Here is a 72,089-nt window from a genome sequence, read left to right on the forward strand (position 1 = left end):
AATTCTAGTGACAATTCATGATCGTCAAGCTAAATAACAAAATCTTTAATTACCTATATTCATAAGTAGTAATTCTATTGAGAATGCATGATCGTTAAGCTTAATAACAAAATCTTTAATCACATAACTTATTTTGCTCTCATTTGTTTCCTTAGTTTTAACAATAACATTTCTTTCTAATTTCTAAGACTCTCTATATAATCGGAGTTTAAAACTATTCAACAACAAACTAACTTTTATTTGCCTACGTATCAAATAAAACATTCGCAGACACATTGTTTACAGGAAACGTATTGATACGAACAGAGAATTTAAGAGGGAAATGAGAGAGAAGAAGCAGAGAGACCGATAGGAGCAATTTTTCATAATTTTTCATATCCCCAAATGACGCATAAAACTGACTTAAGAAAACACTCAAATTCACAATTGTAAAAATACACAATAGGTCCCTGAAGCTGTAGAAATAACTATTAGGTCCTTGAAAAACAACTAAACAGGAAAAAACTAAATAGACCCCAAATTATTCATATCAAAACTCCCTCCCTAACCTCCTTATCCTCAAAGAAGGAGCACAAAATATGGAAACCTCAACTTTAACTCGTCCAAATACTCCCATGTAGCATCCTGAATAGTCTGATTTTTCCACTGCACTAACACCTTTATTGTTGTCTGACTTCCCCTCTTGACCAACGTGCGTTCAATAAATGCTAATGGCTGCAAGCAAAAACGGAATCTTTGGGTATAGGAATGATTGTAGCAGGAGGCCCATTCGCACATTTTCAAGAGGGAAACATGAGATATATGATGAATGAGGACATCATCTGGTAGATCAAGCCTATAAGCAATAGCCCCCGCTTTTTCCACAACCAAAAAAGGTCAAAAATACTTTGGTGCTAATTTCGAATGCTTAATCATTCTCTTGGAGTTATGCATATAAGGTTGCAAACACGTGCATACCTAATCTGTTGGACCTACAAAAGAACAAAAGATATTCAAAAGCCAAAACATGACCTCTTGATCAAGAAAGAAACATTTAGTGAAGCATTCTCCTCCCAAAGATAGTGAATATTGAACACTAATCAGAACATCTGTTCAAGACATTCAAAGATCTGTTTGAAGCCTTGGAACCACTGTTGAAGAAGAAGGAACCATTATTCAAGGCCAAAGCTTTGTTGAAGCAAAATACCAATCATGAGGAGCAAACATCTGTTATGGCCAAACATATGTTTGATACAAGCCAACAGTAGTTTGAAGAACAGAGGTTTACTCAATGAAACAGTACTTAGCTTAGAACAGACTTTTCATGTAATAAAACAGATGATTAGATCTCCACAGATGTTTGCTAACATATGTAGAATCCTTTCTGTTAAGAATGTTAGATGTCACTATCAGGGTGACGTCAACTGATTGCAAACAAACATTTTGTACTTAGTATAAATAGATCTCATCTACTTAGAGATCTATTTATCACTCCACCTCATTCTCTGTTAGGACCTATAGGTTTATGGATTAGTAGGATTGTTACTAAATGGACCAAGCTTCTAGAAGGTGGGGTATTAGAGTGGGCTTTGGGAATATAGGCCTAGGGTTTTGGGAGAAATGCTCCCTAAACCCTTACTATGAATAGGAAATGATAATTAGGGGCAAAGTGTTGGTTGTTTATTTTAGAATCTTGTATTTGACAATCATATTGTATGCAAGATTAAGCATTCAATTCAAGAAATCTTCCACCTTTCCTCTTGATTTCTTGAAGATCATCAAGTTTGGATTCCGCCCATCCTTGGTGATTATTTGATATCGTCGTTTGATCCGGATTTCAAGACTTACAATTGGTATCAGAGCCATTTAGATATCAAGCATTCAAGAAATTCTGCATTTTTGTTGAAGATCTTCATCGTGTTCTTCAAGAAATTTGATTTCTGTTGAAGATTGCCTTCATCTCCCATCATCTCCCATCATCTCTAATAGCATCTCAAACCATCTCTAATCATCTCCCATCATCTCTAATAGCATCTCTGATCATCTCTAATCATCTCCCATTGCATCTCTAAGCATCTCCCATCATCTCCCATTATCTCTAATCACATCTCTGATCATCTCCCATAAAAAAAATTCACTATATTTTCCTTAAAAATTCATCTCGGATACAATTCTTATATATCTCGAATCATCATATCTCATCCGACATCATCATATTCATTCATCAGCATATCCGAGACAGCCAACATATTCAATCATCAGCTAATAAAACATCATACCTGCAAAGCATCATAAATATCTCGGATCCATATTGTTTTCATCCGAGATAACCATCTCGAATAATTATCATCATCTACTACACCCGAGATATATAAAAATACATCTTCTTTCATCCGAGATCATACATCTTCATTCGAGATCAACATCAGCTTCATTCGAGATTAACCGACATCGTTTATCTTCATCCAAACTTTCATTCGAGATCAACTTCATTACATTAGAGTCTGAAGGATTGAGAACAAGATGTGAGAGATTTGGGATGTTAAAAGAGTAGGGTATTTGATTTTGAATGAAGCGGTTAAATGAGTACAAAATGAGATATATTTATAGGGTTTCTTTATACGTCACAGTGTGACGGTCGCATTGCTTAGTTTAACAAAGTGTCTGATGTTGGTATTTGTAATTATATATAATATTTAGCCCATTTCGTTTTAGTATTCATAGTTTTGATACTCATTTGGGTTTCTTTTTAGTCCAATTTTTAGCAAAAGTTCATAATAGTGAAGCTAAAGAAAAATATTTTTTGTTTAACTAATGAACTAGTTGGACACACCTAGGGTGATGTTGCCAAATTTTTGTTTCATCAACATTGGTTTTGTTACGGCACTGGTGTTGGTGCATACATCTGTCGTCTTCATCTTGTATCGAGTCTTGTACTAGATATGTTAGATTAGGGCACGTTGTACGAGTAAATAGAAGATTTATGTGTCAATTAGTGTGATTCCGCTTGAATAAGCTGATTCCGCTTGAAATGTTGTGTGTCACTTTCAAGCGAAATCAACAAGTCCTTATTCCGCTTGAAATGCACCTTGTCATGTTCAAGCGGAATCTCAAGTCTATAAATAGGTAGTTCAAGCGAAATCATTGTAATGGGTTCTTGATTCGGATACCGAGGTGCTGCCGGTTTATCCTGTGGTTGTAATCAGTGTTATATCAATCAGAAAGGTGTTTTAAGTGAACTGCAAGCTGTATCGAAGTTTATTTCTCTGTTTCCGCCTTTGAAATAGATCAAAACTCCTCTGAACGACTCGTTCGGGTCACACACACGATCCGACAATTGGTATCAGAGCACAGGAGGAGGAGTTCTGCAGATTTCAACTGGATTTCATTGTGTTTATCTTACTTCTACACCTTCTTTTAGCAATTGAACAAGTTTTAACGGATAAAATGGCCTGAATTTTTCACAACATATGCAAAATTGTGTTTTAACAAAGCCTTGAGAGTATTAGACCAAAATTTGGATTAAAACTGAAAAAAATGGACTGATAACCTAATTCCGCTTGAACGAACACGTGCTTATTCCGCCTCAAAGGTGTTATTCCGCTTGAGATTTTCAAGCGAGTGATTTCGCTTCAGTGAGCTATTTCGCTTGAAAATTTTCAAACGAAATCTGTTATTTCGCTTCAAACATTATTCCGCTTGAAATTCAACTTCTTATTTCGCTTGAAAATTTAATCTCGCTTGAAGTTGTTATTTCAGGTGATTCTACTTGAAGATCTTATTTCGCTTGAATTTGATTCCGCTTGAAATTGTCTGTATTTGAAAAACGTGTTACCGAATCATGAATGAAGAATTTTACAACGCGTTTGCCACATCCCCGACAACTCCGGTTTCCATTGCTCAAAACATGAACTTGGAAAATGAAACTGGAACTTTACAAAAACCTCCAAAGCTAATGAGCATTGAGGAGTATTATGGATGGAAAGATAGGTTTGAAAACTGGGTTCAAGCTAATCATCTGAGATCATGGGAATGCATTTTGAAGAAGTATGTTCTACCACGTACTGATCTGCAAGTTGAGAAAACAATTTCTGAATTCACTAACAAAGAACGAGACATGTACAAAGCTGAAAAGATGATAATTAGTCTACTTCAGCAAGCCATTAAAGAAGACATCTTTGTATTGCTTCAACATGATAAAACTTCAAAATCAATTTGGGATGCTCTTAGAATCAAATTTGAGGGAAGTGAAAAGATGATTAAGAGTAAAAAGGCACTGCTTAAGAAAGAATTTGATCTTTTCACTAGTTTGCAAGGAGAAGATACAAAGAAACTAATTGAAAGATATTGCCATTTAGTGCGATCTATGTCTATGTTAAGCATAACCAAAGATCGAGAGGAATGGGTCGACAAGTTAGCTGACGCTTTACCTCAAAAAGAGTGGGGCACTTACTTGATAATCTTGAAAAATACTGGAGAATATGATGGTTTGACGATTTCTCAGTTCATCGAGAAGATTGAGGGTCAAGATCTTGAACAGCAAAAGATTGCAAGGATGAATAATCCGAGTGGTCAACAAGACGTGAAAATGTATTACAAAGGCAGTGTTCAAGAGGTTGAAAGAAGTCCGAAGATTCAAACTGCATTTAGTGCTGGAAACTCATCTGAAAAAGTTGAACAAAGTCCTAATATTAGCAGTGGTTTCTCTTCATCTCCAAGTGTCAATCCAAAAGATTCATCTTCGAGTTTTCATTCTCAAAGTACAAAAGGTGGTGGTTGTGTGATACAGTGCAATATTGCCTTGAATCTCCCTGAGGGTCAAAGTTTTTCTGAAGAAATTGCAAAAGATCACATGTCTTTACATGCAACGGTGCTACAATCCTATGAAGGTTTAGTTGCAGGGAGGATCGGGAATCCTATGCTTACATAAGAAGATTACGATCAGATAGACACTAAAGAAATGGAGCTCATGGACATCAAATGGTGTCTAGCTAGTGTCCTGAGAAGAGCTGAAAAATTCAAGATGATTACTGGAAGAAATGATTTTCTTGATGCACATGTTTCTACTTTTGGTTTTGATAAATCTAAAGTTACTTGTTTTCGATGCAGGGAGAAAGGTCATTTCAAGAGGGAATGCAAGAATAGAGAAGCAAGTGAAGCAAAGAATCCGTTTGGAAAAGATGACTACTATAGGAAAGCCATATATCAACAAGTTAGTCAACAACAACAACAAGAACCACAAGTGGCTCATGGTAGAAAAGTGATAGAGGATTCTTCATAGAGAGCATGTTTGGTGAATCAAGAAAATTTTAGCTGGGATAAATACATTTCATCCGACAGCAAAGCATGCCTAATCAATCAGGATGATGAAAGATTACCAGAAGGTTTTAGCTGGGATATGTTTGTAGATGAGAAAGGAGAGTTTAAAGCTTTCATTGCTAAAATTGTGAAAGAACCAGATATGTTTACCGAGTGGATGAAAGCTATTAGTGTTAGTGTGAAGAATGAAGAAGAAAAGTCTGTTTCATCAGATGAAAGCTCACTAAGTTCAGAAAGAGAAATTGCTTTTGATCAAACACCATCTGATTCTAGTTCTTTAGATGATAGTTCTGACAAGTCAATAGAGTTTGATCAATCATCTACAATCATCTACTGATGACAGCAATGATGATGAGGAAGAAAGACATATTAACGTTGCAAAATCTCATCTCTCTCCTGAAAGTTTTCATTTTTATTTTGTAGATCGCTTGGAGAAGCTGAACGAGAGACGAGCAGCAAAAGAACAAAAGCAAATAAAGTCTGAAAGTGTTGTTCAAAATGAAGAAGTTAAAATTGTTGCTGAGGAGATTGTTGAAACTGAGCAGGTGACTAAAGCTGAAAAAGTTACTAAAGCTGAGAAGATCAGTGAAGTAGAAAAGATTGTGGAAGTCATCAAGCCTTGTTTAAAGTGTCTAGAATCTTGCAAAGAATGCGCAACAAAAGACGAGAAGTTGGCTGAGCTTAAGAAAATTAAGGAATAATTACTGTTCAATCTCAATTATGTGAAGGAATCTTACGATGTTTTGAACAAAACAGTAACTGGTCTTCAAAAGACAAATTCTGAAAGAGAAAATGCTTTGACGATGATGAATGCTACAATGATGACAAACCAGAAAGCTATAAACCATTACATTAAGGAATGTGCAAAGTTGAAACAAGAGTTGGAGACTGAGAAAATTGAGAATGAGAGAATCAGACGATTATTATAGAGTTATTCTACTTCTGATTATCTTATTGATCGAATTTATCCAACTGTTGCAGGTTTTGAAGCATTTCAGGATGAGAAGCCAAAGAAGAAGGATATTGGTAAGAAACCGAGTGTTAGTTATAACAAGTGTCCGCCTCCGATCTGGGAAGGTTATTCACCCAGAAAACCAAATGAGGAGCGAGTCCAAAAAGCAGTCAATATAAAGCTAAAATCCGAAACAACTGATGAATTACCAGAAAACATTGACGTCACTTTCACATCGTCTGACACTGATCATGAGTCTGAGTTAATTGAAAAGGTGGTCGATCAGGTGTTGGATACAGATGAGGAGTCTGAGTCAAAGTCTGAGTCTGGAGGTTCAAGTTCGACAGTCAACAGTCCAAAGACGTCGGTTAAACAAGTTTACAGTAAAGAGTTTATCAAAATCAAATTTGAATAATGAAACATTTGAAGTAGCATATACTTTGAATGATTCTGACAAAGAGTTTCCAATAAGAAGTGTTAGATTTGAAATGATCAAAAAGGTTTTCAAAATGACAGAAATTAATATTTTTGAAATAAAAGATTTAAATCTTACTGGAAAACCTAAAAAAATACACTTCAAGAGTTCAACAGCGGTTAAACAAGAAAAAAAGTTACAGTTCTGGTTCTGGTTTTCAAAAGAAACCAAACCATAACGGTAATTTCAAAAAGAAAGGTCTAGGTTTTATTCCATCAGAAAAAGATAAAAATGATAAAATTTCTAAAACAAACACAAAATTTGTTTAAGGAGGAAGTGCTGAGGAAGAACAGAAGAAACCTTTCTGGAAACAATCAAACCAGGAGTTTCTTGCTGAAAGGAAGGGAACTGGAGTTTTTCATCGAAAAGAGACTAGAACCTGCTTCAAGTGCAATGAAGTTGGTTACATTGCATGGAACTGCTCTCGAGCTACACAGACAAAACAGGGAGTCTCTGAAAAATTTAAAGAAAAAGTTGTTGATGATGAACCACCAGCTGAGAAATTCAAAATTTTTGAAAATTCAACGTATGAAGTTGGTGAGTGTTCAAAGAAAATTTTTACAAAAAGAGAGCAAAAGACAACCAAATGTGGGTTGTTAAGAAATTTTCTGAGAAAATCGGCGATGATTCTGGTTCCACAAGGCTAGAAGAGCCACATGTTGAGGTTAAAGAAGAAAAATCAATTTCTTCAGTGAATGATGCAAGTTTTCCATCATTGAAGGATGAAAAGTTTAAACAAAAAGTTGGTAAGGTTGAGATCTCGAATCAATTTTATTCTGAGAAGAATGAATTTTGTGTTGAGAAAACATTTAATGGAATTATGAAAAAGATTTTTGGGAAAATGATTGAAGGAAAAGTTAAAGGGGTTAAAGATTTTTATGCAACAAAGAAGGCAACTTAAAACCCTACTGAACAAGAGTTAAAAACACCCAAGGTTGGTAAGACTTGGGTGGAAATTCTTTTCCCGTAAAAATTCTTACTTACCGGAGATCCCAAGTTTGTAATCGCGGATCAGGAATTGGCATCATTCTTAAAAATTGAGTTTCTGAATGAATCATAAATTGTTTAAATTCTACAGGTTGTGACTTGCCGGAGCTCCCAGGATGGTAAGTGTGAAGCAGGAACCAGCAACATTCTTAAAAATTGAGTTTCTGAATGAATCATAAATTGTTTAAATTCTACAGGTTGTGACTTGCCGGAGCTTCCAGGATGGTAAGTGTGAAGCAGGAATCGGCATCCTTATTGGTAACATGAATTTGTGTATATGTGTTATTCCTACATGTGTTCATGAAAAGTGGTTTCATCTTACAAGTGGTAAATCAGTGACATTTAGTTGTACCTGTGTTTCCTACAAGTGGAAAGAGGTTGGAACTTACAAAGTGATTCATCAAAGTCATTAGGTTGAACTTGATGTAATCCTCATACATGTGGTTAAAATGGGCAAAGTGATGAGTTAACCCCAAACCTAAAAGTGGTTAAAACAAAACTTATTTTCTGGAAAAACCATTTTGATTAAAACAAACTTGAGTGTTGTGAAATCTTAATGGGAAAATAGTTTGTTAAAAGGGGGAGTTCTGATTGTTTATGCTTAGTGGATGGCGAATTGAAGCAATTTGATATCAGTTGTTATTTTTCTGTATAGTTTGTTTTCAAATTTCTTTAAATGTGTTTGCATTTTAGGGGGAGTAGAAATTTCAGAAAATCCAAAAACATTAGAAAATTTGAAAAATCTGAAAACATGATAAAATTAAAAAATGAGTTTTTTTGTGAAAAAGAGGAAATGATAGTACATCAGTGGACTATCACAACATGCTAAAGAAATGGAAAGTTAAAAATGTGATAAACAATCTCACTGTGGATATGCGAGTAGGTTTTTATACATTCAGTAGATTGTGACGAGATATAAACCTAAAACTTGCTTATATCGTAGGTAACATTTCTTGGATATATGGGTAACCCCCGAAATCTTGTTTGAAAGGTCCCTTTTTCTGAGATACTAGGTCTTTATACTCAGTGATATCTGGGATATTATCCTGGGACTTCTGATTTTGCGGAAGCAATGGCCTAGTCCCCATATAATACTTTTGCAAATGCTTGAAATATAGCGCCGCCCTCAGTACAAAAAATGATGAAACATTGAAAAATGCTAATCACGTGCTGTTGAAGAAAAGATCCTCTAAAGGGGACACACCAAAAGTCGAACCGTTATCTCTCTGCTGAACGAAAGTTCTGACCTGAGCTCTCACGGTTTCGCATCTAACCCTTTACAAATATCATCTAGGTATACTCACCTGTAAGACTGAATATTGGGATCTGGATACGGGAGTATATTCAAGTAGTGGGACACACGGATAAGTTTAAGTCATTAAAACATTAATATCGTATCTCGAAACAGTCGAACTTTGTGTGAAAATTTAAGTGGACCAGTATACTGACAATCTAAGTGAATTGTTTAGAACTTAAAATGAAATGAAGCTTAACGCTGTTGGTGATTTGTCTCATAAACTGATATGATCCTCTTACACAAACTCACAAAAATATTGTGTAAATATTTCTTTACTGCATTTCATTTAAACTCAAAAATCCAAAAAGATTTTCAGTGTGTTTTAGCATAAAATTTTGAAAAATTTAAAAAAGATTTTCAGTGTGTTTTAGCATAAAATTTTGAAAAATTTAAAAAAGATTTTCAATAACTGATATTGAAAAGCTGATTTTCGAAATTCCAAATGCTGAACATGATGAGCATGTGGTGAGGGGGAGTTTGTTAAATCTAAAATGTTTGAATATTCTTCTGAAAATAGTCACAGATATTCTGGTTGTGTTGAAAAGGAGAGTCTGAGTTGATGCATACATCTTAATTCTAAATTGTTAAAATTTATTGAACTTATTGTGTGGAAGAGACTGTGCAGGTTTAAGTAAAAGTTGGGTTAATTAATCTTGAGAAGCTTGTGATTGGAGAGAGCCAGATTTCAACTCTGAGCAAAGTATGAGCCAGGCAACGATTTTAAACCTGTGAAAGCCAGACTTCGATCCAAGCTTACTGAGAGAGGGAGTCTGAATGTCAAAGAGACAGATTATGATCCTGAAGCTGATGATGCTGATGAACTTAAGGAATGCCAGCACATTGAATGGGGGAGTCTGAAGTCATCCGACAAAAGGATAGAGGATTGGAATAAAGCCCAAAGACTGATAAAGATTGAAGATGAGAAGACTCGACACTTAAGACTTGTCAACATCTGAGGGGGAGTCTGTTGGTGCATACACCTGTCGTCTTCGTCTTGTATCGAGTCTTGTACTAGATATGTTAGATTAGGGCACATTGTACGAGTAAATAGAAGATTTATGTGTCAATTAGTGTGATTCCGCTTGAATAAGCTGATTCCGCTTGAAATGTTGTGTGTCACTTTCAAGCGAAATCAACAAGTCCTTATTCCGCTTGAAATGCACCTTGTCATGTTCAAGCGGAATCTCAAGTCTATAAATAGGTAGTTCAAGTGAAATAATTGTAATGGGTTCTTGATTCGGATACCGAGGTGCTTCCGGTTTATCCTGTGGTTGTAATCAGTGTTATATCACTCAGAAAGGTGTTTTAAGTGAACTGCAAGCTGTATCGAAGTTTATTTCTCTGTTTCCGCCTTTGAAAAAGATCACAACTCCTCTGAACGACTCGTTCAGGTCACACACACGATCCTACAACTGGTATGTACCAGTATTTGGTATAGTTTACCACATTATATGTTGATACAACTCTGAAGAAACAGTGATCAGAATGACCGGAATCAATCAGATCAGGGGTCTAGTCTCTGCATAAAAGGGTTAATCCTCTCACTGATTTGGGGGTACAACTGAGCTCCTTCTCTGGTGATCGCTGCAAAACAGAAAGTCGTTAGACTCGCCATGGAGAGAATGGGGGTTCTCCCTGTGACCACCCTCCGGCGTGAGAATAAGTACAGTGATCTCGATGAAGAAGAAGAAGTAGTAAAAGTGAAGTGAAAGTAGCTTGTGAGATCATACCTGCAATGTCTTATTTATAGCCGGCTTAGGCGGGAAATTGGTGCGACAGAAAGATAACGGAAAGTGCTTTTCCGTTGGTGGTTATCTTTCCTTCTGTTAACCTTTGCACATGGATAGTGGATCTTGATCAACGGATGGGGGATTGCCACGTGTAAAGTGGTTTTGGGGTAAATCCTTCTCCAAGTTAGTGCCATCATCGTGATTTAGATGAGTGCTCAGGATTGTGCCATGTCATCTTTCAGTTGTAACCGAATGGTTATGCACAATGAGCACTCAAAGCTTCTAGAAGATTTCTAGCTGTAAAACTATTATGCCCTTGCCACGTGTTCATCTTGTTGTAACAGAAAAGATACTTTGTTTAAGTCTTGATTTCAAACGTGCGGAGGAGTTTAGGATTTTATCTTTAAGTCTAACTGTTCTCTTACGCGAGCCCGCGCAAAGGTGTTAGCTGACTGTTTATTTCTCCCTTCTTCCGGTGCATGTTTATCGAAGACTGTTTCCTTCCATTCCTTGTTTAGGATCACTGCGCAGCCACGCGTGATCTCATTAAAGATGTTCTTGACATGAGGTTGTGATATCGTCTTCTGCGCAAGGTTTTGGGGATCATACTTTGTTATTAAACTGTTTCTTCCCAAATCCTGTTTAATTAGGACCGCAGCTGCGCATGATCTCATTAAAGATGTTCTGGGATAAGGTTGTGATATGGTCCTATGCGCTTGCGCAAGGTTTTTGGGACCATACCCCTTCAAACTCCATCATAAATAAAATTTATATCGGATTGCAACTATGTATTAAGTTTTTTAAAAAGTTTACGAACACAACATATTAAAGAAAAATCAAATTAAGTTGTTAAAAACATATCAAAATTTTGTTTATATTCAGAACTTTATAAAATATTATATATAATTTGTAAAAATTAAATATCAAATTGTATTAAAACACAACAATAAGAAAAATATTATATTTGATCCCTTAGGTTTTGAATAATACTTTTATTGAAATGCATATACAAAAATGTCACAATATTATTCTGGATTTTATTAAGACTTTATATTATACTATGCATATACAAAATGTCACGGAGTTTCTTAAGACATTATATTAGGCCCTGCTTCCAAGGCTGATAGGATTTCACTCAACTCATCAGTCTTAGGCCTTAGCGGGATTGCAACACTAGACTAAGAGATTGGAAGACTTTTTTCCATCATTTCCTACTTTCTTTACGGACTAGGGCGAATCGCAAGCAGATATAATGGAATGGAAGGCTTGGACTGGACAGCAGCGAGTCGGGCGTACTCGACTACTTGAACAGGGACACGCAGAAGCCAATTCTCCCTCAAAGTACAGCTAAATAACTAAAGCCTCTTTCGCTTTTTTTACTCTTCCTTGCTGAAGTAGTCTATTTTATTCCGTATCCCATAGATTGTCCCGCAATCTCCGCTTAGACTTTACTTTCTCCCCTTTTTTTTCCCCGGTCCAATATTAGTTCTCCTTAACGTGACACTTACTTATTCCCACTGAAGCTAGTACGCAACGATTTCGATTCCTATCCGGGTTTAAAAGGCCGTAAATCATCAATAAGAAAGGAGTTACATCATAATGAAATACCGAACCCGGACCACAAAACCATGCTCTCGTTGAGCGAGGGCCTGCACTCACTCCGTTCACCTCCCCTGAAGGTATAGAGAGAAGGAAGGTTTTGAAGACTTTCCTTACGTTTTCCGAATAAGCATGATAGACCTCATATCGAGTGATCCGGGATTAAGCCACGTGGCGATACCCGCCAAAAGAAAGGGGGCCTTTCGTACGGATTGGAGTACGAAGAGAATTCTTCAGCCGTTTTAGGTGAGTTCGGACTCAATCATTGACTGGAGATTGGGACAGAGTGGATGGCAACTAGCTGACTTCTTCCTGTCATCTCATTTCCATGCAACGCATTCTTTTCGATCTTGTACCCGCTTGCTTCGCATAGGCTACACAAGCGCTTTTTTCAAAAAGGGGGGGCAGTATAGGGAGAAATGACAAGAAGATATTGGAACATTAATTTAGAAGAGATGATGGAAGCAGGAGTTCATTTTGGCCATGGTACTAGGAAATGGAATCCTAAAATGTCGCGCATATTCTACATTATAGCCTGCAACTGATTCAGCTTCCGCTTCTGGGAGATCAAACGGAGCTCGATTAGTTTCTGCTAGACAAGAACCTGGAGTTGAATACCCCATTCAAGAATTGTTTTGGATCCAATCCATAGGAATCAATAGAAAGGCAAATCCCCTGAAGGCATAAAAACAAAATAACAAAAAAAGACAACGCTCTATACCTTCAGGGGATGTGAACGGAGTGAGTGCAGGCCCTCGCTCAACGAGAGCATGGTTTTGTGGTCCGGGTTCGGTATTACTGCTGATATAACTCAACCAAATTTTATCCAGCAGAACAGAATAAGGGGACTATTAATACTTGATTGATTCTAAACATCCGTTCTGATTCAACTCATGAGACTTCCTTCCTAGAAAGAAAAGAAGTAGCGGGGAGTTTCGAATTTTGTGATTTATTTCAAATATTCAATAACTTGATTTCTAATAATGAGGTCAATTCTGTATTTGTTACTTTGTGCGCTGTTCTATTATTTGCTGGTGCGATTGCCTAGAACATAGAAAAGCAGGATGTCCATGATGTGTACGTGTCGGATGAACCAAATCCTCATTGAATTTTATTTTTCCATTAACCATATACAAAATGTCATGGAGTTTCTTAAGACATTATATTATACTATTAAAATAGAGAAAATGGAAAAGATTTAAAAAACCAAATCGTGTGTATCTTTGATAATATATACATATGTGCTTTGATTACTTTTATATTACTATTCACAAGTCGGTTTCAAATAATACTTTTTTTGAGATGCACAAAAAAATAAGCATATCGCAACATTACACTTAGAATTTATAAGAAGAATGTTTTCACAAGTCATAAAAAGAAAAAAAATATGTTCATAATTAACTACGATAATAAAATAAAAAATAAATTATATACTAGGGCTACAATTTCTTAAAGCATTATATTATACTATTAAAAAAAACAAAAGGGGAAACGTCACAAAAAAAAAAAAACTAAACTTTAAGATGACTTTGATAACATGTCTGTTTTCTTGAATTTCAAATTGGTTACCAAAAAAATAGCAATTTGGGTATTAGCAACCGGGTTTGTTGGAACTGAATTTGAAACTCGAGTACATTTCGGTTTTTGTTTCTGTGGCTCTAGAGTCTAAAATCCAAGAGTCTTTGAAACTGCATAGTGTTATGAGCCAGTTGTTTGTGAAGACCAAGACCAATAATGTTTATGTTCGAATTCAGAGGAATAGGGATGCCCAGGCAGCTGCTGTGCTGAATGGACTGCTTAACCCTGCTGCTGCTGTTGTTTGCTCTATGGATGATCGCTGATTAAAACGGTTGTTCGGCTTGAGATGGTTTTGGCGCAGAAGTAACCGTGTGGACCTGAGTTGTATCTAGGATCTGGGAAAGAGAGTTGTAGGTCTTATGCTTATGGAGTATTCCTCTGTGACAAATTTTTAGTTGGGCCCGGTAGCATGCAAGCCGTAATAGCGGATTTTAAAATGGCATTAGGGTGGACCCCCAAGGCCCACCATTTTCAATTTCAGACTACACTACACTTGAGGCCCACGAAAAAAGAACAGATACAAAGTGGAACCGATTAAAAAGCCTAGAACAGGTATTGTTACGAACTGCATATTGAGGAATCTATATATCTAATAAAGCAAACCATTGGGGGACACATGTCACCCAATGGTGCAAGCCAACTAAGCAGAGATGTCAGCATCCATGTGGCAGACCTCATAGTTGAGGATTGAACAAGGCTTCTCATTTACGCTAAACACTCTCTCTCTCCTCTCAAAACCCTAAATCGAACTCTCTCTCTTTTCTTCTCTGGCGAACACGGCGATTCATCTTCTGACCAACCCTAATCGGCGATGTCTGGTGCGAGTATGTCTGATGCGTGTATTGGTTTCAGCGTATAAGAGAAGTTTCGTTGTCTCTCTCTCTCTCAATACAGAACCTTACACGGTACTCCTCATTCTAACCCTAATATCCCCCCCCTCTCTCTCTCTCTAGCGAACACGGCGACGAAGATGAACGTGCCCTCAGTTCTTATTTTTTATAAAGATTCATTCTTTTTGGGGGTATTTTTCATAAAGATTTATGGATGTTCGTTATTTTTTGTTAATCTGTCATAACATTTCATTCAATTTGGTGGGTTTTCGTTAAAGATTCATTTAATTTCGTTGATTGATTGATTATTTGATTGTCTTGTGTTTATTTTCAGGAATTGATGTTCGAAGGATCCTATGTTTGTTTGATTGAATCGATAATCCCTAAATCTTTGTCGCAAATTTTAATCTGAGGTATATCGGTTTAATAATCTGGTTTAGAAAATGCAATCTGATATGGGCAAGTTGTTTATTTGTGGATATCATGGGACACAAATGAAGAGCGTCTAAAAGAGTATTTCAGTAGCTATGGCCAGGTTTTGTAGGTTGTGATTGTGAAGGATCACACCACTGGATGGGCTGGCGTTAAACGCGGTTTTAAAAAAAGAAAATGGGCATTACAAGTTATTAGATCAGGTTTAACTTTTGCCCTGGTTCCGAATGCGCAGATTTTAAGATTTAGGAGGATCTAAAAGGTTATTGAAGGCTTTAATCGGAAATTTGTGTTTGGTTGTGGTTGGTTTAAATGGACGGTTGTTACACGGAGGCTGTGATGAGTTATCAAAATAAAGCCAATATGTCGCCATGGCGTGGCAGATATGGAGGATGGCAGGTTAGCACCTACAACCCCTATTGCAGCCTTGGTGGCTTCTGGCTTGGTCGTTTCGTTTTCTCTTAACCTGATGAATCTGGTGACTGTTGCCTTTGCTATTTTAGTTGGCGATGATGATCTTGGTCAGATCATTGCTTGACGTGGCATCATAGAGGATGGCAGGTGCATTTTTCTCTGCTTGCAACCTATCGTGCAGCCATAATAGCTTGAGACCTTTGTCTGAGCCTTACCGTGCTGGTTTCAAGATGATTAAACAATATTGTTGTCGATTTTTCAGCTAAAACATCACGCTTTTTGGTTCATGTTTGGCATGTTTGGTATAATTAATTGTGTTTATTTTCTTTTTGTTTTTAACATCTTGATCTTGTATTTCGTTTGTTGTGTTACTGGTTGTGTTACATGATAGTGCAGGTATTAATTCCAGTTTTAGAAGCCATGATCCGATAACAATCATTTGTTCTCACATCAACTGTTTTATGGCGTGTGATTTTATTTTAGTTTGAAGATTTTCAAGCCAAGTGGGCCTTACAGAATGTTCAATGATGATGGCGAACACAGCGTCGAAGATGAACGTGCCCTCAGTTCTTATTTTTGATAAAGATTCATTCTTTTTTGGTGGTTTTTTTCATAAAGATTTATGGATGTTCGTTATTTTTTGTTAATCTGTCATAACATTTCATTCAATTTGGTGGGTTTTCGTTAAAGATTCATTTAATTTCATTGATTGATTGATTGATTGATTGATTGATTGATTGTCTTGTGTTTAATTTAAGGAATTGATGTTCGAAGGATCCTATGTTTGTTTGATTGAATCGATAATCCCTAAATCTCTGTCGCAAATTTTAATCTGAGGTATATCAGTTTAATAATCTTGATTATCTTGATCCACATTTGAACTGAATGAAACATGAATATTGTTTGTAATTCTGGTTTAATTTGGGGTTTAGAAAATGCAATCTGATCTGGGCAAGTTGTTTATTTGTGGGATATCATGGGACACAAATGAAGAGCGGCTAAAAGAGTATTTCAGTAGTTATGTCTAGGTTTTGGAGGTTGTGATCATGAAGGATCACACCACTGGTTGGGCTCGCGTTAAACGCGGTTTTAAAAAAGAAAATGGGCATTGCAAGTTATTAGATCAGGTTTAACTTTTGCTCTGGTTACGAATACACAGATTTTAAGATTTGGGAGGATCTAAAAGGTTATTGAATGCTTTAATCGGAAATTTGTGTTTGGCTGTGGTTGGTTTAAATGGACGGTTGTTACACGGAGGCTGTGATGAGTTATCAAAATAAAGCCAATATGTCTCCATGGCGTGGCAGATATGGAGGATGGCAGGTTAGCACCTACAACCCCTATTGCAGCCTTGGTGGCTTCTGGCTTGGTCCTTTCGTTTTCTCTTAACCTGATGAATCTGTTGACTGTTGCCTTTGCTATTTTAGTTGGCGATGATGATCTTGGTCAGATCATTGCTTGACGTGGCATCATAGAGGATGGCAGGTGCATTTTTCTCTGCTTGAAACCTATAGTGCAGCCATGATAGCTTGAGACCGTTGTCTGAGCCTTACCGTGCTGGTTTCGAGATGATTAAACAATATTGTAGTCGATTTTTCAGCTAAAACATCACGCTTTTTGGTTCATGTTTGGCATGTTTGGTATAATTAATTGTGTTTATTTTCTTTTTGTTTTTAACATCTTGATCTTGTATTTCGTTTGTTGTGTTACTGGTTGTGTTACATGATAGTGCAGGTATTAATTCCAGTTTTAGAAGCCATGATCCGATAACAATCATTTGTTCTCACATCAACTGTTTTATGGCGTGTGATTTTATTTTAGTTTGAAGATTTTCAAGCCAAGTGGGCCTTACAGAATGTTCAATGATGATGGCGAACACGGCGTCGAAGATGAACGTGCCCTCAGTTCTTATTTTTGATAAAGATTCATTCTTTTTTGGTGGTTTTTTTCATAAAGATTTATGGATGTTCGTTATTTTTTGTTAATCTGTCATAACATTTCATTCAATTTGGTGGGTTTTCGTTAAAGATTCATTTAATTTGATTGATTGATTGATTGATTGATTGTCTTGTGTTTAATTTAAGGAATTGGTGTTCGAAGGGTCCTATGTTTGTTTGATTGAATCGATAATCCCTAAATCTCTGTCGCAAATTTTAATCTGAGGTATATCAGTTTAATAATCTTGATTATCTTGATCCACATTTGAACTGAATGAAACATGAATATTGTTTGTAATTCTGGTTTAATTTGGGGTTTAGAAAATGCAATCTGATCTGGGCAAGTTGTTTATTTGTGGGATATCATGGGACACAAATGAAGAGCGGCTAAAAGAGTATTTCAGTAGTTATGGCCAGGTTTTGGAGGTTGTGATCATGAAGGATCACACCACTGGTTGGGCTCGCGTTAAACGCGGTTTTAAAAAAGAAAATGGGCATTACAAGTTATTAGATCAGGTTTAACTTTTGCTCTGGTTCCGAATACGTAGATTTTAAGATGTGGGAGGATCTAAAAGGTTATTGAAGGCTTTAATCGGAAATTTGTGTTTGGCTGTGGTTGGTTTAAATGGACGGTTGTTACACAGAGGCTGTGATGAGTTATCAAAATAAAGCCAATATGTCGCCATGGCGTGGCAGATATGGAGGATGGCAGGTTAGCACCTACAACCCCTATTGCAGACTTGGTGGCTTTTGGCTTGGTCCTTTCGTTTTCTCTTAACCTAATTAATCTGTTGACTGTTGCCTTTGCTGTTTTAGTTGGCGATGATGATCTTGGTCAGATCATTGCTTGACGTGGCATCATAAAGGATGGCAGGTGCATTTTTCTCTGCTTGCAACCTATGGTGCAGCCATGATAGCTTGAGACCTTTGTCTGAGCCTTACCGTGCTGGTTTCGAGATGATTAAACAATATTGTAGTCGATTTTTCAGCTAAAACATCACGCTTTTTGGTTCATGTTTGGCATGTTTGGTATAATTAATTGTGTTTATTTTCTTTTTGTTTTTAACATCTTGAGCTTGTATCTCGTTTGTTGTGTTACTGGTTGTGTTACATGATAGTGCAGGTATTAATTCCAGTTTTAGAAGCCATGATCCGATAACAATCATTTGTTCTCACATCAACTGTTTTATGGCGTGTGATTTTATTTTAGTTTGAAGATTTTCAAGCCAAGTAGCCTTACAGAATGTTCAATGATGATGGCGAACACGGCGTCGAAGATGAACGTGCCCTCAGTTCTTATTTTTGATAAAGATTCATTCTTTTTTGGTGGTTTTTTTCATAAAGATTTTATGGATGTTCGTTATTTTTCGTTAATCTGTCATAACATTTAATTCAATTTGGTGGGTTTTCGTTAAAGATTCATTTAATTTAATTGATTGATTGATTGATTGTCTTGTGTTTAATTTAAGGAATTGATGTTCGAAGGATCCTATGTTTGTTTGATTGAATCGATAATCCCTAAATCTCTGTCGCAAATTTTAATATGAGGTATATCAGTTTAATAATCTTGATTATCTTGATCCACATTTAAACTGAATGAAACATGAATATTGTTTGTAATTCTGGTTTAATTTGGGGTTTAGAAAATGCAATCTGATCTGGGCAAGTTGTTTATTTGTGGGATATCATGGGACACAAATGAAGAGCGGCTAAAAGAGTATTTCAGTAGTTATGGCCAGGTTTTGGAGGTTGTGATCATGAAGGATCACACCACTGGTTGGGCTCGCGTTAAACGCGGTTTAAAAAAGAAAATGGGCATTACAAGTTATTAGATCAGGTTTAACTTTTGCTCTGGTTCCGAATACGCAGATTTTAAGATGTGGGAGGATCTAAAAGGTTATTAAAGGCTTTAATCGGAAATTTGTGTTTGGCTGTGGTTAGTTTAAATGGACGGTTGTTACACGGAGGCTGTGATGAGTTATCAAAATAAAGCCAATATGTCGCCATGGCGTGGCAGATATGGAGGATGGCAGGTTAGCACTTACAACCCCTATTGCAGCCTTGGTGGCTTTTGGCTTGGTCCTTTCGTTTTCTCTTAACCTGATGAATTTGTTGACTGTTGCCTTTGCTATTTTAGTTGGCGATAATGATCTTGGTCAGATCATTGCTTGACGTGGCATCATTGTCACGGCCCCCGACCCGGTTTTACCCGTTTCCGGAGCCGCGGGACAGAAATCCTGTGGTATTCATGTTTACAGCGGAAGTCTTAACATGATCGTTTTAAATTTGAAAAATATGCCCGAGTATTATTTATTTACTTTTTGATAAACCCCGTAAATATCATAATTTCATTATTTTACAAACATGTTTATTTATTTATTTGAGCCACCACTTCAAGCTTGATAGTGCTCCGTAGCACGTGTACTTAATTCAGTAGGTCACCTGAAACATGTTGTAAAAAGGTTTTGTCAGCGGGGAAATACTGAGTGAATCATTCATTTTGATAAAATGACACATAGTTATAAATTACAGCATAAGAGCGATTACTATGGCAGTATCTTAATTAATATCTGGTCTTGCCACCCGTGTGACGATGGTCATACCACTATTGGGTCTAGTCACCCAATTAGTGACGTTTTGTCACTGTTAGGTCTTATTAGCCTAACCCCTGTTCGGGCTTATTGCCTAACCGTGAGAAATTAGTAATGTGCACAATACCCCACTAACCAGCGGTTAAGATAACCACGACTTAATCCCTGTAATTATAACTTTTTGAAAATAAATTTGAGGTATTGTAAAACAGTTGATAAAAAGAGAATGACTCACATTGCAGATTTATCGAGCAAGGTATAAGCCTACTGATTAGCCTTGATTAAACCTAATTTGATAATAATGCACACACAACGGGTTAGTAACTTAATACAGCAGTTACGTCAATTCACGAGATTAAACCCTCACAACGATTAACAAGTGCAATACTTAATAATTCAATCGGATTCACAACGAATAACAGAGCATAGTCCGAATTCGAACAACACTCAAATATTCAAGTCGAAATCACGACGAATAATCAAAGTAGAAGCTCAATTTGAGCAGCACTCGGACAATCGTTGGATAGTTATAATCGATCGGACGTTGAATCGTAATAGCGATCGAGTTATTACCCTGATTGCGGCAGCATTTCGTGATTCGTGTGTGTTTATTGTACTGTAACTATGATAATTCGACGTACACAGAAGGTATAAACGTCGTTTCAACTCCTCTGTGCAAGTCCCAAGGTCGGCTATTTATAGCAATTTTTGAGGCTTGCTTACGGACCGTAAGCCCTTTCCCTTGCGGTCCGTAAGCTAAGCAGTCTAATTCATAGGCTGCCTAGGTTCGGGTATAGCTTGGGTGATTCAAAGAATTAGCCAATCAGAACATAGCAACGTCTTATTTTAGATAATTATCAACTAGGGTTTGCCCCCCTTGAGTTTTAGGGGCCCTGATCCTGATTCCGATGGTTCTGAAAATTTTAGGGCTAATGCAGAATTACTTGGGTGTCTCAATTAGGGTTTTCTTACTAGATAATTATTATCCTAATTACTAACTTTCAGGAGAGTTGTTACATCCTCCCCACCTTAAGAAAAATCTCGTCCTCGAGATTTACTGGAATAAATGAGGATATTTTCGCTTCATTTCTGATTCCAGTTCTCTCTTCGAATTCCTTTTGACTTTGATCAGTACTAGTCGCTTGTGTTTGAGAAACTTAACTTTTCTATCTTTTATCTGTAGTAATTTTTTTTCTACGAACTTCAACTTTTCGTTTACCTCTACATCTTGAAGAGGTACTACCAGAGATTCGTTGGATAAACATTTCTTGAGATTGGATACATGAAATACATCATGTACTTCAGCTAGCTTTTCTTGTTTTGGGTAACTTGGTAACAAAATCCATTGTTATGCGTCCCCATTTCCATACAGGGATCTTTTAATTTTTGTAGTAATCCTAAAGGTTTCTGGTGTTTGGCCTTAAATTGTGAACAGGTGAGATACTTAGATACGTATTCAACTACATCCTTTTTCATTTCTATCCATCAGAAATTGTTTCTTAAATCTTGGTATATCTTATTGTTTTTTTAGGGTGCATGGTATACCTAGATTTATGGGCTTCCTTTAAACTCTTATTCCTTAAATTTCCCTGTTTAGGTACCCAAATTCTTTTCTTGTGGAATCTCCAAATTCCATCTTTTCCTTGTTCTTGTTCCTTTAGGTAACCTTTCATTCCTTCGGCATCATCCTTGATTGCCGTTTCCTGAATGTTCTTTAATTGTTCCATTAAATCTAATTGTAGATTAAGAGTACGGACTCGCTTTTGCTTTTCATGATACTTACGACTTAAGGCATCTGAGACTACGTTTGCCTTTCCTTCGTGATATTGAATATCACAGTCGTAATCGCTTAGAATTTCTATCTACCTTCTTTGCCTCATATTTAACTCTTTTTGCCCAAATATGTAATTTAAGCTGTTATGATCTGTAGAGACTGTAAACTTATTTCTATTCAAATAATGTCTCCAAATCTTAAGGGCAAAAATTACTGTTCCTAATTCTAAGTCATGTATAGTTTTCCTTATGCTTTTTCAATTACCTTAGGGCATATGCAATTACCTTTTTGCGTTGCATTAGTACTTATCCTAATTCTACTTAGAAGCATCACAATATACTTCAAAGTCTTCCGTTCCTTCTGGGAGTACTAATATTGGAGCATTGGAAAATTTCTGTTTTAAAATCCTAAAGGCTTTTTCTTTCTTGTCTAGGTCCCTACTTAAACTTAACTGTTTTATATGTTAGCTTAGTTAAGGGTACGGTTATCTTAGAAAAATACCTAGCTTCCTGAAGTTGATTAAATAGATCATCAATCCTAGGTAATGGGTATCGATTCCTAATTGTAACTTTGTTTAATTCCCTATAATTGATACACATTCTTATTGATTCGTCCTTCTTCTTTACAAATAATACTGGAGCTCCTCACGGGGAGGAACTTGATTGTATAAATCCTCTAATTGTTTCTTTAATTCTAACATTTCAGTAAGTGCTAATTGATAAGGTGCCTTAGCTATCGGTACAGTTCCTGGAATTAGAATTCTAAATTCTATTTCTCTATTGGGTGATAATCCTGGTAGGTCTTGGGGGAAAATATCAGGATGTTCCGATATAATCGGAATGTCTTCTATTTTCTTATCTTTGGTATCAACAATTATCGATACCATATATGCTATTCTTTGAATAATTGGACAACTTCATTATTGCAATTAAATTTCAGTGACTTTTGTGGTTTATCTCCGATTATTATTACTAATTCTCTTACGGGTGTATGGATTTCTATGGACTTTTATTATAGAGAATTCAAGCATAGTTGGCTATTAACTAATCTATTCCTAATACAACATTAAATCCGGCTAAATTTATTAGTAATAAGTTTTGCAGAAAATTTATATCCTAATTCTATCTTTGCTTCTAGCAACATCTTATTTATTCTAACTGAATTCCCATCTGCTGTTTCAATCATAAAAGTCTGCCTAAGGTTGGTTAAGGGTAATTTAAGGGCTTAGCAGAATGAAGTATTTATAAAACTTTGGTTTGCACCAGAGTCAAATAATACTTGCATAAACGTTTGTGAACTAAAACGTACCAACTATGATGTCAGGAATTAGTTCAGCTTCCTGAGTGGTTAATTGAAAAGCTCTTGCGTTTTTCTTGGTAGTCCCTTCTGCAGGTTCCGTCTTTTCGTTTGCTAGGTTGCCTAGGTTCGGACAGTTTGTTCTGAAATGTCCGGTTTCTCCACAATTATAGCAGGTTATTGCGTTCTTTTTCCTGCAATCCTCTTCTCGATGTCCTGGAATTTTGCAGTAATTGCAGCATCCTTTGCATTTTCCAAAATGCTTTCCCTTGCAGGTATTGCAAAATGGGATAGTGGAAAATCGTCCGGTTCCTCTTTTTCCGAAATTGCAACTATTACTCATATGGAATTCTTGGGAAATTTTCTGGGCTAAATCCTTCCTTCTATTTTCTTCTCGAGTGCGTACCAGTCCGTCAGTTAGAGTGTTGGCTAACTCTACCGCATCGTCAATTGTGCGGGGTCTCACAGCTTTGACAATGTCACGAATCTCACTAATCAAACCCCAGATATAGTGAGAGATAAGTACCGGTTCTGGTGAAGCCAGAGTAGGTACAATTCTGGCATACTCAAAGAATTTTGAAGTATATCCTCGACAATCTACATCCACCATTCGGTGACTTAAAAACTTATTTGCCATTTGCTCTTTTTCATACTCGGGACAGAATTTTCTTTCTATTAATTGCTTAAATTCTTCCCAACTCATGGCATAGACCACGTCACTTCCTTTAGCTTGTAACACTGTATTCCACCATTCTAACGCTTCTTCTTTGAAAAGGTGCGAAGCGTACATAACCTCATCTTCCTCAACACACTTACTTATTCTGATCACTGCTTCGGTTTTCTCTAACCAACGCAGTGCCGCGGTTGCCCCTTTATTGCCTGCGAACTCTACAGGTTTACAGGCAAGGAATTCCTTGTAAGTGTAACCAAGCGTTGCAGCTTTCCTTTTCTTAGGGAGCGGAGCTTGTCGCGGTTCCTTATTATGATTAACATAATCATTGCCTCCGTTTACGCTATTACTGAAGTTATCTTCAGAAATACGTTTGCTAGGAATGATTTGCTGTGGTTCTACTGGATTTTTAACAGCAGCAATGATTGCTGGAATAGCGTTGGCTATCCCTTGAGCAATTATTGTTGGAATAGTATTGGCTATCCCTTGAGCAACGATATTTTCTATATCTTGTCTAGTCATATATTGATCCCCTGATTGTTGCTCAGATTGATTAACCTCGTTAACTGGTTCATTATTAGCGTTTTCCATCGGATAACTAATTTATAGATAAATGATTAGTATACTGGAAGTAATCCAATGTTACCCTTAATTGCACATAATTACATAAACAAACCAAAATTTCTAAAATTTTTTATTATATCATGCTTCTATGTACAACCGTTTTATTATTTATTTTACACATACTGATTTTACTATTACTATTACACAATCAAAATTTCATAAATCCCCTATCCTTTTGTCAGATGATATTCTAGTAACAGTGTTCCCTCTGCTCTTATTTCCAGGAGATCTGTTTCCCAATCTCTTGGATCCTATTCCCAACATTCCTTAGTTCTTGGTCAAAGTGGCGGAGTCTAGCTATATTCTCGTTACTCATTGGAGGATTTGGTAAAGGTTCTAGATTGAACTGGAAAAAGCTTATAGGGATTGTTTTGTAACTGTATTTCATTAGTCAACCATTCGTCTATTTCGAAAGGTCGCGAGTGTTTTGAAGGGTTTGGAATAGATGGTTTTATGTTAATTGGTAGTTGTGTTGCAAGAGAATGAATAAAAACATTTTCATCAACAGGTTTATAGCTTGTCAATATAAAATCTAACTCTTCCTAAGATGGTAATTTTTCAATTTGCTTAGAACTTTCCCCAATTTCTATTTCCTTAGGCTTAGGTTTCTCGAGAGGTAAAGCATCGAATTCTATAGGTTCCTCTATGTTTGGTATATACCTATTGAAATCTCTGGAAACTTCTATTCTTACTGGATAGAGATTTAAATTCTGAAGGGCATCAGACAAGTCACTCATGCTGTTTAGCAACATACACACAATTACTAAGTCAGAATTTATAACAAATTTGGTAGAAAACTTTGAAATACTATTTCATACTGTTTAACTATCAAAACAACTGAAATTTAAAATACCCTAGGTCTTATTAGCCTAACCCCTGTTAGGGCTTATTGCCTAACCGTGAGAAATTAGTAATGTGCACAATACCCCACTAACCAGCGGTTAAGATAACCACGACTTAATCCCTGTAAATATAACTTTTTGAAAATAAATTTGAGGTATTGTAAAACAGTTGATAAAAAGAGAATGACTCACATTGCAGATTAATCGAGCAAGGTATAAGCCTACTGATTAGCCTTGATTAAACCTAATTTGATAATAATGCACACACAACGGGTTAGTAACTTAATACAGCAGTTACGTCAATTCACGAGATTAAACCCTCACAACGATTAACAAGTGCAATACTTAATAATTCAATCGGATTCACAACGAATAACAGAGCATAGTCCGAATTCGAACAGCACTCAAATATTCAAGTCGAAATCACGACGAATAATCAAAGTAGAAGCTCAATTTGAGCAGCACTCGGACAATCGTTGGATAGTTATAATCGATCGGACGTTGAATCGTAATAGCGATCGAGTTATTACCCTGATTGCGGCAGCATTTCGTGATTCATGTGTGTTTATTGTACTGTAACTATGATAATTCGACGTACACAGAAGGTATAAACGTCGTTTCAACTCCTCTGTGCAAGTCCCAAGGTCGGCTATTTATAGCAATTTTTGAGGCTTGCTTACGGACCGTAAGCCCTTTCCCTTGCGGTCCGTAAGCTAAGCAGTCTAATTCATAGGCTGCCTAGGTTCGGGTATAGCTTGGGTGATTCAAAGAATTAGCCAATCAGAACATAGCAACGTCTTATTTTAGATAATTATCAACTAGGGTTTGCCCCCCTTGAGTTTTAGGGGCCCTGATCCTGATTCCGATTGTTCTGAAAATTTTAGGGCTAATGCAGAATTACTTGGGTGTCTCAATTAGGGTTTTCTTACTAGATAATTATTATCCTAATTACTAATTTTCAGGAGAGTTGTTACAATCATAGAGGATGGCAGGTGCATTTTTCTCTGCTTGCAACCTATGGTGCAGCCATGATAGCTTGAGACCTTTGTCTTAGCCTTACCGTGCTGGTTTCGAGATGATTAAACAATATTGTAGTCGATTTTTCAGCTAAAACATCACGCTTTTTGGTTCATGTTTGGCATGTTTGGTATAATTAATTGTGTTTATTTTCTTTTTGTTTTTAACATCTTGATCGTGTATTTCTTTTGTTGTGTTACTGGTTGTGTTACATGATAGTGCAGGTATTAATTCCAGTTTTAGAAGCCATGATCCGATAACAATCATTTGTTCTCACATCAACTGTTTTATGGCGTGTGATTTTATTTTAGTTTGAAGATTTTCAAGCCAAGTGGGCCTTACAAAATGTTCAATGATGATGGCGAACACGGCGTCGAAGATGAACGTGCCCTCAGTTCTTATTTTTGATAAAGATTCATTCTTTTTTGGTGGTTTTTTTCATAAAGATTTATGGATGTTCGTAGTTTTTTGTTAATCTGTCATAACATTTCATTCAATTTGGTGGGTTTTCGTTAAAGATTCATTTAATTTCATTGATTGATTGATTGATTGTCTTGTGTTTAATTTAAGGAATTGATGTTCGAAGGATCCTATGTTTGTTTGATTGAATCGATAATCCCTAAATCTCTGTCGCAAATTTTAATCTGAGGTATATCAGTTTAATAATCTTGATTATAGTGATCCACATTTGAACTGAATGAAACATGAATATTGTTTGTAATTCTGGTTTAATTTGGGGTTTAGAAAATGCAATCTGATCTGGGCAAGTTGTTTATTTGTGGGATATCATGGGACACAAATGAAGAGCGGCTAAAAGAGTATTTCAGTAGTTATGGCCAGGTTTTGGAGGTTGTGATCATGAAGGATCACACCACTGGTTGGGCTCGCGTTAAACGCGGTTTTAAAAAAGAAAATGGGCATTACAAGTTATTAGATCAGGTTTAACTTTTGCTCTGGTTCCGAATACGCAGATTTTAAGATGTGGGAGGATCTAAAAGGTTATTGAAGGCTTTAATCGGAAATTTGTGTTTGGCTGTGGTTGGTTTAAATGGACGGTTGTTACACGGAGGCTGTGATGAGTTATCAAAATAAAGCCAATATGTCGCCATGGCGTGGCAGATATGGAGGATGGCAGGTTAGCACCTACAACCCCTATTGCAGCCTTGGTGGCTTCTGGCGTGGTCCTTTCATTTTCTCTTAACCTGATGAATCTGTTGACTGTTGCCTTTGCTATTTTAGTTGGCGATGATGATCTTGGTCAGATCATTGCTTGACGTGGCATCATAGAGGATGGCAGGTGCATTTTTATCTGCTTGCAACCTATGGTGCAGCCATGATAGCTTGAGACCTTTGTCTGAGCCTTACCGTGCTGGTTTCGAGATGATTAAACAATATTGTAGTCGATTTTTCAGCTAAAACATCACGTTTTTCAGTTCATGTTTGGCATGTTTGGTATAGTTAATTGTGTTTATTTTCTTTTTGTTTTTAACATCTTGATCGTTTATTTCTTTTGTTGTGTTACTGGTTGTGTTACATGATAGTGCATGTATTAGTTCCAGTTTTAGAAGCCATGATCCGATAACAATCATTTGTTCTCACATCAACTGTTTTATGGCGTGTGATTTTATTTTAGTTTGAAGATTTTCAAGCCAAGTGGGCCTTACAGAATGTTCAATGATGATGTCCAAGTGAGCACTTAGCACTTTATCAAGTTGTAGATGATTTTCATTGAAGTATTATTACCATTATAACTTTATTATTATACTAATTTAATAATAGTAATATCATTTATAGTGTTTAGGGAACGTTAGGAGTCGCAGTTGCTGGTCTTTTAGGAGCGGTAAGAGCACAAGACAAGATGATGATTGATTTCCCCAAGCAAAATATTGTTGTTGCTGGTGCTCGAAGGTATGAAATATGAATCGTCTTATTTGGTTTTAGGGGTGTGCACGGTTCGGTTCGGTTATTAGCATTATCCGTAACCGTAACCGAAGTCATCGGTTAATCGGTTCCGTTAATTCGGTCATTTTGTTGGTTTTCGGTTCGGTTCGGTTAATTTTCGGTTAATAACCAATTCAAACAAGGGCTAAATTTTTTTCTTAGAAATACAGGTAATGAAGGTATAAATATATGAAATGGATGTATAAATACATGAAATGGACGTATAAATAAATGAAATAGAGGTATAAATGCATGAATAGATGTTTAAATATATAAAATGGATGTATAAATAAATGAAATGAAGGCATAATAAATGAAATGGAGGTATTATTACATGAAGTGAAAGTATAAAACATGAAATACATGAAATAGAGGTATAAAAGCTAGAAATATATAACAAAAATAAATGATTTGGTTTGGTTCGGTTAATTTCGGTTAACCGATGGTAAAAAAAAGTATCCGTTAATCGACTTTCGGTTAATTCTGTTTCGGTTTTGTCGGTTTTCGGTTCGGTTTTGGTTAACGGTTCGCTTATTGCACACCCCTATTTGGTTTTATATTATAGTCACTACATGTTGATTTTATTTTTTATTATATGGCCCTAATATTTTTCAAGTGCAGCGAAGGAGTTGGGGTTCTAAAAGCAGCCAGAAGAACAATGGCTAGAATATTGGGAAATAACAAACATGCTTTCAAGAGTGCAAGGAGTCAGTTCTGGGTAGTTGAGGTTAATGTATGTATATATTCACTGCTTTAAAAGTTAGGTTAATAGTTAATACCATAAAATCCGTCATGCGTTTTCATTTGCATGAAAAACTCCTCCAACCCAATTTTGGTTTTATTTTAAAGGAAAACTTTATAAAAAAACGGCTGGCCTGACCAAAGAGCACAGGACTCACGTGTTCAAACCTGGGTAATGAATTTATGGTCTTCACGCATTTGGCTCAACACATTGTGCTATTGAATTGTCATGTTTCGAAATTTAAAATTTGACGTTGTAGGTTGATGATAAAATGGAAAGAGACACAAAACTACTTAAGCGAAAGAAGATAGCCTCGAGATGTCATTGGTAATGCCGGTATGCTGCTATGTTGATAAGTGTTGATAAGTGGCCTCGGGAGTTCCTGGTTCAGTAGTTTGATGTGTTCTATATTTCTATTAGTGTTTGATTATATAGGTCGGGTTACGGGTTGAACAAGTAGTTTGATGTGTTTGGCATAACAGGCTGGGTCAGGATGGGCTGACCGGAGGAGACTTTTTTATCTCCTTTTTTATATTATAAAAAAATGTATACATTAAACATCATTAACAACTGTTCTTTAAATAAGAATTTGAGTACACTTCCTTTGACCTATCTATTTTTAGATAGTTTTCTACATTTGACCTTTTATTAATAAAATACATCAGTGGCCCCGTTCCATGTAAAGTTGTTGAAATTGTTACCTCTAGATATGATGATCTTTAATACATGAAGCAATGTAGTTTGATCTTTCACAACTTGACCTTTAAATTTTTGATGAATTCATAGTTATAAATTTTGAGAATAGTTATTCTGAACTTATGGTCTTACAGATCCCAATTGTATCAATTATAATCAAGGGAGGGGAACTTATTACAGATCCCAATTGTATCAATTATAATCAAGGGAGGGGAACTTATTGCCCAATTGTATCAATTATAAAATAAAAACCAGTGTAATGCACCTCTAAATCGGGTTTATTTAATACCGGACTCTACCCACAAGTTATATATTAGTCCCATACCCTACGATTTAATGTTGGTTCCAACCTCGTAATACCCAACCCTAACTGGTTACAACCCGATATGAAAATCATAACTGAACAGAACCAATCATTTTTCCTCTCCAAAAACCGGTTTCATACTCAACCCAGCTCCACCAATACTAGGGGTGTTAAAAAAAATCCGGATCCGAAACCGAATCCGAAATATCCGAAAATCCGTATCCGAAATATCCGAAAATTCGGATATCCAAAAACCGGATAATCCGAATTTTAGGATTCGGATATGAATTTCAAAAATTTCGGATAATCCGATTATCCGATATCCGAAAACTAATTATTTTTTATAAATATATATAGTATATGAGCATTATATTTAGTTTGAAGTATTGTAAAAATTAGTAAAAAAGTAGTAAATAATTGTATTGGTGTAAATTTATGATTGTTTTTAGTTTTAAATGTTGGAAATTTGGAAAATCAAATATAAGTTTAGTTTTAATCTATACACGAAACAGATTTTTTGATTTTTTTTATAAATTCGGATATCTGTTCGGATATCCGAATCCGTATCCAAAATTTCGGATATCCGAAATTTCGGATACGGATTCGGATATCAATATTCACTATCCGAAATTTTCGGATATCCGAAAACCGGATAATCCGATCTTAAACACCCCTAACCAATACCCAGTTATTGACAAGTTGACCGGAATCGGACTCGGTGTCAACTCTGAGCCGGTTTGAAAAAAAACCCGGGTTTCGACACCTATAATTTTAGCCACTGACTTGACTCTGATTAAAATAATATCACAATTCACTTGAGGCCCACGAACTACTTTTTATTGTTGTAGCCTCCCTAGTTGACTCAGCAGGCCCACCAATTTCATCAATATTTTTATCGACAATAATTAAGCAATCTCTGATCAATTATGCGTATCAACTTCATCTTTGGAAACTTCATGAGTGGTACTAATTTGAATTTATATTTTGTTTGCACATGGAAATACTGAGTTGTCCCAAGACTCTAGTTCCACAAGTATTCCTACTGTTCCGGTGAATGTTGTTGACCAACGTTTGTTGAAAATAAATCTAAGAGTTAACTGTCATTTTCCATGGGGCTACTAAACGTACCCCCACTTGTTACTTTTTATACCCTCTTTTCATAAAATTACATTTAAACTTGTCATATTTACCCCTTAAACAAGCATAGTTTTTTAAAGTAATCTTTTTTGTTACAAAACAAATTCAAAAGTGTAAAAATATATTATAGACGTTTTTTTAAAAAAATGTTTATTTAAAAAACCATATTTTTTTAAAGGTTTTCAGATATTTTTTACACTTTCTCAAATAGTATTTTGATTATGTTTTCTTTTATTGAACATCTTTACAAATTACTAATAACGTTTTTCATATAAAAACAATAATAAAAAAAGTTTTGAATTTTATTTTTGAAAAAAGTCTACATCATATTTTTTTCCTCGTCTAGTTTGTATTTTAAATGTCTTATATTTATTATTTTTAATATTTTAAAATGTTATTTTTTTATTTTGGAGTGACTTGAAGTGGGTATCTGATGCGTGGTCGAAAACGGATGATTATTCGTAATTAAGTTTATGCTTTTACGTGACTTTTGATTTCGAATGACCTACTTTTGATTACAAAAAAATCCACATATATTTTTGAAATCAACCAGTTTTATATATTTTTTAAATGAAGAAGAGAAAAATATTTGTGAATCAACCCTATCCATTTGTTTTGCTTTAGAAAAATGTTCACTTCGATCCAAGTCTTAAACTGGTTTTAACTTGTTTATAACATATTCTTTACACTAATTAAATTTGAATTTATATAGATTGTTAATTTATAGTTTGATAAAATAATTTTAATATCTATTGTTTATTTGTTCACTTACATAGATGGCCTGTAAACACTATTTTAAAAGATTTTTTTTTACTTTTTTGATAAATAAAAATTGTTAATTATTTTATAAACACGTCAAAAGTATTAAAAAATATAAAAGTAAGACCTTTAAAATACAAACTAGACGAGGAAAAAAATAACATAGACTGTTTTTTAAAAAGAAAGTTCAAAACCTTTTTTAGTATTTTTATAAGAAGAAATGTTATTATTTATTTGTAAAGATGTTCAATAAAAAAAACATAATCAAAATACTATTTGAGAAAGTGTCTTTAGAAACAATATATGAAAACTTTTTAAAATATGATTTAAATAAAAATTAAAAAATAAATATTTAAAAAAAACGTCAGTAATCTTTTTTTACACTTTTGAATTTGTTTTGTAACGAAAAGAATATTTTTTAAAATGATGATTTGTATAGGGGTAAATAGTAAAAGATTTAATGTGATTTTATAGAAAAGGGGTATAAAAAGTAATAAGAGGAGGGTATATTTAGCCTACCCCTTTCCCATGTGGTTTGTCCAATTATGTCAGTTCAGACCAAATTTCAAATTTGTACCATTTATGTCCCTGACATTCTTGAAACATACCAGTTCCGTCAAAAAAAAACATGAGTTAACTGTCATTTTCGTCCTTGCGGTTAGTCTAATTATTCAATTTAACCTTAGTTTTTTGGATGGAATTGGGATATTTCAAGAATGTCAAAATGAAAATAATATAAATTTGAAATTTGACCTAAACTGACATAATTGAACAAACCATAAGGACGAAAATAAAAGAACATTAAATATAAATATAACGTAACACTAATGGAAGTCAAACATACCCATCTACACGTATTTTGATGAAGCACATGTTGGAGTAGATTTGATGTATTCCAAAAGTTCCATTGGCTTGAAAGTGGTCACCACCATTTGATGCTTTTGTTGGGGATAATAATTATTGTTGTTTAATTTAATAGAGACAAAGCTGTAATATTCGATATTCCAGATTTGTTGTTGTTGAGAAGTAGTTGTTTATAGCAGCCACCGGCGGCCAAAAAAGGATAGAAGGTCAATTTTATGTGGTCAGAGATATCATGATTCTTTTTGCTGGTTCTTTTTTAGAAGGAACTCGATTTACTAAGAGAATTGTTTTGGCAATTCGAAGGATATACGTTTTTAAAGGGACTCGACTATCTTTAAATTGTATTTCCACTTTGTCATTAATTCAGGCAACATAAAACTTTGTATTTTTTTTATTTGCAAACTTAATATTTATCTAATTAATTTTTTCCAGCCCGGAAAGCAATCCCGAGTGATAACATAAATAATATATGATATACACAACCATATATGTCGCCAATAGAGTGCAATATATCTTTTAATCAGTAGAATACTAAATACAAAATAACATCTAAAATCTAAGTGACAAGATTAAACACCACATTTCTAATATCAAGTTCTATAAAAAGAATAAAAAAAATCTCTTATTTTTTATGGAACCAGTGTATACAAGTTAACCCGGTATTCCGAAGAAAACCTATAACCCAAATCAATGAACATCTACATGATCAAATCAAGTCGTTTAGATGATATAATGAAATGGAATAATTAAGTTTTATGTTTCACGAGTATTTGCTCTTTTGACTAAATTGATAAATTGACTAATATTAACCTTCCAAATAAGTTATTGAAAGGGTTTCAAGGATATCAATTCACACATAAACTTTCTGATAATCATTAACTCGAAACCAACTAGGCTTTATAAGCCAATTACAGACTCCACGATCACATAACTGACTCCACGATCACCTCTTCCATCAAGAGAACAGGTAACCGCCCACTCTCCCCTATTACTTTACTAAAGACTCGGTAACCCTAAACAAAGAACAAAAAACGTGACTGAAATGAGAACATGGGCTGAAAGCCAACATGTTGACACCAACCTAGACCTGGGTTAAGCCCATTATTGAAATAAATCTACTGACCCAACAAAACTGACCCAACAGAAGACTACTGACCCAACATAACCTTCCCTTAAACTGAAACTGGATTCATCCTTCAGTTTAACTCCTTGATCTGCTGCACACCCATCATGCTCCTCATCTTTTCATAAACTTCAAGCTTCACCGGTTTTGTCATCACATCTGCAACCTGTTCTTCAGTGGAACAAAACACAAGTTCCACTTCTCCCTTGTTAACCAATTCCCTCAAATAATGATACCTCACATCTATGTGCTTGGTTCGTCGATGCATTACTGGATTTTTAGACAGATTGATGGTGGAGTTGTTGTCACACTTGATCTGCACCATGCCCATTTGCTTTCCAGTTAACTCTCCCATCAACCCTTTCAACCACATCCCATGGCATGCACAGTTCTTTGCTGCCACATACTCTGCCTCTGTAGATGACAATGTCACCACTTCCTGCTTCTTAGAACTCCAACATATAGCAGCATTACTCAACAAGCACACATACCCAGAAGTGCATCTTCTGTCTTTTCTGTCTCTGGCATAATCACTGTCTGTGTATATTTCCAGCTTTCCTGTAGCATTTCTTTCATACACCAAACCATAGTCATAGGTTTCTTTGACATACCTGAGAATTCTCTTAGCAGCCTGCATATGCTCCACCTTTGGCTTTGACATAAACCGAGCAATCAAGCTAACAGAGTACATCAAATCAGGCCTTGTCACTGTGAGATACATAAGACTACCTACCAGACATTTATATTCAGTATCATCCACATTGGCCCCTTCACACTCCTTCAACAGCACAGTGCCTGGAACTATAGGATTCTTCACACCATTTCCTTCCCACATTCCAAATTTCTCCAATACTTCTTTAGCATACTTTCTTTGACACATGCTGATGTAATTCTGGTTCTGTTGCACTTCCACCCCCAAGAAATACTTCATCTGACCTAGGTCAGTCATATCAAACTCCTTTTTCATGGACCTACTAAACTCTTCACAGAACTTCTTGTCATTGCCAGTGTATATTAAATCATCTACATATAGGCTTACCATAATCACCTTATTCCACACCTTTTTGATGAACAAAGTATGATCATATTGGCTTTTCTGAAATCCTTCTCTTGCAAAGTACCCTTCAATTCTAGCAAACCAGGCTCTAGGGGCCTGCTTTAATCCATACAGTGCTTTCTTGAGTCTGTACACTTTGTTTTCATTTCCTGCCTTGACAAATCCTTGTGGCTGCTCAACAAAAATTGTTTCCTTCAGCTCACCATAAAGGAAGGCACTTTTGACATCTAGTTGCCAAACTACCCAACCATTAAAGGCTGCTACTCCAAGCATAGTTCTGATGGTGTCCCATCTGGCAACAGGAGCAAACACCTCGTTGTAGTCTATTCCCTTTTGTTGTGCATAACCTTTCACTACCAGCCTGGCTTTGTACTTATCAACCTCTCCTTTTTCATTAAGTTTTGTTTTGAACAACCACTTAACTCCTATGGGTGTGACATTAGCAGGAGCCTCCACCAATTCCCATGTTTTGTTTTGCTCAATTGCTGCTATCTCCTTCTCCATAGCTTGGATCCATTTGGAGTCTTTTGCTGCCTCAACATAAGTAGTGGGATCACCAGATGAGCTGAATAGTGCTAAATTTGCCTCCTCGTCAGAAAAACCTTCCCCACTTTGATAATCTTGTAGCCATGTAGGTGGTTTGTGTGCTCTTGAGGAAGTCCTAGCATCAGTTACCCTTGTGGAACTAGTAGGTAACTGAGTCCCAGAACTGGTACCAGCACCCGAGGTTAGCAGTTGATCACCGCTACTGCTAGTGGCCTCTACACCTTCTGCACTAACTTCAGTGCTCGGATTCTGACTTCCTGGAGTGCCAGACTCAGTGACAGACTCTGGAATTGTAGGGTTCACTTCATCTGCTTCAATTGCAAGATACTCATCTGGAACAATGAGATCAGGGGCCCCTGTTTCTTCTCTTTTCCACTGCCACTTACTAACTTCATCAAATGTTACATCTCTGCTAATAATAATCCTTTCTTGTACAGGATCATAAAGTCTATAGGCTTTAGACTCAGAACTAACTCCCAGAAATAGACACTTCAGGCTTCTATCATCAAGTTTTGTTCTCAACTGGGCTGGAATGGTTGCATAGGCTATGCAGCCAAACACCTTGAAATAGTCAACACTAGGTTTAATACCTGACCAAGCTTCTTCAGGTACTTTGTCTTCCAATGCACCGGTGATACACCGGTTCAGAACATGTGCAGCCCAATTAGCAGCCTCAGACCAGAACCATTTTGGCAGGGCCTTGTCAACCAAGAAACATCTAACCATATTCATGATGGTCTTATTTCTACGCTCTGCAACCCCATTCTGTTGAGGGGTGAAGGCAGTGGTTAGCTGCCTTTTGATGCCATATGACTCACAATAGGTGTTAAAGGCACTAGAAGTGAACTCTCCACCCCTATCACTTCTCAGCCCTTTAATGGTAAACCCAGTCTCATTTTCTACCATAGCTTTAAATCTTTTGAAGGTTGCAAAGCTCTCTGACTTTGCAGCTAGAAAGTAAACCCAACCCTTTCTAGAGTAATCATCGATAAACACAAGTAGGTACCTTTTGCCACTTGGAGAGATAGGATTAATTGGCCCACACAGATCAGTGTGAATTAGTTGAAGCTTCTCAGTAGCTCTCCACGCACTTCTCTTAGGTATTGGCTCCCTTTGTTGCTTTCCCAATTTGCACACTTCACACACTGCTGAGTGCTCAATCAACTTAGGCAATCCTTTCACCAGTTCTCTGTGTTGCATAGCCCTTACCGACTTATAGTTGACATGCCCAAACCTCCTGTGCCAAATCTGAGTGTTCTCTTCGTCACTGACTTTCATGCACTGGCTTGTAACATAATTCATCACTCCCTGGACCAAGAACATACGGTTCCTGGTCATAACAGACTTTATTATCACCCCCTTCTTTGGATGATAGATTCTACATTCTCCTTGCTTAATGACAACTGTTAAGTCTTTCTCTTGTAACTGACCTATACTTAGCAAGTTTGAGGTAAGTTCTGGAACATAATAGACTCTGCTAACAACTTGAGAGATTCCCTCTACCTCAAATCTGATATCACCAATGCCTTCAACAGCTAGTCTTGAGTCATTACCAAGTTTCACATTGTGCTTGTAGGACTCATCAAGGTTAATGAACCAATCCTTGATACCTGTCATGTGGTTAGAACAGGCTGAGTCCAGGAACCAAATGCCTGTCTTTGTCTCCTTCCTCTGTTCCGAACTGGCCATTAGGAGGAGGTCCTCCCCTTCATCAAACTCAGCAAAGTTCACTGCTTTCTCTCCATTTGAACACTCATAGGCAAAATGCCCCATTTGGTGGCACCTGTAGCATTCAATTCCAGACTTGTCAAAATCATTTCTGGTCCTACCTCGTCCTCTTCCTCTTCCCCTACTAGGCAGGCCTCTGCCCTTGCCTCTTCCTCGAATATCGTTTTCTGCCTTCATCACATGATCATCACCAGTCTTCTTTTTGAGTTTCTGTTCATGGACAAGGAGGGAACTCTGCAACTCATCCAAGGACAGAGTGTCTATGTCCTTGGATTCTTCAATGGTGCATACAACGAAGTTGTAGCTTTCTGTGAGGGATCGCAAGATCTTCTCCACTATCTTCACATCTGTCATATCTTCACCGTAGTTTCTCATGTCATTGGCCACCACCATGACCCTGTTAAAGTAATCACTCACATTTTCTCCTTCTTTCATTTCCAGAACCTCAAATTCTCTCCTTAGTCTTTGTAATTGAGCCCTTTTCACCCTTGAATTGCCCTGGTACTTCACCTTCATGGCATCCCAAATTTGCTTGGCACTCTCTTTCTGAGTCATGGTCCGGAGTATCTGTTTATCAATTGACTGAAACAGATAATTTCGGGCCTTCAAATCCTTCAACTTCAGTGCATCAAGATGTGTCTTTTGTGCAGTAGACAGAGTTTCTCCTTCCCTAGGTTCTCTGATCTCGCTCTCTATCACACACCAGAACTCCTTCGATCGCAGAAGGGTCTCCATGACCAAGCTCCAATGGTCGTAGTCACCGTCGAATCGTGGCACGCTTTGGTAAGACACCGTAACAGCCTCCTCCGCCATTGATTCGTTCTCTCAATTGCTCTCACCAGAATTTTCGCTCTGATACCACTTGAAAGGGTTTCAAGGATATCAATTCACACATAAACTTTCTGATAATCATTAACTCGAAACCAACTAGGCTTTATAAGCCAATTACAGACTCCACGATCACATAACTGACTCCACGATCACCTCTTCCATCAAGAGAACAGGTAACCGCCCACTCTCCCCTATTACTTTACTAAAGACTCGGTAACCCTAAACAAAGAACAAAAAACGTGACTGAAATGAGAACATGGGCTGAAAGCCAACATGTTGACACCAACCTAGACCTGGGTTAAGCCCATTATTGAAATAAATCTACTGACCCAACAAAACTGACCCAACAGAAGACTACTGACCCAACAGTTATCTGCAAAGTCAATATTTTCTAGATAACATGTGGGTCAAATGATTTACTTCATGACCAGCATTCACACTGACCTCATTTTCTTGTTTACACTTCAAGCTTAGGGGTCATGATATTCCGTCTCAAACCAATTAAACTGAAATCCAAACCGAACCAAAACCTTTAAAATATAACAAAATTAAATATTTCGTTGTTCGGTTTAAACCGAACCCAAATTTTGGTTCCAAAAAATATGATTCGGCTCAAAATGAGGAAATCAATTAACAAATGATTATTTTTTAACCAAACCAAAAATCAAATAGTTATCAAATTCGGTTTCTAGCTTGATTTTGAACTAGGTTTTTAATTTCATTAAAAAAACTTTTAAATCGAATGATAAACATCCCTATTCGTGCCCCCAAGAGGGTAGGTTGTGTAAACATTTAAATAAGAGAAAATAACACTTTATGTATTTTATGTATTATTAAAATTATGAAACGTGCTCTTTAAAAGATTTAATTTCAGTTTATGTCTAAAAATTGCATGTTATGTAACAATTTATATCCTTTAGGGCTAACCCAATTAACAAACTTAGTTGACCTCAATTTAACCAAGGGCAATTTCATCCATTCACATCTTTGACTCAAACACTCCTATTGGACCAAGATTAACATATTTATAACTATATATAATTATGATTAACAAAACGAATTATATCATATAGATATATATATATCGAAACACACTTTCTTTCTCTACTTTTTCTCTTTAAAACACACACTCGAGGATCTGTGTGTTTTGATTATATATATATATATATATATATATATATATATATATATAATATAAATATATTTATAGATATGATATAAATACGTTAATCTTGGTCAAATAGGAGTTTTTGAGTCAAATATGTGAATGGACGAAATTGCCCTTGGTTAAATTAAGGTTAACTAAGTTTCTTAACTGGGTTAGCCCTAAAGGATATAAACTGTTACATAACATGCAATTTTTAAACATAACTGAAATTAAATCTTTTAAAGGGCACGTTTCATAATGTTGGTAATACATAAAGGACACAAAGTGTAATTTACTCTTTAAATAATGATATTTAGAGAAGAAATAATAACGTTCAAACTTATGGAATTGAAATGGTTATCTACAAATAATTCGTGCCCCTCGTGTTGTCCCAAAAGTAGAAATCCTAAATGCTAGGAAACTTCCAACAAATAGTTAACAATTATGTACTCTATAAATATCCTCACATCACACAGAGCATCTAGTCCACACACAATCCATTATTTTTTCTAACTATTTCTTTCTACTACAACAAAATCTAGCTAGTAACTCGACCATTAGATTGAATCCACGATGTCATATATGGAAGGACCGCGGTCACCTTTGCAACCACCAACATATGGGAATCTAATCACTATACTCAGCATCGACGGAGGTGGAGTACGAGGAATCATACCGGGTGTGATCCTTAATTTTCTAGAAACTGAACTACAGGTATGGTTTACGAGTATGGCTACATACAAGTTCTTTTTCTTCGCTTCATTCTTGATAGTAAACTCATATGTAGATCTTAAAATACAACAGAAGTTAGATGGTGAGAATGCAAGACTTGCAGACTATTTTGATGTGATTGCTGGGACAAGCACTGGTGGTATTGTGACGGCTATGTTAACCACTCCTAATGAAGAGGGTCGTCCAGTTTTTACGGCAAAGGACGTTGTAGATTTTTATGTTGAACATTGTCCTAAAATCTTTCCACATGAATCACACTATAGGTATGCATTATTGGTCAGTTTGTGACAACACCCCATGTATTACACGCGTTAAATGAATATAACTTTATATATACAAAATAATAAAACAAATTTATTTTTAAAAACCTCCAATAAATTATTTTAAAACAAAAAATTAGATGTCTGCAATAAATAACACATGTCACAAATTGATTTACTTTATTATATGTATAGATAGATTCACCAGCCCTTGTGTAGGCTATTTAATAAATATTATATTATATAAAAAACTATATTTTTAAAATTCTTAAATTAATCATGAATCATGACTATGTTCAAAAAAGACGGCAATGAAAACAATTGAACTGACCCGTGAACTACTACGTAAATTTAAGTGTACTTTAATCTTTGACAAAGATTAAGAGGTCTCATTGTGTTTTTATGATGTGTATAATAAACGGTGTTATTATACAATCCAGCACTGAGAAAATACATATAAATTGTTTATAGCAACATACAAGGCTCTTTTATATTAAAAAACTATTAACTTAATAAAAATGTTAAGCCAAAAGATTTAGTTATTTAATAGTAAAACTTCATAATTAATAGATACTGATTTAATAAGCAACCTAAAAACTGATTTTAAATATTTGAAAGTACATGTTTCTAATCCTTCGAAACTTATAATTATAATACTTCTGTTGCTAAATATTTGAAAGTAACATGGTTCTATTCCTTCGAAACTTATAATTATAATACTTCTGTTGCTAAATGAAATTTCGAAACTTATAATTATAATACTTCCGTTCGTTCTCTATATTATTTTGATGTAATTTTTTGCTAAGTGAAATTTCGGAACTTATAATTATAAAGTTTTTTTATTCTACAATCCGTATTTCAGTTTATTCCCAACTTTTAACATCATTTAAAATGTTTATGTTCAACGATAGAAAAATTACACAAGAATAATTACATAAGAATGTAATTAAACCGGTATTTGTAAGTTTTATCATCAAATATTGATATTATTTATACTGCTTTAATCATCTTTTCCTTTTGTAATTGTATAATTTATATATCTGCAGAAGTTCTTCGGATTTACATAAGGAGCATCGTCATCGTCATCTACTTGGAAAAGGTTATTTTTTATTTCTTTTTTGTATGGTTAAAGTTTTTGAGTTATATTTTCTTACAAATTTATTCGTTCAAAAGTTCTATGAGGCTAAAAAATGCGAAATAGATGGTTGCTGTTTGTTTGGAATCAGGTTCTATCCCCTAATATAGTTACATAAGTCTCCGTTTAGTGTTTTATGGGGTTATATTAGTTATCTTAACCAAGTTACATTAACTTATGTGTAGTGGTGGATCCTAGCAAAAAAGCTATCAAAGCTTTATCAGGCCCAAAACATGATGGCAGACACCTACACCATATTCTTCAAGAAAAACTACAACAAAGACGACTCCATGAAGCTGTAACGAATGTCGTGATTCCAACATTTGACATCAAATATCTACAGCCTGTGATCTTCTCGAGTTACCAGGTATATTTTGCACCTAAACCATCTACCTCTGGTGAGAAAACATAACATTTATTACCAAAATAGAGGAAGTTAAGGTTGAAGAAAACAATTAATGACTATAACATAATGGCATTCATGTTTGTTTGATCAGTTGAAGACAATCCCTAACCTTAATGCCAAGTTCTCCGATATATGCATTGGAACGTCGGCGGCCCCAACCTTTCTTCCTTCTCATTCATTCCAAACCAAAGATTCAGGAGGGAAGACCCTTAGAGAATTCAATCTTATCGATGGTGCAGTGGTCGCCAACAATCCGGTAGGCTGATATTTTTTTAATAATCGTGAGAACCCGTTACAAGAAATTAACGGGACCTACCAACACACAAACTTATATTCAAATGAATGTGTAATGAACATTCAAATACATGCTATAAAACATAAAAGTTAAACTAGTTATACTTTTTTTTCTTTGTAGACTTTGGTTGCAATAAGTGAAATAACAAAGGAAATAACCACTGGAAGTCCTGACTTTTTCCCCATTAGGCCAATGGAATTTGGTCGGTTATTAGTATTGTCAATAGGCACAGGTTCTCAAAAATTTCAAGAGAAGTATGATGCTACGAAGTCTTCTAGTTGGGGCGTTTTAGGGTGGTTGGCTGGTGGTGGCTCGACTCCATTGGTTGATGTTTTTACTCAAGCTAGTGGTGACATGGTTGATTACCATGTCTCTACCGTCTTCCAAGCCCTCCATTCAACAGAAAATTATCTTCGGATTCAGGTGCATTATATATATTTATTTTAAGGGTGTCAATTATGTCTGATTGACAGTTTGAATGAATTTGCGTTTGCATGTTCTCTGCTAGAAAACTTAAACTAATCAAAGTACATTATTAAAATATGGTTACTTAATTATGTTTCAGGATGACACTCTAAGTGGTGAGTTAGCTACCTTGGATTTGGCAACCCAAGAAAACTTAGAGAATCTTGTAAAAGTGGGTGAGGAGTTGTTGAAAAAACCAGTTACTAGTGTGAATCTAGGCACGGGTATATGCGAGCCTTACCATCATACTACCAACGAGATGGCTTTAATAAAGTATGTTTATTTCAATATTATATTTAGCTTTTCTTAGTTATAAGTATTTATTTCGATTTCTTTTTCAAATTTTGATTTCACTTTTTATTGTATACATTAGATTAGCGACAATTCTTCACAATGAGAAGAATGTTCGGGAACTAAGATCGCCTAACACTAACCGAGGAGGCATTAATCAAGGAACGTTAAACGAAGATCGAACTACACTTTCGCAACATATGCCAAAACTTTCGCAACATATGCCAAAACTTTCGCAGCCGATTCATCACTCCTTTCAAGATTTACACAAACTTAATATGAACTGAGATTTCCATTTACATACAACGAAGTTTTATCAATGCTATCAAGCTTTAAATTTGTCGATATTGTGTTTATAGTAAAATCTTTATACATTTGAACAAAAAAATGTGTGAATTACATATATACTTATCTTTACTCCTAGCATTCTTTATTGCTGAATTTGATACACTAGGGATTATAGGCAATTCCATTCCCATACCCAATAATAAAATGTATCTCATATATGTTAGTAATCAAAAAATTGGGTTCCTATTATTGACCGTTTTAAATCCAAGCTTAGTTCTTGGAAGTCTTCAACCCTTTCGTTTGGAGGTAGATTCACACTTGTTAAGGCGGTGCTTGGGTCGTTTCCGGTTTACTTTCTCTGCATGTTTAAAGCCCTTTGTAAATCCATTGAAGCCATGGAAAAGGTGAGGCGAAAATTTCTTTGGAGTGGGGGTGATTGATCGGAGTGTCGCGCTCCGGTCCAACATAATATTTATAAGCCCAAATTACCCTTAACAGATAGTTAGTGGTAGCAAGGGGTCGAACCACGAAGAGTATGTGGTTTGCGTGTGGATTCGATTGAATTAGAACATTTGTCACAATTTATGAAGCTTGCCCGATACTTTTGTGCTTTTGTTTAATTGAAAGATGTGAATTTAAACTAATGGAATTGGTTTAATTGATTAACAACTACTAATTAACGAATGCCTGAAAGATTGATTACTAAACAATAATAAGAAAAAGGGTTCACACCCGGTTTCGGTAATCGCCAACCTAGGGTTTCTACAAGTTTTTAAATCCAACTCAATTGCATACGATTAGCGGATTTAGTGTACCGTGACTTAGGTGCCAATAACTATCAACGTTTTGAAAAACAGACAAGAATGCACTTTGTAATCAACACAAGTAAAACCTAACCACGACAATGCATAACTACACATAACCATTTCGTAAAGTCATAACTTTTAACATCGTTCGACAATTTACAAATACGAAACAAATGTAAACTATTGTCAATGGTTTCAAAAAATCAAACACAATTTGTCACAAAGTTGAAGCAAGAAACAATTCAAAACCCTAAGTTAAACAACTACATACACCGGGGTGAAACCAAGGTGATTTGCCGCTCATGGTTGAAGAAGCTTGAACACCGGATGATTGGAACTTGTCTTGAATCATCTTGAAGCTTGAATGATGGGGAAGTGATGGATGTTGAGGGTTTTGGTGAATGATGATGATAGAGATGATGTATAGGTGATTAGGGTTAGTGATGGGTTGATGATTGTGAAAGATGGTGATAATCTTTTGATGATTCAGGTGATGTATATGATAAGATATCAATTGGTGATGAATAGTAGGTGGTTATAGCTCCCCAATGAGATTCAAAACTCTAAAACGAAGTGTAACCCCCCGGATTAATGCTCCCCCAACCAATTAGAATCGTTCCCAACAATCAAACAACTAAAATTCGCGTTTCAGAATTCTGCTGCCCGTCACCGACGGGTTCCCAAAAATGCTTTTTCCTCTGACGGGTTAATTGACTGGATACGCACGCTTGTGGCCGACGGAAAATTCTAGGGGGCGTCGCCGACGGCCTGGGACCCGTCGACGACGGGCTCTCCAGCCCACTTCTCCAATTTCTTCGTTTCAAACTTCCGGCTGATCCGTAACACGTCCCGGTGCTCCGGTTTTCGACCCGGTGACTCGTAAAGCTCCCGAAAAGCTCCTTAAGCTTCATTAAACCTGCGAAAACACAAATCTAATTAAAAGTAGGCTATTCAAGATTATAACTTATGTAAAAACATAAAGTTACACAATTACGAACACCGGTTTTCAACCACGTATCACATCCCCACACTTGTCTTTTGCTTGCCCTCAAGCAAATCTGTTTTTCACTTTCACGTGGGTCGAACAACGAATACATTTCCCATTCCCGAGACGAAGGTTAAGGTCTATTATCATACAAAAGTTCAAATTCTTTACAATTTTCACATATTTACCGGTCAAGTGAATAATCACATATAATAATGGTTATCCAAGATTAACCCACCCGTAAAACTAACAAGTCATACATATCCCTCACAATATTCTCTCCACTCGGCTTAAAAATTGGCTAATGTGTATAATGTATTAGCACTTCAACAATTAATCGCTCAACACCGATTAGAACACGTACCCGCATAGGCTTGCAACTCAATCATTCTCCACCACCGATCACGAATACTAATCACAAGTCATAAGGTCTTTGTAAGGGTTGTAACGGGGCTAGGCTAAGGGTAGGAAATAGGATACTTGGAGTAGCTAAGGTGATGAAAATTCGATTTTTATTACAACGCAACTATTCTAAACTCAAGTAAACCATAAACATCAACTATGAGGCAATGATTTTCGCCTTTTATTCAACAACTAGAAACACATATTTTTGTTCTTTTCTCAATGATTTTCTATTCTTTTTCGTACGTTTTCTGATTTTTCTCTCTCTTTTTTTTTATAATTGCAAGCAAACAAATACAACTATACAAACTTTGCTACTATAATCGAATTTCCATTACACGGGTTTAAAAGAAAAAGGTTTTAAGGTTATTGGCTAAATGGTGGTCAAACGAAGGGATTAGGCTCAAAATTGGCTACTAGGGGATAATTTTTAGGTGAGGATATAAAAATGGTGTAAAAGGAAAAAGGTTTACCTAATGCCTTAATCATTCTCGTGCTTGTATTCGGTCTATGGTCTCGAACGTATCAAAAGTTGCAAGTTCTACAATGCGCGACTAATGGTCCACTCAAACAAAGAAACATGTATATGTAAATCTATGATATAAAAGCGGCTCAAAACCTCACGTATAAGGGTATGATATGTGATATGCATAAAATGCTAGTTCCTTAGGCGAATTATTCTCAGATAACCACCCGCTAAATACCCGTCATGCTATTAATTTGAACTTGACCATGACAAAAGACCAAATAGGTTGTGACATCCCTCGTTGACTTGGTTACTTATGCTCTTAAGATCGCTTTTGAAACAAGAAATTTTTGAAATTTTTTTTTTTTTTTGAAATTTTCCCCCATCCCCACACTTGAGGTAAACATTGTCCTCAATGTGTAGTGTTTAAATGAATGGGTCAAAATCGAAAACTTTTACTACTCCCCCATCCCCACACTTGAGGTAAACATTGTCCTCAATGTGTAAGAACTAGAGTTTTAAAACGCACAAGGGATGTGACACGGCTAACCTTCCCAAAATTTCACCCCAGAAAAATAAAATACAAAATACAATCCACTTATTACTAAAATAAGAATCAAGGTAAAAAGGAAACGCATGCACCTGATTTTTGTCGCTTGATGCCCATATCTTCTTCTTCTCTTCATAAAAACGGTTGTCTCTCGAACATCATGTGCCTACAAATTCTAACCCTTGTGTAGAAGCATGCTTCTCACAACCATTGAAATTTGTTAGGTGGTTAGTTCTACCATTTTTATAAAAGTGTTACCAAATGATGCGTTAAATTACCTTGATTTTTTTGTGGAAAAATCAGTTACAACAATAACAAGCCTAACTCACTTTCGTAGGAATCACGGTTGCATTTAGCTTATGCAACAAGTCCTTTTAAACCCCCAATAGCTTGGGAGGACGAGAGGTCTCGTGAGGGTTATATAGGGAACACACCCACAACGTTCATTTAACTAGGCAAAAAGTAAATAATAATAAAATAAAACTAAAGGAAGCTAAAATATACAACAACAACAACAACAACACAAAACATACCTTGCCCTCACCACTGATATCTTTCGTTGGGATCAACTGGCGGGTTTGGCTGGTATGGATAACCAGTGAAGGCCTCAAACATCTCCCTGTAGTTATCATGTGGGCTCGGCTCTCCTTGAGGTGGTGGCTGATAGGGTATCGGAATGAAGCTGGAGCCTATGGCCTTAGGCCAGTGAGGAGATGGATCAGATGGGCCTCGTGGAACAGGGAGGTTGGGGTAGTCGGTCCACCCCGAGTGCTCAACATAAGGAAGGCCAGCCTCAAAGTCTCTTCTATGTCTCTCCTGATCGTGGAGGATTTTGGCATTATTAATAGCCATTTCATTTGAGACATATAAGGCACTCCATCGATGATCTTCTAATGTGTTTCGCTCGTGCCACGCTTTTTCCTCCCTTTCTTCCCATGCCCGTCTTTGGGTCATATCTTCTTCCTGCAATTGTAACAAGCGTTCCATGTGAGATCTTTGAAGCGCTTGTTGCAATTGTTGCTCTTCCATATATTTCTCCATCCTCTCACGCTAGGATACTTGGGAGGCCCACTGTTCTTGCGTGTAGGTCCCGTGCATCTCTTCCCAGTTCTCTCTCCTCCTACTATATTCTCTGCCCTCGCCTATACATGCCGAGACATTATTATAAACCACTTGTTGCCCGCGGTTAAAATTTCTGTACGTCGGCCCCTGTCTTTGTTTCACAAAACCTGCCACATCTGCATTAATCTCCCTGTGTGGCCTCATGTACCTCTATTTTGGTCCCCGTGGATCAGGAGGCTCAGTCTCGTCTTCTTCATCAATCATTTCTTCATCTCCCCCAGCTCCTTGCTGTGCTTCTGGATTAACAAAATCATACCTGTGACCCATTTTGTCGGTCACCACATATTTGTTTCCCGAAAGCTTCACATCTATCTTCCAATTTTTCTTCATTGCCGCTTGGTTGATTTCTTCCAAAGGCTTGGATACCCACAACGATTCTGGTGGAAGACAATTCTGTTGAATGATCATAGCACTGATGAGGCGTACATATGGAATAAAACGCCTTTGAGATACCTCCCGGGTAAACCATGTGTTCATCATTATGATATGCCTCCATGACAATGTAGGTGTCCCGTATAACAATGAATGGACAACCCTACAATCGCTTGCTCTCATTCCTCCTCGATCACCGAATCTCAAAAAATATTCTCGAGGGAAATTCCTTGAATAATCCTTCCTTCAATCGCCATTTGAGTTCTTTGGGCCGCTCCCCCATCGTTGTATGGTAAGATAGCCGCGGTTATTTGCTCCGGATCATCATCATTCATATTATTATCCAAAAATTGCTCAATGGTTGGATAATCATATGCTTGCACCCCCAAAGAGTCAAAGCGCGCAATGCAATTAATCGTTTCGAAGGACATTGTCATATTCCCTCGACTAGTCTTACCAATCAATCTCCACTGAGCGGGAGGATCATCCTTATTCATGAACCTCAATGTTGACAACTATTCGCACACCTCCGCCAAATACACCCGCAAGGTGTTGCCTTCACACCAATCAAGCACTCTCTCCCATCCTTGACGCTCAAACATTTGCACAATCCCAATTTGTTTAAACTCTTCCACATTCACAACCCTTTAACAAACCACCCTTTCCGGTACTGAAGTATTAACATTGTTGACCATCTTCCACTTCCAAAGTTTGGCCTCTAACTTCCTATCTTGATAAGCTGATAGAGGTTTTTTTTTCTCCTCATCCCATACTTGACCGCTTCTACTATCCCTGAATTTTTCCCACGCCCAATCCTGCCTATAAAGTCTCGCTTCACCTTCTTCTACGGAGCTTAGTTGCTCCCACTTCTTCGGTATTAAACCGGAAGAAGATCCCACTCCCGATGATGAGCCTTGCCCTGTAGTTTTCTGCTTTTTTCTACCTCCAGCCATAACTACAAGCACAAAACAAAAAAAGCATCAATATAAACCCCAACCTTTACTAAACTCTCAAACTTTGAACATGATGTGTGATGTTGAAGTTTTAATTAACACATAGATGCAAAATCGCCTTTTTAAACTTCCGAAGTCGCTTATTTTATCATCTACCTATCAACTTTTACTTGTTAACTTGCAATGTCTTATAAATTCAACAAGGTTCAACATCAAATTCATGTTCAAACATGTAAATAACGAGTGTAATCACTTCACTATGGTTATAACATGCTCAAATTCCATCCAAAACAACCAATCATACATAAATTCATGCTAGAACAACATACATTGTTTAAACAACCTACTCTTAAACTAAGAAAGTCTAAAATTTCGGAAGAAAAACACTAAATATATGATACTCATGCTTAACTTTAAGTAAAATCCATACCTTTGATGTTTTAGACAAGAAGAACTAAGAACAAGATGTAAAGCAAGCAACTTGATGAACACCCTTCAAATAACCTGGAATCTCATGCTCAGAAATCTTGCAAACGAGCAAGAATTGATGAAAACTGTGATAGGGGTTTTGTTCCTCTCGAAAAATCAAGCAAAATGGACTCAAGAATCAATCGATTTGGTGGAGATTTGACAAAGTTATGAAAGCTTGAAGATTTTAGGGTTCTAGGGATTTTTGGGGAAGAAGATGAATAAGAGAGAGAGAAACGTATGGATGACAGTGAATTTGTGGTTGGAGGATGATAAAAATTGAATGGGATATATGTGTTGGGTGAAAAAATGGTTTAAAGTGAAGTTTATTTGGGTAAAAGTTATGTTTGGTTCGAATTTTTAATGTGAAACACGAGTTACACCGACGGAGAAACGAAAGCCCGTCGCCGACAGGCATCACCCTGTCGCCGACGGGTTGTCAAATGTGGTCTCGGTGGCGACGCTCTAATTGGCTGTGTACGGAGACAAGTGCCGATGGCCCTTAACGAGAGTCCGTCGCGGACGGGTTGATACCCCGTCGCCGACGGGTTGCCCATTTTCAAATTTTCAATTTTTTTTTATGAAAAATAGGAGGAATTTTATGAACTTTTAATAAAGGGACTATATACATTAAAAATTCCTAAAAATTATTAAAATTCTTTTTGTAAATTTTTATAAGTTAAAATTTGAAAATGCGAAAATCGTTAACGGCCCTACCACCCCTCAAAAAATCGTGTATTGTCCACAATGCACATAACAAAGTCTAAAAACATACCTTACGTCTTCATGACTCGTTCGGAATGTCCGGACTTCACACAATCACACGGGTTAATATGAAACGAAAACGATTATATCTAGATCACTCAAACAATTAAATAAATTATACATGACTCTACACCAATTGTTACCGGTCCTTTCTAGTCGACCTCATAAACCGGAATGCTTACCACGAAGCTCACCGATTCCTTGTTTTCATCCACCTTTTCGTTACCATTGAGGAACGGTTTTAGCCGATGACCATTAACCGTTTGCCGTGACCCATCCTTCGGGTCCTCGATTGTAACATCACACAATTGTCAGACCCGGGTGATCACATAGGGTCCCATCCATTTGCTTCGGAGCTTTCCGGGAAAGAATTTGAGCTTCGAATTGTAGTACCGCACCTTTTGCCCAATCTCAAACTCTTTCTTCCTCAACTTGGCATCATGCACCTTCTTCATCCCATCCTTGTATTTGGACGCGCATTCATATGCCATTTCCCTTAGCTCCTCTAACTCGCAAAGCTTAAGTTTCCGTTCCTTACCTGCATCATCATATTGAACATTAACCTCTTTAATAGCCCATAATGATTTATGCATAAGTTCAACCGGCAAATGACAATTTTTACCGTAAACCAACCGTTAAGGTGTAGTGCCAATGGGTGTCTTATGTGCCGTACCGTAGGCCCATAAAGCATCGTTCAATTTGATTAACCAATCCTTACGGTCCGCCCGCACGGTCTTTTGCAAAATCTCTTTGATTTGCCGATTTGACACCTCAACTTGCCCGCTTGTTTGCGGGTGATAGGGGGTAGCAATTCTATGGTCAACACCAAACCGTTTTAGAAGTTTCCCAAACCGAACATTTTTAAAATGAGATCCTCCATCACTTATGATGACACGAGGAATCCCAAACCTTGAGAAAATATTGGTTTGAACAAAATTACAAACTACGGAATGGTTGTTCGTCTTGGTGGCTATTGCTTCGACCCACTTTGACACGTAGTCAACGGCCACCAAGATATACAAATTGCCATAAGAATTGGGGAATGGGCCCATAAAATCAATACCCCACACATCGAAAATGTCGACTACGAGGATTGGTTGCATGGGCATCTCATCCCTTCTTGAAATACCCCCTAATTTTTGGCACTCTACACAATTCTTGGAAAACTCATTTGCGTCTTTAAAAATAGTTGGCCAATAAAGACCACTATTCAACACTTTATGATCCGTTTTGTGGCCACTAAAATGGCCACCACACGCAAACGAATGTAGATGCTGTAACACGCTTGGAATTTCCTCATCGTCTATGCATCTTCTAATCACTTGATCCGCACACTCTTTCCACAAGTGCGGTGCTTCCAACCGGTAATACTTGATTTGAGACATGAAATGTTGCCTCTTTCGTCTATCCCAATGTGCCGGTAAGTCACCTGTAACAAGGTAATTCACAATGTTAGCATACCATGGTAACTTATCTAATTTCATAATATGTTCATCGGGAAACGACTCATTGATCTCTAAAGCTTTAGGATCCTCTTCAACCATCAACCGGGACAAATGGTCCGCTACCACATTCTCGGTACCCTTTTTGTGCAGGATCTCCAAGTCAAACTCTTGGAGCAACAACACCCATAGGATCAACCTCGGTTTTGCATCTTTCTTCTCCATGAGGTACCTAATTGTAGTGTGATCAGAATAAATAATCACTTTACTACCCCATATATACGACCGAAATTTATCCAATGCATAGACCACCGCGAGTAGCTCTTTTTCGGTGGTGGTGTAATTCAATTGTGCATCCGAAAGAGTTTTACTCGCGTAGTATATAGCAACGGGTTTCTTGTCAACCCGTTGTCCTAACACGGCCCCCACCGCATAATCACTTGCATCGCACATAATTTCAAAGGGTAAAGACCAATTGGGTGATTGCAAGATTGGGGCCTCAACTAAATTTTCTTTTAATTTGTTAAACGCATTTTGGCAATTTTCGTTAAAATCAAATGGTTGATCCTTTAACAACAAGTTACATAAAGGCTTGGTTATGTCACTAAAACCCTTAATAAACCGTCGGTAAAAACCCGCATGATCTAAGAATGACCTAACACCTTTAACACTCGTTGGATACGGCAAAGTAGATATAACTTGTACCTTTGCACGATCAACCTCTATCCCACGACTCCACACCACGTGTCCCAACACGATTCCCTCTTGAACCATAAAATGGCTCTTTTCCAAACTTAGGACCAAACTAGTTTCGACACACCTTTTTAGTACTTTGTCCCATTGGTCCAAACAAGCCTCAAATGACGACCCAAAAATTGAGAAATCATCCATGAAGATTTCCAAAGACTTCCCCACCATATCTGAAAAGATACTCATCATACACCTTTGGAAGGTGGCGGGGGCGTTACATAGTCCAAACGGCATTCGCCTAAATGCAAAGGTGCCGTAGGGACAAGTAAACGTTGTCTTTGCTTGATCTTCTGGATGGATGGCAATTTGATTATAACCAGAATAACCATCTAAGAAGCAATAAAATTGTTGCCCCGATAATTTCTCAACAATTTGATCAATGAACGGTAAAGGAAAATGATCTTTGGAAGTTGCGGTATTCTACTTCCTATAATCAATACAAATTCGCTACCCGGTTACCGGCCTTGTGGCTACCTCTTCACCTGCGTCATTTTTGACGACTTGTATACCCGCTTTCTTTGGAACCATCTACGTTGGGCTCACCCATTGGCTATCCGAGATCGGATAAATGATACCCGCATCAAGCCATTTCAGCACTTCTTTCTTCACCACCTCCCGCGTATTCAGATTTAATCTTCGTTGTGCATCTCGAACGGGAGTCACACTTTCTTCCGTGATTATTTTATGCATCACCACTGAGGGACTAATTGCCGCCCGATTGGTGACCAAAACACCCATCAATTTTTCTTCTTGTTCCTCGGTCAAGTTTGATGCAATGATAACCGGGAGTGTATTGCCTTCACCCACATAAGCATACTTGAGATGCTTCGGCAATGCTTTCAATTCAACCTCCGGAGGCTTTACTAATGACGGCTTCAATTTAGTGTCAATGCCCTCCGGGAAACTCTCAACTTGGTGCGTCCATGTCGGCTTTCCTTCTCTAACCGCAAGCACCTCCAAACTTTTCACCTCCTCGTCTATGGTCTTATCCATCTCCACCTGTGACCTGTCAAACATATAACAATCCTCCATTTTGTTTTCCCCATCCACGACTATGTCGCAAAGAGGTATACACATGTCAACAATGTCCGCCATATAGCATTCATCATCAACTGGATGGTTCATAAGTTCGGAAAAAACATGTAACCTCAACCTTCGGTTTCCAAATGTCATATCGACCATTCCTGTTTTGCAATCAATTTGAGAATTTGCGGTTGCTAAGAACGGTCGGCCCAAAATCACCGTAGGTTGCTTAGTTGGGTCCTTGGCCACATAATCAAGTACCAAAAAGTCCACCGGATAGTAAAAATCCTTAGTTTTTACTATCACAACCGAGACAATTCCACGGGGTAATTTGGGTGTCAAATCGGCAAACACCACGGTGGTGTTTGACGACTGAAGTGGACCAAAACTCGTATTGGTCATACAAACTACCCGGTAGAATGCTCACGCTAGCACCAAGATCTAGAAGTGCCCGGCTGATTTTAAAATCGCCTACTTGAATTGAATTGATAGGCGCACTCGGATCTTGGAGCTTAGGTGGAAATGCACCCGAAAGAATCGAACTCACATTTTCTGTTAAATCTAATTTTTTTTTTGGAAGTTTATGAGTTCGTTTCTGGGTACACAATTCTTTCAAGTACTTAGCATAAGAAGGTACTTGTTTGATTACATCCAAAAGAGGTAAATTAATTTTTACTTGTTTGAAAATTTCCAACAACTCTTCTTGTTGTGGACCTCTTTTGTTTACAACTTTCTTCACGGGTCCCTTCAATGCTTCGAGATAGGGGGCGGTATTAGCCTCCACACTCTTTTCCTTTGCCTTAGGGACGGGTATGGTCACAACAGGAGTGTTATTATTCTTTTTTAAATCATTTTTTTGACCCGTTTGACCATCCTCCTTTTCATCCTCACTAGCATCCTCCACCACCCCTTCAACAAACTGGGGTGATGGTGTTTTGACACCATTATCTACGACTCGACCGCTACGTAAGGTAATTTTATTAATTGGTATCTCATTCATGTTCTTCGAGTTTGACCCTTGATGCTTAGGGTTCACATTGGTGTCGCTTGGGAGTCTTCCTCCACTTCCACGAATTTGAGCCATCTCTTGGGCAAGTTGCCCCACTTGCTTCTCCAACGCCATATGAGATTTATCTCTTACTTCCAACTCTTTCATCATTTCGGCTTTGAATTCTTGATGTGAATTAGTAAGATTACTCACAGCATTCATGATGGCATCGAATTTTGAATTTATCGAGTCATCACCTTGGGAGTTCGAAGCACCAGCCCCATTTCCACTTTGGTTGTAACCCCGTTGATAATTGCTTTCTCGGCTTTGATACCCTTGGTTACCCCCTTGATTGTAATTCCTTTGGTAACCCCCTTGGTTACCACCTTGACGATTGTTATACGAGGACCCACCTTGATTTCCCGATTGAAAATTCGGGTTCGTTTGATTCGAGGCATTAATGTACCGGAAGTTAGGGTGATTTCTCAAACCCGGATGGTAAGTGTTGGAATTCATGTCATATTGCTTTCGATCTCCATACACTTGGTTTACCTCCACGATGTAATCACTCGGCCCCGTTGGACATTGCTCGGTTCTATGGCCGATATCTCCACACTCTTCACACACCGCAAATTGTACCGCGTTCACCTCCTTCTTTTTTATACGAGCCATTTCCCGTTCTAAAGTAGAAATCCGATCCTTAGAATCAAGATCGGGAAGTGACCGGGAGACGGGATGTTTCTTGGCTCTATCGGCCGATTCCTTTTCCTTCGGCCGCTTGCTCATTCGCTCGAGAAATTCCCAATCATCATCTTCATGATTGCTCAATAGAGTCCCGTTGCTCGTTGACTCGAGGCGATTCCACGTCACATCATCCAAACCCCGTACAAAACATTTCACCAACTCCCACTTTTCTATTTGGTGATGTGGGCATTTCCGAATCAATTCTTTGTATCGAGTGAACGCTTCATGCAACGGTCACTCGATAGTTGCCGAAACGACCTTATTTCATCCCGTGTATCATCAGTCTTCGCCATTGAATAGTATTCATCAAGAAATACTTATTGCATCTCGCCCCATGTCCGGATACTATTCGCTGGAAGTGTAAAGAACCACTGCTTCGCTTTATCCTTAAGCGAAAACTGGAATAATCAAAGTTTGACCTCCTCCAATGTAAAGTTGTGACCCCCGATAGTGTTACAAATGGAGGAAAACTCCGCCAAATGCGTGTACTGTTCATCATTAGACCTCCCATTGAAATGGGGAGGTATGTTGATGTAGTGGGGCTTACAATCGAACATTCCCCTTTCACACACTATTGGAGAGTCATTGTTGGTAACTACCGGTCGAAAACGGTCATTCACTCCCCGTGGAGGTAGTTGACGACGATGCGGACCGTTAACTTCTTGATCGACCGGTCTTCGATTGTCCCTTCTATCACCTCCCCTATCACCTCTTCTATCATCTCTTCGGTTTCCACCTTGGTTATCCATTTGATTACCCCCTCCCACGAAACGAGGAATCCGGTTAGGGTTAGCATTGTTGTTATTGTTGTGAAACCCATCATTCCGGTTCCTTTGATTGTTGTTCCGTGTTTGGCGGTTGTTTTCGTAACCGTCATTCCTCCTATTCCCATACCCGTAGTCATTGTTCCCACAAAGTTGGCGTTTTGTTAGCCAAACTCATAATCTTCAAACCCTCTTGCATTGTAGAGGTTACCTTGATGCACATACCCCCAATCCTCATCATCATTAGCCCGATCATCCTAATATCCCCATGTAGGATCGGTTTCGGACCCGAACGAGTCGAACAGAAGAGTTTATCCTCAAAATGAAAGGCGGAAACAGACATTACGAGGTCAATTCAGCAAGATATACTTATAAACTGCCTTTTTGATTGATAAGATGACAAATTACAGCAAGACGGCACTTCGACAGCACTTCGTTACACTGACCGGAAAGAGTACTGATTTCGCATGGAGGTGGGTATTTATAGAGTTGTAATTCCGTTTGAAAGGGTTCCAAGCGGAATCAGATTCCATGCGGAATCTGATTTCGTGAGGAATTACTTACACACCTTTCAAGCGGAATTAACCCATTTCATGCTAAATTACATACAACCTCGAAATACGTGCCCTGTTCTAACATTCTAAGTACAAGATTCGATACAAGACGAACTCGACAGACGCATGCACTAATAGACTCCCCCTCGAATGTTGACGAGTCTTAAGTGTCGAGTCTTCGCATCTTCAGTCTTTATCAGTCCTCTCGAACTCTCTTGAAGTATCTGACACTGTAAAGCATCCTCAACCTCTCTCTTCTCTCTATCAGCACCAACAGACTCCTCTCGAATAAACTCTTTTTGAGCAAGCAGGCTCCCCCTCGAGTTGTGCTCAAACTCAGGATCGCAAGCTGGCTCTCAAGTCTTCTAATTCTCTTGATCAGATCTCTTGATTCCTTAAGTTCATCAGCAATCCACAGGACCAAGAATACAACCTGGCTCTATATACTTTTCCAGGACTTGAATCTGGCTCATTGCATCTACAGACTCCCCCTTTCAATCAGATGGGATCGTAGTCTGGATTGTAACCTGGCACACAGGATCAGTACATGTCATTCATTCTGTTCTTCAGGTATCGGAACCTGACTAACCTGCATAATCTCTACCACAAACATACGTTTTATAGCATAAAGACTTTGCGACCTCAAGCACCACTTGTAGATCTCTGATGAACGCGACCTCAAGCACCACTTGTAGATCTCTGATGAACCTCTTGTAAAAAAATGATTAAACATTTAAAATTTTCTGATAAACACATGTAGGATTGCCTTTAAAACCTTTTTACTCAAATTCTCCCTCAAATGATGTTCATCATGTTTATCACTTGGAATTTTGAAAATCAGCTTTCCAGCACCAGTTGTCGAAAACCTTTTTGAATTTTTCAAAATTTTATGCTAAACACACTTAAAATCTTTTTGGATTTTTAAAAGAAATGAAATGCAGAAAAGAAATATCTACAAACAATATTTTTGTGAGTTTGTGTAAGAGGATCATATCAGTTTTTGAGACAAATCACTAACACCGTTAAGCTTCATTTCATTTTAAGTTCTAAACAATTCACTTAGATTGTCAGTATACTGGTCCACTTAAATTTTCACATAAAGTTCAACTGTTTCGAGATACGAGATTAGTGTCTTAAGAACTTAAACTTATTCGCATGTCCCACCACTTGAATATACTCCCATATCCAGATCCCAATATTCAGTCTTACAGGTGAGTATACCTAGATGATATCTGTAAAAGGGTTAAATGCGAAACCGTGAGAGCTCAGGTCAGAACTTCCGTTCCGCAGAGAGATGACGACTCGACTTTAGGTGTGTTCCCTTTAGAGAATCTTTTCTTCAACAGCACATGATTAGCATTTTTCAATGTTTCATCATTTTTTGTACTGAGGGCTGTGCTATATTTCAAGCAAATGCAAAGTATTATACGGGGACTAGGCCATTGCTTGGGCAATATCAGAAGTCCCGGGATAATACCCCAGATATCACTGAGTATAAAGACCTAGTATCTCAGAAAGAGGGTTCTTTCAAACAAGATTTCGGGGGTTACCCATATATCCAAGAAATGTTCCCCACTAGATAAGTAAGTTTGAAATTTTAGGTTTATATCTCGAAAACAATCTACTAAATGTATAAAAACCTACTGGCATATCCGTAGTGAGATTGTTTATCACATTTTTGACTTTCCAATTCTTTAGCATGTTATGATAGTCCACTGATGTACTATCATTTCCTCTTTTATACACCAAAACTCGTTTTGAATTTTATCATGTTTTTGGCTTTTTCAAATTTTCTAATGTTTTTGGATTTTCTGAAATTTTTACTCCCCCTAAAATGCAAACTCATTTAATAATTTGAAAACAAACTGTACAAGTAAATTGACAACTGTTGTGAATCGCTTCAATTCGCCATCCACTTGGCATAAATAATCAGAACTCCCCCTTACAACAAACTATTTTCCCATTAAGATTTCAAAACACTTAAGTTTGTTTTAAACAAAATGGTTTTTCCGGAAAATAAGTTTTGTTGATTTTACCTCCTGTAGGAAATGGGGATCAATTCATCATATTGTTTTCCAACCACTTGTATAAGATTACATCAAGTTCAAATCAATGACCTTGATTAATCACTTTATAAGAACAAACCTCTGTTCCACTTGTAAGACGAAATCACTTTTTGTGACTTTCTCAAGAAAAATACCACTTGTAAGAAAAACAGGTACAACTTAATGTCCCTGATTTACCACTTGCAGGCATGCACAATCAAACCTGTTATAAAGAATAATGCCGATTCCTGCTTCACGCTTACCAACCTGGAAGCTCCGGCAAGTCACACTTAACCACATTTAAACACAATTTTTAAGAAAGATGCCGATTCATGTTCCACGATTACCAACTTGGGAAACTCCGGCAAGTTAGGTTTTTCTAGTCAAAGAAAATATTCACCCAAGCCTGACCAGCCTTGGGTGATATCGAATTACCAACACTCGGTTTCTTATCTACCATCTTCTTCTCATATAACTTGGGAACTCCGGCAAGTCAGGTTTTTTTGTCAAACATTTTTCCAAAGATGTGTTTCACTTTGGGGTTAAAGGCCTTTTCAACATCAAAAACCTTTTTATCAGAATAAAATTGGTTTGAAATCTTAAAGTTACCAATTTTCTTTTAAAATTTTCAGCCCGAAGTGGTGGAAAATTCACATCATCCACAGTCGGCACTGATTTTTCACCTTTATCCTCAACCTGTGGCTCCTCTGATTTTGTGGAATCAGATTCATCGCCAGAACTTTCATCAGATTTCTTAACAACCCATTTTTGGTTGTCAGAATGAGCTCTTTTCTTATAAAACCTCTTTGAACATTCACCAATTTCAAATTTTGAGTTTTTGAAAAGCTTATTTCTGTCAATTTGTGGTTCAACCTCAACAATCTTTTCTTTCAATTTTAGAGAACCTCCCTGTTTTAATTGTATTGCCTTTGGACAATTCCTGGCAATATGACCATTGGTTTTGCATTGAAAACAGGTTCTCGTCTCAGCTCCATTCTTCATTTCTTCTTACTTCTTTGCAAGGAAATCTTTGTTTGATTGCTTCCAGAATGGGCTTTTCATCTCTTCCTCTGAGCTTGTTCCTGAGACAAATACAGTTTTTGGTTTATAAGTTTTATCATTTTTATGATTTTCTGGTGGAATAAATGCAAGTCCTTTTTTTTTAAATTACCATTATGGTTTGGTTTCTTTCGATAACCAGAACTGTAACCCTTTTTCTTGTTTTCTCTTTGTTGAACTCTTGAGGTGTATTTTTTAGGTTTTTCAGAAAGATTTATATCTTTTATTTCAGAAATATTAATTTCTGTTAATTTGAAAACCTTTTTGATCATGTGAGGTTTGACACCTCTTATTGGAAATTCCTCATCAGAATCTAATTTGTCAGAATCATTCAAAGTATATGCAACTTTAAACGTTTCGTCATCCAAATTAGATTTTGATAACAGGAATTCATTATTGTAAACTCTTTTGCCCTGTTTGGAGGTTTGACTTGATGTATCTGACTCAGACTTTGACTCTGCCCTTGACTCTGACATTGACTCCTCTGACTCATCCTTTTGAGTTGATGTATCTGACTCAGGCAAATTAACTGTAGGCTCAGACTCCCATTGTACGTTTGTTGCCTTTTGGACTCTTTCAGAATTTAGATTTCTGGGCAAATATCCATTTTCCAGTGGGGGTGGACACTTGTTATAACTGACACCTTGTTTCTTACCAGAATTCTTTTTTTCAGTGTTTTTCTTTGTGTCATTCTTCTTTTCATTCTTCTTTTCAGGAGTCTTTTCTTCAGATGCCTTCTCTTCTACAGTTACTTCATCATCCTCAAATGCCTTCATGCCTTCAACAGTTGGATAAATCCTGTCAATGACATAAGAAGTACATGAGTAAGTTTTTAACAAACGATTAACTCTTTCAGTTTCAATTCTTTGTGCTTCTAGTTTCTGTTCCAGAGCAGCACACTTCTCAATGTAATTGTTCACAACTTTTTGCTTTATCATGAAAGCTCCTTGAAGTGTCTTCATGGCTGTCGCCTGTTCTTCACTTGTATCATTGTACATATTCATGGCTTTGTTCAGCACATCATAAGACTCCTTCAATCTGTTCAAGTTGTGAATCAACGTACTGTTTTGTTTCTTTACAACTTCACAAATCACTGAACTCTTCTTTGCATCAGCTTCTTCATCAATCTTGAAAGCTGGAACTTCTTTCACTTTTCTTCTAACCACCGAAACCTCTTCATCATCACTGCTGACCGGAGTTTTTACTTTTTTCTTTTTCTTCTTAGCTTTCTCATCTTCACTATCACTTTCTGCCATCATTTTCAAATGTTGTGCCATTCTTTTTGCATAATACTCAGTACCATCATCACTATCTTCTTCAATACGAGCAACAAAAGCTTTAGCTTTCAACAGTTCTTTATCTGGGCAATAATCATCCCAGCTAAAATTTTCCCAGCTAAACCCTTCAGGTAACTTTTCATCATCTTGATCTATTATACATACTCCATTTGATGACTTCTTCTCATCTTGATTCACCATACAAGCTCTTTTTGATGATTCTTCTATTACTTTTCTACCATGTGCCACTTGTGGTTCTTGTTGTGGTTGAGCAACTTGATGGTAGATCGCTTTCCGATAGTAATCATTGTTGTTGAATGGGTTCTGAGCTCCACTTGCTGCTCGGTTTGTGCACTCTCTTTTGAGGTGTCCTTTTTCCCTGCAACGAAAACAAGTGACTTTAGATTTATTAAAACCCAAAGTAGAAACACATGCATCACGGAAATCATCTCGTCCTGTGATTTGTTTGAATTTCTCAGCTCTCCTCAACACGCTCGCGAAACACCATTTTATGTCCATCAATTCCATCTCCTCAGCATCTATCTGATCGTAATCCTCTTTTGTCAGCATTGGATTCCCGATCTTTCCTGCGACTAAGCTTCCATACGACTCTAAAACAGTTCCTAACAAAGACATGTGGCTTTTTGCAACTTCTTTAGTGTAATCTTGATCATCCTCAAGATTCAGTACAATGTTGCATTGTAGCTTCCTACCACTCTTTGTTACTGTCAAGTTTGGATCAAATGACGGATATGATGAGAAACTTGTCTTGCTGCTTGATCCTTTTGAAGAACTTCCTGATGAACTCTTTGCGTTGAATGCAGTTTCAACCCTTGGAGATAAGTTGGTGGTTTTGTCATTCAACCCTGCTTTGTAATAAAGCCCAGTGTCTTGTTCACCATCGAAATCTTTCTGTAGGATCATATCCTGACCCAAACGAGTCGGTCAGAGGCGTTCTCGTCAATTACAGGTGCGGAAAACAAGTAATCAACGTAGGAATAGCTTGCGATTCACTTTAAACTCTTTTTATATTGATTTGACAGTGATTACAATCAGTTCTCGATCCGGCAGCACTTCGGTACGAGATTCAGCCAACCTTACAACTGAAATCGCTCCTAGGGTATATATAGACTACTGGGATCGCTTATTGGACAGGCCCAATAAGCGGTCCAGACACTTGACACATGAGCGGTCCAGTAAGTTGCCACTCGAGCGATCCAGCAAGCGTACATTCGAGCGGACCCAGCTATATATCCGTTCGAGCGATCCTAAACCTAATGGGCCATAAAAGCAACCCTAACAATCCAAATCTATACAATTCCACATTTTCTCGTATTTCGTGCCCAGATCTAACAATCTAAGACTATGACTCGATACAAGACGTAATCAGCAGATGCAGTGCACCAACAGACTCCCCCTCAGATGTTGATGGAGTCGACTATCGAGTTACAACAATGCTGTGTCTTCAGATCTTCAGTCTTGATCAGTCTTCGGGCTTCTCTCTCTCTATCTACAGACCCCCCCTCTCGATTTGCTGGCATTTCTTTGATCTTCAGCAACATCGTCAGGATCGTTGTCTGGCTTTCCTGCATAAGCTCTACCTCAAAGTAAATTTCTTTCACATATATATTTCAAACATGTGAACTTGCACCAATTCAGATTCTATGCAAAACAAACACAGATTTTGATGAACCACTTGAAAGGTTAGATTATGAAAACATTTAATTTCACACACACACTCCTCCTCAAGTATTGCTCATCATGTTTAGCACTCGGAATTTTGAAAATCAGCCATTCAACATGAGTTGTCAAAAGTCTTTTTGATATTTTCAAAAATTTATGCTAAAACATACTCAAAAATTTATGCTAAAACACACTGAAAATCTTTTTGGATTTTTGAATAAAAGAAAATGCAGAAACAGAAAATATTTACAGACAATATTTTTGTGAGCTTGTGCAAGAGGATCATATCAGATTTGAGACAAATCATCAACACCGTTAAGCTTTAAACATATTCAGTTATAAACAATTTACCTAGATTGTCAGTATGTTTGTCCACTTAAATTTTCACACAGACTTCAATTGATTCGAGATACGATATTAATGTTTTAGAGACTTAAACTTAATTATGTATCACTCCACTTGAATATACTCCCGTATCCAGATCCCAAATATTCAGTCTTACAGGTGAGTATACCACAGATGATATCTGTAAAGGGGTTATGTGCGAGGGCCATGAGAGCTCAGGTCGATACTTCCGTATATGCAGAGAGATGACGGCTTCGACTTTTGGTGGGTCCCCTTTAGAGGATCTTTTTTACAACAGCAGCGACTATCAATTTTATTGTTTCATCAGCTTGCTGAGGGCGGTGCTTTTTCAAGCATTTTGCAGAAAGTATTATCCGGGGACTAGGTCAGTACTTCCATACAACAGAAGTCCCGGGATAATACCCCAGATATCACTGAGTATAAAGACCTAGTATCTCAGAATACGGGACCTTTCAAACAAGATTTCGGGGGTTACCCATATATTCAAGAATAGTTACCCACGAATCAAGCAAGTTTGATTAAGGTTTATATCTCGTTTCAATTTACTAAATGTGCGAAAATCTACTGACACATCCGCTGTAAGATCGTTTATCACATTTTGACTTTCCAATTCTTTAGCGTGTCGTGATAGTCCACTGATGTACTATCATTTCCTCTTTTATGCAACAAATACTCATGTTTCAGTTTTATCATGTTTTTGTCTTTTTCAAATTTTCTGATGTTTTTGGATTTTCTAAAAACTCTTACTCCCCCTAAAATTCAAATACATCTAATGAAAATTGAAAACAAACTGTACAGAAACATGACAACCGATATCAAATCACCTCAAATCGCCATTCACTAGGCATAAACAATCAGAACGCCCCCTATCAACAAACTATTTTCCCATTTAGATTTCAAAACACTTAAGTTTGTTTTAATCAAAATGGTTTTTCCGGAAAATAAGTTTGATTGATTTTACCAATTGTAGGTTACCAATTGTAGGAATATCCAACAAATGTTCGGGGTTATGGTTCATCATCTTGTCTTTCAACCAGATGTAGAAAAATACAAGTACAACTTAATGTCCTTGATTTACCATTTTCAATTCAGAAACCTCTGTACCAATTGTAAGAAATACACAAACAAACCTCTTTACCGTTTGAATGACGTTACCGAATAAACTTTAAGAAAGATGCCGATTCATGCTCCACGCTTACCAACCTGGGAGCTCCGGCAAGTCCTGAGACTTACTGTTCATAATATGTACCATCCCAGTCACAAACCAGGGATGGTTCAACCTTTTCTTTCTTTGTTTTCTTCTCGTAAAATTCTTTAACTCCGTTGACTTTTCGATCAATCATTTTTCCAAAGATATTCTTTACTTTGGAGTTAAAGACCTTCTCTGCATCAAATTCCTGTTCATCATGATAAAATTGGTTAGAAATTTCAACTTTACCAATTTTCTTTTTATAATTCTCAGCCCGAAGTAATGGAAACTCCTCATCATTCACAATCGGAACTGATTTTTCAACTTTTATATCAGCTTCACATTTTGAGACAACTTGTGGCTCAACTGATTTTGTGGAATCAGTTTCATCGCCTGAAGATAGCTCCTCTGATTTCGATCCATCAGAATCATCGCTAGAGCTTTCACCAATACTCTTAACAACCCATTTCTGGTTGTCAGATTTGGCTCTTTTCTTGTAAAACTTGTTCGAACCCTCACCAATTTCAAAAATAGAATCTTTAAACAATTTAGTTCTATCTAGTGGTGATTCGAACGCAAACACCTTTTCTGAGATTTTGCGAAAAACTCCCTGTTTTGATTGTATCGCCTGAGAACAATCTTTGGCGATATGTCCAACGTTGTTACATCGGTAACAGGTTCTTGTATCTCGCTTCTGTTCGGACATTTCACAAAGTGTTTTTGTCAATTACAGGTGCGGAAAACAAGTAATCAACGTAGGAATAGCTTGCGATTCACTTTAAACTCTTTTTATATTGATTTGACAGTGATTACAATCAGTTCTCGATCCGGCAGCACTTCGGTACGAGATTCAGCCAACCTTACAACTGAAATCGCTCCTAGGGTATATATAGACTACTGGGATCACTTATTGGACAGGCCCAATAAGCGGTCCAGACACTTGACACATGAGCGGTCCAGTAAGTTGCCACTCGAGCGATCCAGCAAGCGTACATTCGAGCGGACCCAGCTATATATCCGTTCGAGCGATCCTAAACCTAATGGGCCATAAAAGCAACCCTAACAATCCAAATCTATACAATTCCACATTTTCTCGTATTTCGTGCCCAGATCTAACAATCTAAGACTATGACTCGATACAAGACGTAATCAGCAGATGCAGTGCACCAACACTTTCATTCTTGAGATCTTTCTCTGTTCTATCTCTTGAGCCTCAATCTTTTCAATAAATTTGCTAAGTGTCAGATTACTAAAACCTTTCTTGTTCCTTAGCATCATGAGATATGTAACCCAAGTCTCGTGTGGCAATGCATCAGCCAGCTTCTCTATCAACTCCTCATTATCCTTATTGATGCTCACTCTCCTCAAGTTTACCAGCAAATTGCAGTATCTTTCGATTATCTGCTTAGTGATTTCATTTTTCAAACCACGAAATAGATCAAACTCTTTCTTCAGAAGCAATTTTTTGTTCTTTATCATTTCTTGACTTCCAACAACTTTTGATCTTAAAGCTTTCCAAATCGAATAAGCACTTCCATTATGTTGCAACAAGACCATTATGTCTTCTTTCACAGCTTGTTGTAGAAGATTTAGCATCATTTTTTCATTTTTATATTTCTTTTTATCATCAGCACTCATATATTTTATTGCAATCTCCTCTTCATCGTCATTCGTCGGTCGAACATACTTCGTCTCAATGCATTCCCAAGCATCTAAATAATTTGCTTGAACCCATTTTTTAAACCATCCTTCCCAACCTTTATACTCCTCAATGTTCATGAGTTTAGGCGGTTTTTGCATCGTCCCAGATTCATTTTCCAACATTGTCTGCTGAGTAACTGTGATCGGGGTAGGAAAGGCATTATAAAATTCCTCTTCCATGTTTCAGTTTTTCAAATTTCACAAAACTGTCCTTTTCAAACGAGATTAACTTTCACACGGAATCACTTGGTGCGGAAATACCAAGTTCAAACAGAATAACAGCCTGGAGCGAAATTACCCTAATTTCGCTTGAAATCAACACTTTTGAAACGGAAACACTAATTCCGTGCGGAATTATCAAACAAAATCAAAACTATGAAGCGGAATTACTAATTCCGTACGAACCTCTCAAACGAAATTACGATGTTGAAGCGGAATTAGCTAATTCCGTGTGAACACTCAAACGGAATTAACTTTCTGGTGCGGAATTACCCTCTAATCTCGTGGGGAATATGCTGATGTCATCATCTCGGAGCGAAATTTGTCAAATTTATTGAGTTTTAGGCCAATTTTAGTTCTGAAACTTTCTAGGGTTTGTTAAAACATAAAAACGCACAGTATGTGAGAAATTCAAGACATTTTGACCGTGAAAATTTGTTCAATTTGAAAAAGAAGGTGTAGAAATCAGATTTTGTAGCTGAATTGGTATGAACTCTTCCTCTTGAGCTCTGATACCACTTCTAGGATCGGTTTCGGACCCGAACGAATCGAACAGAAGAGTTTATCCTCAAAATGAAAGGCGAAAACAGACATTACGAGGTCAATTCAGTAAGATATACTTATAGACTGCCTTTTTGATTGATAAGATGACAAATTACAGCAAGACGGCACTTTGGCAGCACTTCGTTACACTGACCGGAATGTCTACTGATTTCGCATGGAGGTGGGTATTTATAGAGTTGTAATTCCGTTTGAAAGGGTTCCAAGCGGAATCAGATTCCAAGCGGAATCAGATTCCATGCGGAATCTGATTTCGTGTGGAATTACTTACACACCTTTCAAGCTGAATTAACCCATTTCATGCGAAATTAAATACAACCTCGAAATACGTGCCCTGTTCTAACATTCTAAGTACAAGACTCGATATAAGACGAAGTCGACAGACGCATGCACTAACACCCCCATCATCCGAATTTTCCGTATGAACACTCACATGTTCTGGCGATCGGTAACCGGGAACACTAAACGGCTCATCATCGGGGATGGCGTTCCTCAAATCGTCTATGTTAAAGAACGGGTCTTCATTCGCGGGATTTCCACGATCTCGATTGCCTCGACGGTCGGAATTGACATTCCGGTCATCAAGGTTGATGTGCAAGGAGTTTTGTCTATGAAGGTTTTGTTGTTGGGGTGTTCTTTGGGTGTTGTTGGGATTTTGGTTTTGGAAAGGTGGTGTGGGTGGTCCGGTGTTGTTATTACCACCCGGTCGCTCTTGAGGTATAGATTGGACATTTTGGGCAGGATTGAAGTTGCTTCGGTATTGAAATTGGTTCGGGTTTTGGTTTTGGTTTGAGTTTTGGTTTGCCATCGAATTGGTTTCAATGGTCGGTGTGAACTGTGGTGTTTGATTGGTTTGATTAGAAGCAAGTGTTGCTTCTAATCGGCTTGCTAAATTTCTTCTTGCAACTCTTTCGATTTCCAGTTCGTAGACTAGCGGTGAAGTCCTCCCGGAGTTTCGCGTATGCATGCACTACCTGTAACTTGCACAAGTAACACACCCCGCGTAACAAGGAAAAAGACAAAGTACAAGAAAAAAAATATGCAACTTAAATAGTTAATCACGTAATTCAAACAATATCCAACACAAAGCGCACACACTCCCCGGTAACGGTGCCAAAATTTGATCGGAGTGTCGCGCTCCGGTCAAAGATAATATTTATAAGCCCAAATTACCCTTAACAGAGTTAGCGGTAGCAAGGGGTCGAACCACGAAGAGTATGTGGTTTGCGTGTGGATTCGATTGAATTAGAACACTTGTCACAATTTATGAAGCTTGCCCGATATTTTTGTGCTTTTGTTTAATTGAAAGATGTGAATTTAAACTAATGAAATTGGTTCAAGAAAGATTGATTACTAAACAATAATAAGAAAAATGGTTCACACCCGGTTTCGGTAATTACCAACCTAGGGTTTCTACAAGTTTTCAGATCCAACTCAATTGCATACGATTGGTGGATTTAGTGTACCGTGACTTAGGTGCCAATAACTATCAACGTTTCGAAAAACGGACAAGAATGCACTTTGTAATCAACACAAGTAAAACCTAACCACGACAATGCATAACTACACATAACCATTTCTTAAAGTCATAACTTTTAACATCGTTCAACAATTTACGAATACGAAAAAAATGTAAACTATTGTCAATGGTTTCAAAAATCAAACACAATTTGTCACAAAGTTGAAGCAAGAAACAATTCAAAACCACAAGTTAAACTACTACCTACACCGGGGTGAAACCAAGGTGATTAGCCGCTCATGGTTAAAGAAGCTTAAACACCGGATGATTGGAACTTGTCTTGAATCATCTTGAAGCTTGAATGATGGGGAAGTGATGGATGTTAAGGGTTTTAGTGAATGATGATGATGATAGAGATGATGTATAGGTGATTAGGGTTAGTGATGGGTTGATGATTGTGAAAGATGGTGATAATCTTTTGATGATTCGGGTGATGTATATGATAAGATATCAATTGGTGATGAATGGTAGGTGGTAATAGCTCCCCAATGAGATTCAAAACTCTAAAACGAAGTGTAACCCCCGGATTAATGCTCCCCCAACCAATTAGAATCATTCCCAACAATCAAACAACCAAAATTCGCGTTCCAGAATTCTGCTGCCCGTCGCCGACGGGCCTTACCCCGTCGCCGACGGGTTCCCAAAAATGCTTTTTCCTCCGGCGGGTTAATTGACTGGATACGAACGCTTGTGGCCGACGGACTATTCTCGGGGGCGTCTCCGACGGCCTGGGACCCGTCGGCGACAGGCTCTCCAGCCCACTTCTCCGATTTCTTCGCTTCAAACTTCCGGCTGATCCGTAACACGTCCCGGTGCTCTGGTTTTCGACCCGGTGACTCGTAAAGCTCCCGAAAAGCTCCTTAAACTTCATTAAACCTGCGAAAACACAAATCTAATTGAAAGTAGGCTATTCAAGATTAAAACTTATGTAAAAACATAAAGTTACACGATTACGAACACCGGTTTTCAACCACGTGTCAGTGATAATCATAATAAAATTAATTGGGTGGCTTGAAGTAAGGTGATGATACCTTTTAAATTTAGAGGGCTTGGTGTGGGTAGTCTTAGAATCATGAACTTGGCTCTTCTTTGGAAATGGTGATGGAGTTGGAAGACGGAAAGAGATGTGCTTTGGTATAAATGCATAAGTGCCATTAGTAATGTTGATAGTGGTGAGATGGTAAAATGGCTTTCAAAACTTTTATGGGTCCTTTGCATAATATTTGCAACATTAATAAGGAAATCATTGACTTGGGTATCGAGCCTAAGTTAACGTTTGCAAGGTCGGTGGGTCTGGGAAATCGCACTAGATTTTGGAGAGATGCTTGGGTATGTAGATACCCATTAAAAGACATTTTTCAAGGCTCTTTGATCTTGAATCTGCTAAATAATGCTTGGTGGAGGAGAGGGTTGTTTGTTTGAATTGCATTTTTGTTATCATGGAAATGTCGAAAAAAATTAGTGATATTGAGAATGAGGAGATGGAAGATCTTCAGGATCTTTTGTGTATGTTCCGGTTTCGTAGTGATTCAGACAACTAGTTATGGAAGCTGGACACCACAAAGGGTTTCTCGATTCAGTCAGCTAGAAAGCACATGCATCAAGTTTGTTATGGGTCGGTAATTAGTATATGTGAATGGATAAAATTGCTGCCAATTACGGTTAAATGCTTCATATTGATGCTGATACAAAACCGAGTTCCGGTTGTTTCAAATCTGCTTACGCGAAGCGTTATGGTGAATTTCGGGTGTTGTGTAGACTGTCTAGGAGTTGCTAAATCAGTGGAGCATGCTTTTGTTTTCTTTTTTGAACGACAAGGAACGACGTGCCAACCACTGTGACACCGGGCGTTGTGGCCAAGGTCGACTACTCGACCGCCGCCAGCCCAGATGCGCGAAAACCCGACCTCCACCCGCCCGAAGGCACGACAGTGGAATAATCTGTGACAACCCGCACGTCTCATCTTGTATTGTTTCTTTTCAGTTTCACCTTACATTGTAATTTAGTGGAACTGATTACCGTGCTAAATATATTTTGACTGTTTATACATATAAGTGTGTTTGAATGTTGAAAGTTATTATTATTAATATTATTATGGCCGCACACCATATGAATTATAGTGTGCTGCACACACATGCATCCATGTCGTACACTCCCATTTAATGGGCTTCTGATGTACTGAGCCTATTCCCTTTTGGACCGCGCACTCCCAAACATTGGGCCACACATCGCACTCCAGTTAATGAATAAAGACCGCACACACATGTAGAGTGCATGTGTGCGGCATCTTAGACAGCTGGACACCACTATTTGAGTGTGCGGCATCTTGAGTGGGAGTATAAATACACATATCAGCCTAAACCCTAGCACTTTTCCCCATAATATTCCTTCATGGTTGTCTTCTTTTGGAAACATTCCCTCAAATTTAGCAAACATTCCCCTCTCATTCTCCTCTCATTCTCCAAAGATCCAGGACATCATCCACTATCTTTTCCATCTTCAAAGCTGCATCTTTTCTTGAAGATCTTTCCTAAATTCTCACACACTTCTTATTCTCCTACCCATTTCCTCTATTTCAGGTTAGTAAATTACATTTCTTTAATACTCATGTTCCTTCTTTAGGTTAGTAAATTACATTTATTTAATACTCATGTTCCTTCTTGTGTTTCATTGAATGATTGTATGAATGATGTGTTCAAGATCTAGAAATATTAGGAATGTTGTTGAGATATGGGCTTTGATGATGTTCTTTGTGATAGCATGATCTAGAAACATTCATGAATAATGTTAAAGGATATTTAGTATATTACAAAATGTAAAAGATCTTGTATGTATGATGGTTTCAAATCGTTTAAATGATTATGTCTAAATAATGCTGGGAATGATTTAGTATGTTTCGGTGCTTTGATTTATGTTCTTTACTATTTTCACCCCTTGTAAGTTGTAACCGCACACTCCTACGTACAAACCTTAGCTGCATATTGTACAAATGGTTTATGCAGGTCGTACACCTTATGACCGCACACTACTGTACAAGTCCTAATGCACGATGTACAACACCGGTTATGCATGACCGCACACTTGTCAGTAGGTCGCACACTCCTGTGTGGACCTCACACTAACAAGTGGGCCGCACAATCAAGTGTATTGGGCTGTATTCCAATTGGGCCGCACACTCCCAGTGAGCCGCACACTCCCAGTGGGCCGCACACTAAAGTGGCCCATATCCTTATAAAGCCGCACACAGAACACTAATTTATGTTTAACTGCTTTAATGTGTATACGTATATGATTGGTACGACATACGATGGTTGTTACTTTTACACTGCTTGTTAAATATGTGTAGATAATACGTGATTACTTGTATACGGTCCTAATATTGGTAACCATAATAGGACGTGGTTGACCAACTTAGGACAAATACTTTATCTACAGAGCAAAGCAAAGGTGTGTTCACACTAACACTAAAGTATGTATTCCCAGTTGATTGGGAACCTAATATTCCGGGGGAACGGAATAGTAATAAAACCATATCTATAATTCATGTCACTAGCGGACTAAACGAAACTCTATCATGAAAGTCCCCTACACTTATACTGATTAGTCGCCTGGCATGGCGAACTGGATGTTAGTTGATAGCGCTATTAGGTTTGACAGACCTCACACCGGGCCTTTTGAGGACAGATGTCTATTAGGCCTTATGACCGATCATTGATGATAGACATTGATATGGGGCAAACATTACTATAGTTGCAGTTTCGGTACCACACAGTTTAGTAGCTTAATGATGGGGTAGCTCCCCATGGCATATTTTATAACTTGGTAACAATTTAATTTATGTTTTTGGATAAAATAAGTAACCCTTTTTAAAACCGTGAACTCGCCAACTTTATATTGACATACTACTGCATGCTTGCAGGTCCTTAGGTGTTGCGCTGGAGTCTGCTCGGAGGAATGTAGTGGTTATCCAGAATCCGTTATTGGATTTTTATTTTGAAACTTATGTTTTAAACTAATAACAAGATTTTTTTACTTTATGCTTCCGGTAAATACTAAAACTATATTTTAGACTTTTAATGTGATGTCACTAATCGTATTCATAATGATGGTTTTACTTTATTTATCTTAAATGTTCAATATGATTGGTGGAATGATTCGGTCAGTCTCACGCCTCGCGGTAGTACTCTGCAAAGTGGAAAATGAGGGTGTGACATAATCGGTAAAAC

The 72,089-nt window shown here is 37.3% G+C and overlaps 2 protein-coding genes across 3 annotated transcripts; both read left to right on the forward strand.

The window, feature by feature from the left end:
* The first annotated feature begins 16,828 nt into the window (after nt 1–16,828).
* LOC118484812 (heterogeneous nuclear ribonucleoprotein D-like) lies at nt 16,829–19,361 on the forward strand. The gene is made up of 3 exons (XM_035980818.1): nt 16,829–16,915; nt 17,851–18,045; nt 19,173–19,361. Exons 1-3 carry the CDS (start codon nt 16,829–16,831, stop codon nt 19,359–19,361), a joined length of 471 nt encoding a protein of 156 aa, XP_035836711.1.
* Nucleotides 19,362–39,664: 20,303 nt separating this feature from the next.
* On the forward strand, nt 39,665–43,290 carry LOC110914000 (patatin-like protein 2). Of its 2 annotated transcripts, none has more exons than XM_022158814.2 (8): nt 39,665–39,932; nt 40,023–40,213; nt 41,257–41,309; nt 41,531–41,712; nt 41,843–42,007; nt 42,167–42,469; nt 42,612–42,784; nt 42,885–43,290. In XM_022158814.2, exons 1-8 carry the CDS (start codon nt 39,792–39,794, stop codon nt 43,087–43,089), a joined length of 1,413 nt encoding a protein of 470 aa, XP_022014506.1. In that variant the 5' UTR covers nt 39,665–39,791; the 3' UTR covers nt 43,090–43,290. The 2 variants fall into 2 exon arrangements, with proteins under 2 accessions (XP_022014506.1, XP_022014514.1); XM_022158822.2 differs by having other exon boundaries at nt 39,683–39,932; nt 40,006–40,213.
* The last annotated feature ends 28,799 nt before the right edge of the window (nt 43,291–72,089 follow it).

The sequence above is a fragment of the Helianthus annuus genome, chromosome 2, assembly GCF_002127325.2.
Source record: "Helianthus annuus cultivar XRQ/B chromosome 2, HanXRQr2.0-SUNRISE, whole genome shotgun sequence".
NCBI lineage: Eukaryota > Viridiplantae > Streptophyta > Magnoliopsida > Asterales > Asteraceae > Helianthus > Helianthus annuus.

Excerpts from the sequence above, each read along its gene's own strand:
- LOC118484812 (XM_035980818.1), top strand. The coding sequence starts at position 16,829 with ATGGACGGTTGTTACACGGAGGCTGTGATGAGTTATCAAAATAAAGCC. Across the intron at positions 16,916-17,850 it reads GCAGATATGGAGGATGGCAG|AAAATGCAATCTGATCTGGG; the intron begins GTTAGCACCTAC and ends TTTGGGGTTTAG. Across the intron at positions 18,046-19,172 it reads ATTACAAGTTATTAGATCAG|AAAATGCAATCTGATCTGGG; the intron begins GTTTAACTTTTG and ends TTTGGGGTTTAG.
- LOC110914000 (XM_022158814.2), top strand. The coding sequence starts at position 39,792 with ATGTCATATATGGAAGGACCGCGGTCACCTTTGCAACCACCAACATAT. Across the intron at positions 42,470-42,611 it reads AAAATTATCTTCGGATTCAG|GATGACACTCTAAGTGGTGA; the intron begins GTGCATTATATA and ends ATTATGTTTCAG. Across the intron at positions 42,785-42,884 it reads AACGAGATGGCTTTAATAAA|ATTAGCGACAATTCTTCACA; the intron begins GTATGTTTATTT and ends TGTATACATTAG.